This window comes from Pygocentrus nattereri, chromosome 17 (assembly GCF_015220715.1).
Source record: "Pygocentrus nattereri isolate fPygNat1 chromosome 17, fPygNat1.pri, whole genome shotgun sequence".
In the NCBI taxonomy this organism is placed as follows: domain Eukaryota; kingdom Metazoa; phylum Chordata; class Actinopteri; order Characiformes; family Serrasalmidae; genus Pygocentrus; species Pygocentrus nattereri.
In genome coordinates this window covers 22,684,199-22,756,287 of record NC_051227.1, presented here as the reverse complement: position 1 = coordinate 22,756,287, position 72,089 = coordinate 22,684,199, and the positions used below count along the sequence as shown (strand labels likewise).

General features: G+C 40.3%; 2 protein-coding genes and 1 long non-coding RNA gene across 7 annotated transcripts in view; 2 read left to right on the top strand and 1 right to left on the bottom strand.

Moving 5' to 3' along the window:
- Window positions 1-31,882: 31,882 nt before the first annotated feature.
- On the bottom strand, window positions 31,883-34,526 carry LOC108433786. Its single transcript, XR_001858317.1, has 3 exons — window positions 34,417-34,526; window positions 32,390-32,496; window positions 31,883-31,952 (listed from the first exon to the last, which is right to left on the bottom strand). It is a non-coding gene; the product is annotated as an uncharacterized LOC108433786 (long non-coding RNA).
- Window positions 34,527-43,147: 8,621 nt separating this feature from the next.
- On the top strand, window positions 43,148-61,656 carry spartb (spartin b). Of its 4 annotated transcripts, none has more exons than XM_017708610.2 (8): window positions 43,148-43,288; window positions 45,312-46,099; window positions 50,546-50,743; window positions 52,339-52,480; window positions 53,894-54,088; window positions 54,765-54,923; window positions 55,088-55,178; window positions 59,308-61,656. In XM_017708610.2, exons 2-8 carry the CDS (start codon window positions 45,314-45,316, stop codon window positions 59,516-59,518), a joined length of 1,782 nt encoding a protein of 593 aa, XP_017564099.1. In that variant the 5' UTR covers window positions 43,148-43,288; window positions 45,312-45,313; the 3' UTR covers window positions 59,519-61,656. The 4 variants fall into 4 exon arrangements, with proteins under 4 accessions (XP_017564099.1, XP_017564097.1, XP_017564102.1 ...); XM_017708608.2 differs by having other exon boundaries at window positions 50,546-50,800; XM_017708613.2 differs by lacking the exon at window positions 59,308-61,656 and adding an exon at window positions 55,408-56,399.
- A 3,050-nt stretch (window positions 61,657-64,706) lies between these two features.
- The window catches only part of dclk1b (doublecortin-like kinase 1b), a 60,912-nt gene continuing 53,529 nt past the window's right edge, over window positions 64,707-72,089 (top strand). Inside the window, exons 1-3 of one of the 2 annotated variants that reach the window (XM_017708615.2) lie at window positions 64,707-64,936; window positions 65,506-65,887; window positions 68,370-68,716. In XM_017708615.2, coding sequence (XP_017564104.1) covers window positions 65,527-65,887; window positions 68,370-68,716 — 708 coding nt within the window. In that variant the 5' untranslated portion in view covers window positions 64,707-64,936; window positions 65,506-65,526. The remainder of the gene's footprint in view (window positions 64,937-65,505; window positions 65,888-68,369; window positions 68,717-72,089) is intronic. The other variant, XM_017708614.2, reaches the window with a different exon arrangement.

Genomic DNA, 72,089 nt, shown 5'->3' with positions numbered 1-72,089 from the left:
CACCTTGCTAGTAAAAGGTTGGATCCCCTTTTGCCTTCAGAACTGCCTTAATTCTTAAATCTTAAATCCCCTTTCTTCCCCATTCTGATGCTCGGTCTGCACTTCAGCAAGTTGTCTTGATCACCTCTACATGCCTAAATGCATTGAGTTGTGGCCATGTGATTGGCTGATTAGCTATTTGTATTAAGCATGAACATTTGAATTAAACCTAATAAAGTGGCCAGTGAGTGTAAATAGTACATAGCAGCTAGGGAGGGATGCACATGGTCAGCACCTCAAAAAGGCAGTGGCAGAGAAGACAAGGCAATTTATTTATGTAGCACCTTCCATACACTGGTCGTTCAAAGTGCCAACAAAGCATTTTGTGCTTACTGGATGTTTTTTTCTTTATTGCATCATTAGGGGTAAAATATGTAGATTTGTGTGGGAAAATCCCAGATGATCAGTTGTTATAGAAATACACAAACCAGCTCATCTGCAAAAACCCACCATGGTCAATCACTGAGATCACACTCACAGGTAAGCACATAAAAAACCCAGTGTTGATTTCAAGTGTGGCATTTTATTTGGAATCTGTAGTTTTTAACTCTCAATATGATGTCCAAAGATTTGTTGTGGCCAACGAAGCAACCAATCATTGGGTTGAAAGACTAAAATAAAATCTGTCAGAGATATGAGGCCTCTCCTTATACTTTTACTACTTGGTCCATTCTTAAAAGGAAAGAACGTATAAGTGAACGCAAATGGAGCAGAAAACCATGAAAAACAACTGTGGCGGATGACAAAAGACTTCTTTACCTGGTGAAGAAACCTCATTCACAACAGTTGGTCAGATCAGGGACACAATCCTGGAGAAAGGCTTATCTGAGTCAACGTAAAGTGGAGCGAGGAGGCGGACGCATAAGCTGAGATAAGCAACTTTTATTAAGTAAAAATAATTTTAATTATTTGAGAATCCACAGAGAGAGTTCTTGTTAGCAGACTTAACATCTGACCCAGTGGTTCTCAATCCCAGTCTTGAAGACTCCTGACACACCACACCTGATTCAAATCAAAAGATCATTATTATGCACCCACATGAGCTGAACAAGCAAAATAAAACAGAAGGTCTGAAATTCTCAAGCAAGATCCAAGATCTGCACTGCTGCATTGTTCCTACTTGGGACAGAAGTCAGTCCACAATTAATTATATGGGATTTTAAGATGACTAGGCAACATAACTGAATATGTTGTCTTTTACCAGGGCAGCAAAGTTTTATGTTTGCTGGTTTGTGCAGCGATGCAATAACAACTGTAATAGACTCTGTAATGACCCACATGCCTGAACAAGAGTCAGGATGTTTGGGGGGGTGGGTCCTGAGGTTTAAAGAGCACTAAACACAGCTGAACCCCCCCCAAAACAAAAGGACTATATGTTTTCATAGGACCTGCTAACAGCACTGCAGCAGTTTCCAGTCAAGTACTGATGTCTCATGGGATCCACATTTACTTTTTGGTTAAAATCTCCCTCCAACAGCAGCACAGGAATCATTCTACAGACATGGAATACACTGTAAATCTAAATAACTGTGTTTTAAACAAGTTTGTTCTAAAAACATTGTGGCATTGGGGGGGAAATGTAACCGACACCAAACACCAACTTTTAAAGTCTAAATCTTGTTTAATACGCTTTTAAATATAAATATTCTCTTCTTATTTATTGCCACAGTCAAACTTTCCAATCATATCAGGGTTGCTCATAACGTTTTATGTCTTTAAAGTAATAATTCTACCAAAATACTGGTAGGCATAAGCTCCCATCATTTATTAGCTACGTTGGCCTTGTACCTACAACACAAAACTAAAAATGCAAACTTTGGACACCATTTCTTGGCTGATCAACTACATAAGAAGTAAAGACAAAATTGTATGAAGTGGATTATTAACTGAACCGTCACTTTAAGGCTATGAAAATGATTTGGGTGTGAACTGTGTTCTAAATAGGCTTTCAAGAGATTATGTGATCACACCACACATCACACACAAGTGAACACCACTCCAAATCATACCAAAAGGTACTAGATGGAGCTCCATCACTTCAGAATAAGCAGCTCCACTGCTCCACAGCCCAATACCCCTTCGGCTGTATACCCCTCTAGCTGCCACTTGGGTTGTTTGTGCCTGAATCAGAGAGTCTTATTATTTTGGCAATGTTTTTCTGTGGCATTCATACAGGCTATGTGTGCAGAACTGAATGACTGTGACAAGTGACTGTGACATTTTTTTGGCTGAACTAGCACTTTAAGGCTACAAGGGAAATTATCTGGGTGTGTACTGGGCTCTTTGCATGCTTCCATGAGAAGAAGTCTCCATTACACTCTTTAAAAAAGCCCCATGAGCCCTGTCCCTTTTAACAGAACTGGTAGTTGCCTCAACATCTCCTTCTCCTCTTCTCTTGCAAAAGTCGAGGGGTTTTCAGAAAAGTAAGCCACGTAGATGGGGAGTCCTGTGGAGACTGAAGCCAGCTTTCCACTGCTAAGCATGTGATGCAGCAGTTATGGCTTGCAGCATGCAAGACTAGAGCACCATTCCAACTCTTCAGCTCACTGAAGTCAAGAACGACTGCAGAGATGATGCTCTCTTTGAATGAAAAAGTTGGCAAGGCTCTGGATCCTGATAACTCCCCAGGCTCAGCTGTTACCATTCACTCTCTTAATATTTAAGAGTAATGTCTTAAGTGAGTTGGGATGAAGAGGTATAATTGAAAAACATTTTTACACACTGATTAAAGATTTATTTACCTTATTTAGTTAAACATCAGTTTGTAAACAGCACTGTAGACTTGTACCCATTCGTAGATTGCTCAGTTTATTTATGGTGTCACACAACTATTAATGCCATGTATAACTAATTCTGCACAGATAACACAAAGTTCTACCATCAGTGTGCATTTAATCAACTGCCGATTAATTACTCTGGCTTGTTTTGAGTCACTTGGCTTTCAATCAGTCGTGAAGAAACTGCTGACAAAGCAAATGCATTTATAAAACATCTATGAAGACTTCTCAGATTCCAGTCACTATGGCAACAGCACTCAACAAACAGCACCCTTAGCTCTTTTTCAGAGAAAATGAACAAAACAGATGGACCTTCCCTGCAAGGATTTTCCCAATGAAATGCGTGTCTGTTAAAGTACAATATCAGATGCTGGTAGGAAAATCTAAATAAACTCTTTCTGAATTTTCATGCCGTTCTGCACATTAGGAAATTTTTTATTGGGATCACATTATGAAACTAATATATCATGAAAAGTTCCTTTGCGCTTGGCTTAGAACTTAATCTTCCACTTACTGGCCAGTTTTACAGACCCAGACTAAGCCTAAGAATAAACTAAAACGATGTTTCACCATTTACAAAGTGATTCCAAGACTAGGCTTGATCCATGTCTGGAAAAACTGGCCCCATATATCTAAAATTTTGTAGACACCTGCTCATCAACATTTCTAAAATCAGGGCTATTTTAGGGAGTTTTTTACCATTTGCTGCAGTAACAGTCTAAAAGGAAGGCATTACACTAGTTGTTGAATCACTGTTGGTGAGGATTTGATTGCCATCAGCCACAAGCATTAATGAGATCAGGTACCGATCTGTTCTGGTTAACAAATGGCAATCCAACTCATACCAAAGGTATTGGATGGAGCTCTATCACTCCATAGTATCCAGCCCCAGTGCTCCAAAGCTGAATGCTGGGGGCTTTACACCCCTCCAGACTTTACACTCGTGTGGCTGCTCCAGAGCAGCATTGCCTTCCTATGGAAATTATATGACTGAACCGCTTGACACCAATGGGTGCACCTCAGCTGAACTAACCAATTAGAAGGAATGTCTGGATAATTTTAAGCTAAAGACAATAGTCTAGCTTTGTCCTATTTAGCACTTTCCTTGTAAAACAGCTTATGTTGAGATTTAGTTTTTTGTTTGTTTATTCATTGTTCAGAACTTGCGTGTGCAGGTCTGAAGTCTGTTCAAGCCTCTAAGCTTAGCTCACCATCTCACTGATTTAACAAGACTGGAGGATGTAGCGCGATGCAAAATATTTGATCATTACACAATGAAGTAAGTCAACACAATATTTACTAATAAGAGCAGTATTATCACAGCATTTACTGCTACGGCCACATTTCTCTCTCAAACATACACACAGTATGTGGTAAAATGTTTCTACAACCCCAAAAAAGTTGGGAAGGCATGAAAAGTGCACATTTAAATAAATAAATAAATAAACAATTGTGATAGTGAAAAATTTACTTTCACTTGTATTTCACTGCAGCCAGTATGAACACATGATACTTCATGTTCTGTCTGGTCAACTTCATTTCATTTGTAAATATATTCCATTACCATATACCATTGCCATTCAGGCCTGCAACATGCTCAATTAAAAGATGAGGTGAGTCAATTTAGGGTTAGTAATGAGGTAAAATAATGTAATGATGTGATTTGAAACAAGTGATGCCAGCATGTGACTGTAATCATTATATGGTACATAAGCAGCACCTAGGAAAGGCCTAGTCCTTGAGGAGCAAAGATGCTGAGGATAATCATTTGTTTGCCAACAAATGTGTTGGTGTTATTGAAATGTTTGAAAACAATGTTCCTTAAAAGAACAACATCATCTGAATATTTCACCCACAAATGAATAGGTTCAAAGCATTTGGAGGAATTTCAGTGCATAAAGGGCAAGGGCGCAAGCCTAAGCTGAATAACTGTGTCACTCAGATGGCAATGCATCAAGAGCTGTCATTCATCTATGAGATATAGCAACATGGGCTCAGTATTATAACAATATGGGCTCACATTTTGGTGAACCTTTGTCAAGCATGACAATAAATAGTGTCATGCATAAATGCCATTTAAAACTTTCCTTTACTACAAGGAAGCCTCATGTTAACCATGTCTGTCAACTTCTGTGGGCTCTGTGGCTTCTGGGATGTACCATCTCACAGTGGAAATGTGTATTGTGGCCAGATAAATCAGTACTACGGACCTTTTTTCTTTTTTTTTGTTACCAGCAGGGTCTCTCATGGTATGGTGTTATACTTTTGTGATGGAACCATTACTGCAAAAAGGAACTTGAGAGATTTTGGAGAAACATATGACACCTTAAAAATAAAATTTTTTATTTTCAGGGACACCCATGCGTATTTCAGCAAGACAATGCAAAACCTCATCCTGCACACATTACAAAAGGCACGGTCGTATGAAGAAGAGAGTGTGGGTGCTGGACTGGCAATGTCTGCAGTCCAAATCTGTTGCCAACAGAGAACATGTGGTGCATTTTAAAATGCAAATCACGAAAATTACACCTGAAACGTTTCACCACTTGGTGTCTTCGGTTCCCACACGTCTTTTAAATGTTGTGAAAAGGAGTGACAATATTGCATAGCGGTAAATGCTTTACTGTCCTAACTTCAGAATCAAAACTGAAATAAGTGTTTATTTTGGAAAAAATAAATACATTTCATGAGCTAAAACATCAAGCAATGTGCTGTATTGTTCTTAATGTAATACATGTCAAAATAATACAAATCACTGTTTTCAGTTTTAATTTCAATTGAGCATAACTTCCTAACCTTTTCTGATTAGGACTTTCCAACACATTACAATAATGTGAGTACTTTTCAAGTAACAACAAACTGTAATTATAGTTTAAATTCTATTACTAAATATTACTTAATATTACAATATTACTAAAAGTTACTTGCCTTCTCATATGTCTCTAAAAAGAACATTAATTACAAGATTATACATTCACCATCACCAAAACAGACTTGCCTGAACTGTGAGCCAAGGATACATTCAAATACAGACCTGCATTCACCTTTCTGCCTTCATGTCTCCCATGACTAATGTTACGTCAAGGTAAGGGATATTATCAACTATGGGATCTTATCAATCCAATATTCAGGGTTGATACACTTTCGCCATTTTTCACGACTTACCCAGTACCATAAAAAGAAAATACACTGCTCAAAAAAATAAAGGGAACACTCAAATAACACATCCTAGATCTGAATGAATGAAATATTCTCATTGAATACTTTGTTCTGTACAAAGTTGAATGTGCTGACAACAAAATCACACAAAAATCATCAATGGAAATCAAATTTATTAACCAATGGAGGCCTGGATTTGGAGTCACACACAAAATTAAAGTGGAAAAACACACTACAGGCCGATCCAACTTTGATGTAATGTCCTTAAAACAAGTCAAAATGAGGCTCAGTATTGTGTGTGACCTCCCTACAACGCCTGGGCATGCTCCTGATGAGGTGGTGGATGGTCTCCTGAGGGATCCCCTCCCAGACCTGGACTAAAGCATCCGCAAACTCCTGGACAGTCCGTGGTGCAACGTAGCGTTGGTGGATGTAGTGAGACGTGTCCCAGATGTGCTCAATCAGATTCAGGTCTGGGGAATGGGCGGGCCAGTCCATAGCTTCAATACCTTCATCTTGCAGGAACTGCTGACACACTCCAGCCACATGAGGTCTAGCACTGTCCTGCATTAGGAGGAACCCAGGGCCAACCGCACCATCATATGGTCTCACAAGGGGTCTGAGGATCTCATCTCAGTACCTAATGGCAGTTAGGCTACCTCTGGCGAGCACATGGAGGGCTGTGCGGCCCTTCAAAGAAATGCCACCCCACACCATTACTGACCCACTGCCAAACAACATGCTGAAGGATGTTGCAGTCAGCAGATCTTTCGCCACGGCGTCTCCAGACTATGTCACGTCTGTCACATGTGCTCAGTGTGAACCTGCTTTCATCTGTGAAGAACACAGGGCGCCAGTGGCGAATTTGCCAATCCTCGTGTTCTCTGGCAAATGCCAAGTGTCCTGCACGGTGTTGGGCTGTGAGCACAACCCCCATCTGTGGACGTCGGGCCCTCATACCACCCTCAGGGAGTCGGTTTCTAACCGTTTGTGCAGGCACAGGCACATTTGTGGCCTGCTGGAGGTCATTTTGCAGGGCTCTGGTAGTGCTCCTCCTGTTCCTCCTTGTACAAAGGCGGAGGTAGCGGTCCTGCTGCTGGGTTGTTGCCTTCCTATGGCCTCCTCCACGTCTCCTGGTGTACTGGCCTGTCTCCTGGTAGTGCCTCCAGCCTCTTGTGTGGGTTGCAGAGTCCGTCTCATGCTACCATGACTGTGAAAGCACCACCAACATTCAAAAGTGACCAAAGCATCAGCCAGAAAGCAGAAAGGTACTGAGAAGTGGTCTGTGGTCCCCACCTGCAGAACCACTCCTTTATTGAGTGTGTCTTGCTAATTGCCAATAATTTCCACCTGTTGTCTATTCCATTTGCACAACAGCATGTGAACTTGATTGTCAATCAGTGTTGCTTCCTAAGTGGACAGTTTGATTTCACAGAGGTTTGATTTACTTGGAGTTATATTGTTTAGTTTAAGTGTTCCCTTAAACTCCACATTTGTAATAATGTCATGCTGCCGAGACTGCAAACATTTAGGCTGATGTTTCTGTACCAAAACTTGCCCTTTATTTTAGTTCTTAGAAGCCTCTCCAGAATTCTAGACTTTATCAGTTAAGAAATGGTTGGTTTCCAAACTTTGCTTCTTCAGTTTTACAACGGAGTTACAAGACTAATGTATGTACCAAGAAATGGCATGTAGTTTGCACAGTGCTAGTCTAATTATAATATTTAATTATAATTACATAAAATACCTGAGCTGTAGGAGACTTGTGCAATAGTTTTATTTGTCCATTCATCTGATTCCATTGTTATCTAGAAAGATGGGTAAGGATAATGAAATAGTTAACTCTTTTGCATCCTGATTTTGTAATGCTATTTTATGCATTCTGTTAATAGACTTGAGGAAAGGTAAAAAAAAAAACCTTCTTAAATGTAACACCGGAAGTGTGGTGAAACTCTCGTCCGAAAGATTTACTGTGACAGGATCTTCAACCGCAAGCAAGAACTAGTCAAGAATTTACTGAACAAAGTGCTTCAATGAAACCTGCAGGGTTAAAGCTAAAAGAGGATTGTCTGCAATGAATTGGCAGAAGTCAACTGCAAAGCGCCTCCAGGTGGTGAACAGACAACAATGAAGGAAACATGAGAACGGCTGCCAAGTGACTCCATGGTATCTCTGACTGTTTCATCACATGAGAGAACCAAATAATATCCAGAAGAAAAGCTGAAGTTGTACACTTTTTTTAGTTGTTTTGATGAAATTTGATGAGATGATAGTAACATTATGTTAAGAATCTTCGTCCAAACAGGGGTTCAAGCGAGGCTATTCCTCCACATGCTTAAAGCTGCTATACATTATGAGAAGAGAATTCCATGGAGTGCCAATTTAACATGAAAATTAGTTGTGATTATAGGCTTCAGGTAGAATAATAGCAGCTACACCCACTCTTAACTCTCCATTTGGTTTTGACGTTTTGATGATAAATGTTCACAGCCAACTTTTTAAAAAGGAGACACAAAAGATAGTTGCAAATGCAGCCTTGGTCATTAAAGTTAACTGCAGTTGCCAGAATTGAGACCTTTGCCCTGTCCCAGCTTAGCCTCAAGTCCTTCTTTGCTGGCAGTGAATGACCCTTGAGAGAAAACAGTAGGCCTGCTGGGACAGCTTTTAGCTGGAAGCGTTTTGGGTAGTGATCTAAAAAAACTACAGAAAGATACATGCCTTTTGACTTTCTAAACATTAGGACTGCTCACACCTGTTTGGGTTAACTCTCTTTCTAACTAATCTTTCACCCCTAGTGCAATCCCTCATTTGTCTGAGACATGACATCTATTATGATTACAATACATGGAAACCAAAGCAGTGGTTTGAGTTAATAACAAACTAAATAACAAAAGCAATGCTAAACAAATTTGATGCCAAATGATGTAACAGTCTAATACATCACACCACTCCTCCCAACAGAAATGACGCATTTTCTTCATGGAGAGACGACAAAGATCTTCTGTGTAAATATTCAATCAACCTGTTTACACAAAAAAAATAAATGAAAACACTACAAATCCAAAATGTGTGTCGAACAATGCCTAAAATCAAGACTCTCTAAAGCTAAAAACACACTTCCAGTGTTTATTTGAATATGTGCTGATGAGCTTATTGTTCCTAGAACAGTGATGACCTTCTCAATGTGATATTTAGGTTTTATGCTTGGAGTCATTATTTTAACAATCCAAAGTCACAAGAAACTAAAAAAAAATCTTTCTAAGAAGGTTATGAAATATTTCCATATGGTTCATGTACACGCAAGAAATGGGTTTTATCGCCTTGTAGCTTGTATTGCTGGCTAACAGTAATGTATACACTAAACAAAAAGATATCATAAAGTTCTTTTTCCATGTTTCAAAGGGATTCTTGTGTTTTAAGGAACCTCAGAATAATGTAAAAGTTCTTGGAAGAACCTTTGTATTGGTAAAGAACCTTCACACAAAAAAATCCATCTATCAAATATAGTTTGGCCCATTGATTATAATAAAGTCAATGGGGCCCACTGAGTCAATAATGCTAAAAATTCATAAAAATTGCCTCAAACCTCTGTTACGTGTCGGGCCTGGAAGGGGGGGGGGGCTTTTCTGGCTGGTGTTATTTTTTTCTCTTTTCTATTCTCTCTCTTTCTTGCTTGCTCGCTTGTATGTCTCCTCCCTCGTTTGTTCCCTATCTCCATTACAGGTTGGCCGCAGTGTCAGTCATCGTTAGAGGACCCGTACCCCACTGCAGTGAATCATCATCCAGAGTTCAGGCCCTGGAGGAGGGACTTGGATTTTAAAAGAAGACCGGCGAAGCTCGTGAGGAAGCTGGCGTTACCCCTGGGCTCTAAGCTGTTTTCATTCTTTTCTTACTGCTCCACTGTTTTCATGGGACTGTGTTGTGTGTGTGTGTGTGTCGGGTTATTTATGTGGCCCAGTTCAAGTTTAAGTGCCTTGCACTGATAGTCTGCTGGCTTTCCTGCATTACAACCATCTCTCTCTCTCTCTCTCTCTCTCTCTCTCTCTCTCTCTCGCGCTGCTGCTGTGTTTTCTTGGGGTTCTGGACAGGGTAGAGGGGCGCGCTCATACATATTACATCACGTAGCGGCCCAATGTATAGACACCCTAGGTAAGGGGCGGTGCCAACCTGTGTATTTCGGTTTTGTGTTGGGGAGACTAGTGTAGTCAGTGTTTTGTTTTTCACTAGGTGACTGACTCAACGAACTAGGGTAGTTTTATTTTTCGTTGGTTTTGACTATTTCTTTCCTTTGGCGCCGTCCGGGTCCAGAAGTCCATGTAGTTTTTCTTTTGACAGAAAGCCTGTAAGCTGTCAATATTGTAAATATTGGTGATTGTTGTTATGAGGGGAGGGTCTCACTCACTCGTATCCGGTGCGGAGTGAAATAAACGGCACAAAAGACGCTGAACTTGTTGTGTCTTGTTCCTTACTGGTTCGTGCTGCAAACATCACATCTAAACCATATGTTACTGGCCCTTTTTCCCCTAGGCTTAACCATGGGGTCGTAACACCTCTGTATGTATTCAGGTTTCGCAAGACATCACACTTCAGAGTCACTGCCATTTTGAGGACCAAACAGGGAGTGACTGTGCTAACACAATGCCTTCAATTTACTGTGCTTTTTGAATGATTCACATGCAAGACACAACAGAAGCAGGGAATGATGAGCGACATACAGACATTTAACTCAGTGTTTCCAGACCCCAGGCATGGAGCCAATGCAATGCATAGTTTAGTGTTTATCTCTGCTGTACACATCTCAATCAGCTCAAGAAGGGATTAATTAGTTAATAATATAAGGTGTTTTAACCAGGGAAACCACAATTAAGCAGTGCAGGAGTTGCAGGACTGGAGCTGGGAACTCAACTAATTGCACTAGCAAACTTACAAAATCACGTCTGTCGAAACATGACGTAGTTTTCCAAATGACATTCAGTCTTACATTTAACGTTGTAAGCCGGTGGGCTTCTGTGCTTTTAAATGCTTTGAGAGACTCTCCAGAAAAGTGAGAGGGGTTGTTCATGAGGTGTGTGTGTGTGTGTGTGTATATGTATAGACTCTCATTTTATTTACTAAAATGGTTATCTGATCCTCTGCATACTATAAACTGACCTAGGATTTTAAACATCTGCAAAATCTTAAATTGGTATAGAACCTTTACATTAAATTTTAGTGTTCTTCCTGTAACCTTTACATTATGTGGAGGTTTTTTAAAAACTTGATACAGGTTATCCACACTTGCACATCTCATGTACAACACAGAAGCCTACACTGAAAAGTTCTATAGGGAACCAAGTGGGTCCTCTATGACAACACACAAAGAACCCTTTACTTCTAATAATAATAGCTACTTCTGTGAGATTTCTGCATTACATGGTAACTTACACTGTATAGCTACTGATGTGTAAAAACGGCATGCAAAAGGATTTGTGTCTAGTTGTACTTTGATATGTCAGTGTGCACCCAACCATACATCTCTGACTGACTGATGAGTGTTTATGTTCTTTTGTGAGGACAAAACAGAGCTGTACAAAAGAAAAACCCAAAACCCCCAACATGGTCACCAGCTGTTTTAAATGTATGCATGCTTTAACAAGCATGTGCGATTTCAAGAAAGGACTTTAGTCAGGTGAGAACCTTTCAGCAGAGCTTGTGGAATAACAAACAATCTTTTCACTGGAGTTACTTAGGTAGAAATAGGAATTTCAACAACTGTCTGTGTTTAGTTTAACTCGCTTCCAGGGGTAACTGGCAAAATGGGCTGACAGAGCTAAGCCCTCAGTCTCTTTCTAAGAAAAAAAACCTTGTAACGGGATTTAGATTTTGGTATTCACATTATTTTACTTGCTGTTAACACATGAACTGTCAACACTAGAACAGTGGTATCGAACTCCGCCCTACACATTTTAGTGTGTTCCCTACTCCCAACACACCAATCAGCTCTTTAACAAGCCTCATGGACCACAAGATTATAGGATGATTCAGAAAGATTCAGCCGATTTAAAAATGATTTATTTCACTTGGAAATCATTACAGAACAATGTAGTAACTTGTAAACGGTTTAAGTGAGAATAAAGTTTAGCATGTAATTTTACAAGTGCTCAATATGTACCTCCTCCAGCTGTACGGACATCAACAACGCCATAGTCCACCTGGATTAAACCAGAAAACACTGCTACTCCGGCGGCTCTATCAAACAATTACTCCTTCTCTCATACCTTTCGTCCCTCAGGAAGAGGAGGCGGGACTGGTCTATTGATTGCAAATGGCTTGAAACACACGCCATTGCTACCAACAAACACGTACACCTCTTTTGAGTATCATGCCACGCTGGTTAATACTCCAGCTAAACTTGGCATTATTGTCATCTATCGTCCTCCTGGGCAAATGGGCAAGTTTACAAATGAACTTGATATGCTGCTTTCTTCTATCCCAGATCAAGACTGTCCCATGCTTATTCTAGGTGATATGAACATCCACCTTGACAGTCCGTGCTCCACAGACTTTATATCCCTCATGCACTCTTTCGATCTGGAGCAGGTTCCAAGCCCTCCGACTCATAAAGCTGGTAAAAATCTGGATTTAATTTTTACTCGCAAATGTGACACTGACTCACTAACTGTCACTCCTCTGCACCTCTCGGATCACTATTTCATACAACGCAATGTGTGTATTCAGAAAAACCAAAAGCTGCTCCAACTATGGTCTCGTTCCGCCGCAATCTTAGAGACCTCTCGGCCGACCAGTACTCCTCACTGGTCACTGATAATATGACCTCTCGGCCGACCAGTACTCCTCACTGGTCACTGATAATATGCCTCCACTAGGCTCTTTTTCATCACTCAATGTAAATGATGCCACTGATGCACTCTGCTCAACGCTAAGCTCATGTCTGGACGACCTCTGTCCCCTAACTACTAGAGTCATGCGGTCAAATAAACCACAGCCATGGCTTAAAAATGATAAAGTCAGGGAACTGCGCTCCAGGCTCCGGGCTGCTGAAAGAAAATGGCGGGAAAAACATATACATGCAGACCTACAGAACTACCAACTGCTCCTGGCTTCGTTCTCAACCTGCCTCACTACTGCAAAAGCTGAATTCTATCACAGCAAAATCAACTCTCTCACTGACTCCCGGAAACTATTTGCAACGTTTAATACGTTGCTCAATCCTCCACCGCCACCTCCGGCTACCTGCCTTACAGCCGAAGCCCTTGCCTCTTTTTTCACTGGGAAAGTGGCGGCCATAAGCAGCCAGTTCACTGATGCAACGTGTAGCGTTCCTACCACATGCTCTGCTCCTCTGTATCCCTCGACCAAAGGTGCCATCTTCTCCTCGTTTACTCCTCTCACTGAGAGCGAGGCACTGACTCTTGTAACATGTAGCCGTCCTACTACATGTCCACTTGATCCGATTCCTACCAACCTACTACAAACCATTGCACCTGCTATCATCCCAGCTATCACACACACCATCAATGCCTCCATAACTACTGGTGTGTTTCCAACTGTCTTTAAACAAGCCCAAGTCACACCATTGCTTAAAAAGCCTTCCTGCAACCCTGCCCAGGTTGATAACTACAGGCCAGTCTCACTACTACCCTTTCTTTCCAAAACTATAGAAAGAGCAGTCTACAGTCAGGTCTCTGGTTTCCTCTCCCAGAATGACCTCCTGGACCCAAATCAATCAGGTTTTAAAAAAGGGCATTCCACTGAAACGGCTCTTTTATCTGTGATTGAGGCACTAAAAACTACCAGAGCTGCAGGACAGTCCTCAGTACTCATTCTGCTGGACCTCTCAGCCGCTTTTGACACAGTCAATCATGAATTTCTCCTGTCTACTCTATCAAACATGGGTATCTCAGACAATGCACTACTATGGTTCAGATCGTACCTCACTGGGCGCTCATTCAAGGTATCGTGGCATGGAGAGCTCTCCTCAGCCCACTCTCTATCCACTGGGGTTCCCCAGGGATCGGTACTGGGACCCCTTCTCTTTTCTATTTACACCACCTCTCTAGGCCGGGTTATCCGCTCACATGGCTTCTCGTACCATTGCTATGCTGACGACACCCAGCTCTATCTGTCATTCCCGCCTGATGACCCGTCGATCTCTGTGCGGATATCGCAGTGCCTCTCGGACATATCCGCATGGATGAAGGAACACCACCTTCAACTAAACCTGTCCAAGTCTGAACTTCTGGTTATACCAGCTAAACAATCCATTCAACACAACTTCACCATAACCATCGACTCACTCTCACTCTCCCCGACAAAGGTTGCTAGGAACCTGGGGGTTATGGTAGATGACCAACTCTCCTTTACGCACCATGTTGCCTCGGTGGCTCGGTCCTGCCGCTTTGCGCTGTACAACATCAGACAGATACGGCCGTTTCTAACACAACAAGCCACCCAACTCTTGGTACAAGCAGTGGTCATCTCACGCCTCGACTACTGCAATGCCATACTGACGGGCCTCCCGGCCTGTGTTGTAAAACCACTGAAGATTGTTCAGAATGCTGCAGTGCGTCTGGTCTTTAACCAACCAAAACGGGCGCATGTCACCCCACTGCTCATTGAGCTCCACTGGTTACCGGTTGCTGCTCGTATCAAATTTAAAACTCTTACAATTGCCTACAAGGTGTTAACAGAGCAGGCTCGTTCCTACCTGCACTCGCTCCTAAAGGCTTACAGCACCGCCCGGCCGCTGCGATCCTCCAATGAACATCGCTTAGCTTTGCCAAACATTCACACAAAGCAATCGAGACTGTTCTCATACTTGATTCCCCAATGGTGGAACAAGCTACCTTCCGCTGTTTTTAAGAAACTCCTGAAGACAGAGCTCTTCAGGGAGCACTTGCTCTAATCGCCTCTTGCAAATCTAGCCACTACCAACCTCATCTCCTTCTTGCCCTCCTTCCCTTCTCTACCCCGCTATTACCCCTTGGCCTCCTTTAAGGCCTGACTATGTTTGTTATATGTACCACATTATTTGTAAGTTGCTTTGGATAAAAGCGTCTGCTAAATGTAAATGTAATGTAATGTAATGTAATGTAATGGAGTGGAGAACACAAAATGCTCAGGTGCTTTGCAGTCTCCACAATCTCCTCGCAGACTGAAGGGAGCATTGACCATTGAGAGTCTATGAGAGTCTTTCAATTGGTATGTGATTTGTTCCTAGGCACCTCATGGTTGTAAAAATATGGTGCTTTGAATTCGGATGAATCTTCTTGAAATCACCCTATTTTCCAAATTCATTCAAATAGTGTCAGTCAGAGACATGAGTGTGGGAGACACACAAGACAAATGAAAAGAAATTTGATTAAGCTGAAGTCGGCTTCTTACTCAAATTTCCTGTTCCACCTTAAAGGGTGCAGCAATTATTCGAACAAAAAGGTGAATTTAAAAAAATAAAATTCTGCCTTGAAGGACTGAAGACATTTGGCACAGGTTTTGCTGCGTCTGTGGGCTGATATTAGAAAGCAATATCAATATAGGTTTATCTATATATTCATAAGTGTGTTCATTAGAATTTTTAAATATATAATTAAAATATTTATGATTTTAATTTGGTTGTTAAAAATGGATAAAAGACATTTCTGAATAATAAGCCACTGATAAGCTATAAAATGTTTACTTCAGCATCTAGAATGCTTTAATTTGAAATTATTTAGCTTGCTTTAGCCATCAAACAAATGGTACAAACCACATTTAAACATTTAAATGCAACCAGCAACTAGCCAGACAGTTCACTTTCTCTCTTAATTTCAGTAGCTTGGAGTGGGCTCTCAAATGTGATGTTACAGGCTACTTTTTTTTTTCTTCAAGGCATTCCATCCAATATTATGACCAGGCATCATTGCTTGCTACTAAAGTAAATACTAAATATCACACACTGCAGATCATGCAGAATAAAGTCAATCATCAACCTGTTTTTCACTTAATTTATGGCCGTCTTCATAGTTTGACTTACTTCCTCCAAACCTGCTGCTTTTTATAATGCCAGTCTAGATCCTGAGAATAGTATAATCACTGCAGTTAGGCTGGAATCGTTTCCATTATTTCAAGAAAATGAACTAGTTAAAATGGTCTCTTCCACAAAATCATCTACCTGTATTTTAGATCAGATTCCTACAGGTTTACTCAAGCAAATTTTTACCAGAAATAACCAAGCCTATTCTGTCAATGATAAACTCCTCTCTTAGTCTTGGATATATCCCAAAAACTTTTAAACTTGCAGCAATTAGACCGCTGATTAAGAAAGCTAACCTCAATCCCTGTGATTTATCAAATTATAGACCTATCTCTAATTATATCCCTTTATATCTAAGATCTTGGAAAAAGCGGTAGCAAAACAATTAACCTCTTATTTGCATAGGAATCATCTATTTGAAAAATTTCAGTCTGGTTTTAGGCCACATCACAGTACAGAAACAGTACTAGTTAAAATTGTAAAGGATCTTTTATTATTTTCTGACAAAGGAAATGTGTCTCTGCTAGTTCTTCTTGATCTTAGTGCAGCATTTGACCTAATAGACAAACTATCTTACTAGATAGACTGGAAAACCTTGTAGGGATAAGAGGAACAGCTTACTGATCACCATCAGTTCGTTAAAGGGTGAATCATCTGTCCTTGCAAAAGTAAAGTATGGTGTTCCACAAGGCTCTGTTTTAGGATCTATATTATTCACAATATCTATGTTACCATTGGGCACCATTATCAGTAAACTAGGTGTAAATTTCCAGTGCTATGCCGATGACACTCACTTATACATATCTAGCGAACCGGATGATAAAATCAAACTTGGCAAGATTGAAGTCTGTGTAAAAGACATAAAAGACTGGATGTCGAGTAAGCTAGAAACAAACTGTCTAACTCACCTCTTAAACTTAACAATTTCTCAGTGCCATCAAGCTCAACTGTTAAAAATCTTGGTGTAATAATAGACCCTGATCTGTCCTTCAACGCACATATAACTAATATCACTAGAACAGCCTTCCTGCACCTCCGCAATATTGCTAAATTAAGAAATGCATTATACCTACAGGACGCAGAAAAACTAGTTCCTGCTTTTATTACTTTAAGGCTAGACTACTGTACTGCCCTGCTATCTGGATGTCCCAGCAAAAGCCTCAACAAGCTTCAGCTAGTTCAGCCAAAGTACTCACAAGAAGCAGAAAATTTGACCATATTAGCCCAGTTTTATCAGCCTTGCACTGGTTACCATTCAAATTTCGCATTGATTATAAAATTCCACTACTGACCTATAAAGCTCTGAACGGACTCGTACCCTCAGTACCTGAGTGACCTTCTCTCCTACTATGAACCATCACGCCTACTTAGATCACAAGGTAGCAGTGTGAAGGTGAATTTACAGCTTTTTGGTCACATGAAAAAAGGGCCTCCTAGTGGCCTATTCCAACGTATGTTTTACAGTTTTTACAGCAAATGATGAGGTGTTTAAGAGAGTGAAGAGCACGTCTGGGTAGAATGCGTCAGATCTTGGCTGTAGTTTCCATGCCATGTGGCAACCTCATGTCAGAACAGTGGATGTGCTCTAAAAATGAGCCAATCGTTCTCAAGTTTAAGCAGCTCAGGTTTAAGCAGAACCATGAATCAGAGTGTGGTTTAGCCTTCGCATTACCGCTTTAAATTTCTAAACATTGTGTCATTACGGAAATTAATCCAACAGAAATCATATTCTTCCATTACAAACCGAATTAAATTAATTCCTGCCATTGGACTGATGTGGAAGAAAGCATGACTATTCGCTGTGGATTAATGGGTGAAGTTATTTGAGATGAACACAACTTTGAAAACAAGATTCAAAACACTAACTTCACACATGGCTCTGCAGGGCAATTCTAACCATCACACAAATCATCCTGATTTTGGATGTTCTGTGCTACATGTGAAAAAATAGCATCTCTAAGGGAGGACAAAGGCTTGTGGAAGACACCCTGGAAAAACTGGATGTACTAGAGCAGGACAAGAAGGTGAACTCTGGACTTGAAAATGGAAGAAAAAAAAGATATAATGAAAGCTAAATAAAGTTAAGCAGAGATGGCAAAAACAACAGCTTGTTGATTCAACAATTAGCCATTATGATTTTTAATTTCCTGCCAACGTTCAAACTCTGGACCAGTCTGTCATTTTTTTATTTGTTTGTCTATAGTTTATCCTCCAGTGCTCAACATGGCCAATTTCTTCACTATTGTACAATGTACCATCAATCATCAACCATCAAGTCCAACTACGACTGGGAACTGTCCAAAATTAAAATCAATTAGGAATTATTTGCCATTTAAAATGCTTCATAATCCACTGCACTTTTGGTAGCAAATGTCGACTTGTGACATTTGTGTGGTTTTATGAACCAAAAGAGTCAATTAATTTCTGCATAACAGATTTACAATGTCTTATAATCTTATTATGGCTGTTTTTGTTATTGTGCCTTTAAGCCTGATGCATGTTATGGACCTGCCCGGTATTGTGCCTCATTCAAAAAAACAGTCCACTGGCACTTTTTCTCCCTGCGTTCCACCGCACTGGATCTCTCTGCTCACTGCTAATGAGCAATTCTACTACTGTACTGAGCACATCTGAGGCACTAAACAATCTGATACACCGCTGTTGCACAGAAGCTTACATTGAGACTCAGATACAGACATGCCATCTTTATGCTTTTATTACTGTTTAGACAACATAAGTCAATTACACAAGCTAGAAAGTTCACTAGCCCTATCTCACTAGCAAACAAGCTACCTTAGCTAGTAACCTACGAGCTCTGCATGATTTAAATGTTGCCTGCCCACTTGAACCATGGAAACTTCACCCAAACAAAGGTCTTACCTACAAATCATCACTGTCAACAGCTCTGTATAAAAACAGATATTTTCATTATTATGGAAAAAAATCTGATTCAATGAAGAGAAAGAGCTGCTGATTCTCTGCTCTTTGAGAAAGTTAAGTTTGGCGTTCATGATGAAGGCCAACCAACCCTTGCCTGACTGGCTAAACGCAGAGCGGTGGCTGCATACATTTGCAGTTGAAATCTGCTGAACTTTTTCACTGTACACCAAGCCGATACTGCCACATCATAAACCATCACGCACCATGTGATGCAGCAGAGCTCTAGAACACCATTTCAAACAGAATAGGGGGAGATAAAGTGCCATCGGCTGAATAGGGAGATATGTGTTAACGCATTGGTTTTCATGACATCACAAAAACAAAATTCAAAACAGGCTGCAAACTGGGGACTTTAAAATGTTTTCAAACATTAATAAATGTCTGCATACAACATTCAACGCTTTTATTCCATTAAAGCAAGGAACATTTGGTTTTGCCTGATTTGGGCCCTTTAAATCTAGTCTTGAACTACTGATAGTGAAATTTTCTCATCAGAAAAATACCTTCTATATCTGCTTTATTTTTATTTATTTTTTTTAGTTTTACATCAATTCAAAATGTCAGTTGCCATTCACACTTGACAAACTACCCAAAGAAATGCTGCAAGATGACAGAATAAAATCCTGTTACATTTATAGTGCAGTGTTTAAGATTTAGTGGCATCTAGTGGTGAGATTGTAGATCACAACCAACTTAATACCCCTCGCCCACCCCCCTCTCTCAAAGCGCCTAATAGGGCCAACATGTGGCCAACAAGTTTTCTGCCACTGTCTGTGTTTTTGCTTCTTTGATGGCAAGGATTCACCCTCCCTGGCTTTTTCCTGTGCTAAATAATAAGCACGATCCTCTATTTATCAGAGCTTAAGTTCTCACACTTCTCACAACAAAAATGGTTAGCCAGATCTGGCAGCAACTACTGATTCTTCTGTCTACATCTTCCAACTAGTGCTACAGCACCAAAAAATTCAAGCTGCCGCTTCAAGTAAGAATAAATAAGCACTCTCTAGATCAGGCATTTAAAGATAGTGACCTTCTGGAGCAAAGTGCTGCGGCAATTAGCTTTTATCCTCATGCAATACTCAGTTCATAAAGGCATTCCTAAGTAGCTGATGAGCTGAATCAACCATGTTTAATGAGGCAGGGAGCTTAAGTCTCCAGTGTTATGGCCCGCGAGGACTGAAATATGACACGTGCTCTAAAGCCAGTGTTTGGATTGTCCTTTCTGGGCTGCTGTGAGAAAAGGGCAGTGCAACATGGTGGTCTCTGCTAGAAAAAGACCCACTTCCTGTGTAGATATAAAGGACTGATTTGTCACAAAACAGGGTTTGGTATAGTATATTCCATTTCTTCTAATAGATTCCCCTAAATCCTACATTTGCAATGGTAATTCTTCATTGGCGACAAAATTTGTCCAAGAAAAGGCTCATCTGGGAAACTGGGACCAACTTACGTTAAAAGCTAAGGATGTTTTTTCTTTCTCCTGTGAAGTTCCAATTCTAGACAAACAAGGTTTCTCCTGAGAGTGACATGATTCTCCACGTGTAATTTATGTGGAGATTTCTTATCCCATTTGAATCGATCATGTGTTCAGTGGTAACATTACATCACCACAAAGATATTGCCACAAAGTATGTACAGAAAATTTCTGAGAAAATGCCTCTCTTTGGAACCTATTAGCCAATATCCATGTGTTTCTGTGAAATGTCTCATGCATGAAACCTCCTATTAAGCAACAAAACATTCCCTTTACTGGGAAAACTACACTTACAGTGAACTGCAGGAGTAAAACAAGAAAGACGATCATTTAAAATAGTGGCAAATATGAGTCACAGGCCTGCCTGTAAACATCATCCTTTGACTACCTAAAATGGCTGAACAAACACTGACAGATCATATTTCCTATGGGAAAAATAATTTGAACACATGGCAAGCATACTGCAACAACACCAGGGTCATTGGCCTGTATTTCTCTTGGCTGTTTCATGCACTTCCAAATGTTTGCTGACCAGAAAATGGCTCACACCCTAAAACACAGAGCACACTGAACTTCACATTAACCTTATAACTCTCAGTTACAAGTGGGTTACTTCCTGCACTACCTCCCTCTGGGCTTGATGAAAAAAACAAGATGGTTATCATTAATTCTACCGAAGTTAACTTTATTGCAAGATTTCAAACTAGCATTACAGGGAGATTCACTCGAAAGAGGCCCCGAATATTCTGTAATAACTCTTGATAGGATGAAGCAATCTAAACAAAACGATGTGCAATGCACTCCTCAATATATGGAACTTCGAACAAGCGATGAGGTAGGTGCCTGGACAGCCGTTGCAACATTTAACTTCCATTTGCAACTTCCAGGTGCATACCCCTTCATGTGTCTGGCAGAAAATGGAGATCACTTGGTGGTCTCTGCTAGAAGAAGCATCACATGTAATACAAGCATCCAGCATCACATGTAATACAATTAATTACTCATATGTATGTAGCAGATTGATTTGGTTTAGATTGCTTCATCCTAACAGGAGTTACAGCAGAATATTCATATCCAGTGAATCTCCCTGTACTATTCATTTTACTGTGCACCATGTATAAACTACCGGTTCACCCAGGACTGCACACTTGGCTGTTTGTAGAAAATCTCCTTCCACCTAATGCACAAAGCAGCCGTATTTTGCTTTACACATCACGACTGCGTGGAAACCGTGTAATGAGTCAGTCATCAGTTCTAGGAAAGTACTGTTCCAGACCCATTTGCCTATTTGTTATGCTTTGAAAACTTAAAGGGCAGAAACACATGAAAATGTTTGCTCCCCTTACTCACTTCTGACTGAATAATTACCCTGTTCCCTCTCCATGTGTGGCTGGTTGGAAAGAAAAACTGTTAACAAGTTAATGAGGTAAATTATGAGAATTTATCTCTTATAAATCAGTGACCTGCTCATCACTGCATAATGATGCTATTTAAATCAAAAAGTCAGAACTTATCATATCTGATATTTTCTGCCTGGAGCCTGGAAAAGGATGCATGCCATGCAAAACATGTAGAGACACAGATCTTCTCTTCCTGGCCACACAGAAAGAGAGGGAAAAGGTTAAGTGCAAGTTCAGAGAAATGGTGTCAAGCTCCAGGGTATCTCACCTGGAGTGAGGTACAGCATTCTTCTCCTTATTCAGCTTTCCATCTTTATAGTTTCACAATTTTAAAATGTTAGCCAGCAACCTTTGTGACATTTCACACCTTTTTACAGAGAAATGATAAATTATCCTACTGTAAATGTCCAAAAGTCTGTAGACACCTACTCTTATGTTTTGTCATCACGGCAACTCATGTGAAAGGTGTTCATTGGAGCTTCATGACAAACTCATACCATGTGTTTAACTCCAGTGCATCCCCAAAGTCTGTGTAGTTTTATCACTCCAAGCTGATCCCCAAGGTGTTCAATGGAATTTCAACAGTCCTGATCATTTGTGTTTAATGAAGCTTCATTCAACTCCAATTTATCACAAAAATGCCAAATATAGCTTTATAACCCTAGCTCATCCTTAATGTGTTCCATGAAACTTCACAAATCCACCCTGAATCCCAAATGTGTTCAATGGAGTTTCAACACTCATGATCATCTGTGTTCAATGAAGCTACATTCAACTCCAATTTATCCCCAAAAAAATCCAATAGAGCTTTATAACTCTAGCTCATCCCAAATATGTTCAATGAAGCTTCATCACACCAAGACATCAACAGAGTTTCATGTGGGTTCAACACTCATCCTAAAAGTGTTCAACAGAGCTGCACAACTCCAGCTCACCTCAGTGTTACACTGTGTTTTATCATATTAACATCAACACTGCATGATTGGGAGCCCAGTTTAAAAGCTGTATCTGAAATGCATGTGCCTTAGTTAGATGAATTAACTAGTTAGAAGGTGTGTCTAGAAACCTTTGGACAGTGTATACTGCCAGAAGACGCAACATCATTTAAGCATCAAGTTGCTTCATCTGGCTAGAATACAAGTGTTAACATGGACAAACATAATTCCCATATATGTGCAGTAGTGGTTCTCACACTTTTCTCAAAAAACCTTAAAATGATAAGGGCTTTTTGGCCTCTTAGTGAACATGACCATTACTGTATAGGAGATTACACTGTACAATACTCAGGTGTTTTTGATCTACTTCAATTTGTTTCTGCACAATTTATGGCATTTGTTGTCCAGTTGTTTTAAGCTTCCCATAATGTCTAGCTACAAGCTGCAGTTCTTTATTTTATTTTTTCTTTAATTCTTATAACATTTTCTCCTCAATTTACTCATCTCCAATTCTACCCGCTAGTTAGGACTCCCCCAATTACACACTGCTATCAACGCTAGGAGGGTGAAGGCTAAAACAGGCTTCCTCTGAGACCTGCAAAGCCAGTAACGGCGTCTTTTCAAACTACTGCTCATGCAACATCACTTGACATCCAAACGCACTCGGAGGAAAGCGCCAACCATCAGATCTGTTATGTCAGCCAACAGAGAAATGATTATTAAATTAAATTTAACAATTTATCAATTTGTATGAATTCCTTTCAGGCTTCTGACATACTTTAGATAAAGAAACTATATTTCCAAATCATTATTGCCATGATTCGCCTCAGCACTAATTCCTGAGAGTTTTGTCGTTTTCCTGGATGCAGTAAGCTGTTGACTTATCCAGCACTCATGCATCATATCTTTACAAGACAGCACAAAGTTCACCCCAATACATTCCCAGCAGCATTAGCTACACAGCTATACAGTATTAGTGTTCTTGTGTGGATATTTATTTGACTCTCATCCAAAAGAATTCAAAGGTTCAGGTCACTGTAGAGACAGAAATTTAAATGATAAACAAAAACAAAGTGGTAGCTCCATCTCCTAAAACACTGGAGAAAGACGAGTTCTCTTCAGATGATTTACAGGCCGTGGCCTGGCTGCGAGATCAACAAAGAGATTTAAACTGGCTGGATTGCAGTACTGCTCAGTACGGGCCTATTTCACGCCTTATGTATTTATATTCCAGTTTAAACAACCATTAAGTAGAAATTATTAATTTTTCAGGAGACATTTAAGAGGAAATTAGATATGAGATCCTTCATTAATTTGAATCAGATGTGCAGAATATAACAAATTCTTGAAATGAGAGGAATTCAGAGAAGTCAGGAACCGAAGGTGTTTTTCTAACTGTATTCTTCTAACCAACGTAAACCTTTTTTGAAAACAGGAAGTTCTTGTTACTTATAGTGTTCCATATTTACTTGGAAACATTAATATATTCTACTTTACAGGCAAAACCACTGTTATTCTTCAGTCTTCTTTCACAATTGTCATGGCTTCCTATTGTATTTGCACAGAACTGCACTGTCTATAAAAAAAGTACTAAACTGTACTTTTTGGGTACGAGCATTGTCCATTACAAACATTTGAAAAATGTTTTAATGCAGTTTTTTTTGTTCAAGTCTTGTCTTGACGTCAGCTTTTTAATTTTTCTATTTAAATCTGCTATGAAGTTATAAACATGTCTCTTTCCCTGAAAGAGTGAAACAGTGTACGTGTAAACCATCAAAATCTCTTTTGGGGCTGTGATTGGTCTACAAATAAAGCATGCGAAAAGTACAGTCTAAACAAAAGTGGCTTATCACACATTCAATGTAAACAGCTTTACTGCTGCCTGTTGTATAACTTGTGTGTAACAGTGTTGCCTCTCCTGTCTGCTTGTGTATACACTGCACAGAACCATATGTTCCATGCAAAAGCACAAAATATGTAACTCTGAACAGGGACTGATGGCAGGATGTGAAAGTCAAAAGGTTCAGCAGCTCCAACTTGGTGCAGTTGGTTAGTCATGCACATCCTGACACTTTACTGCTACTAACTGAAAAAAACTTAATTGTTTAAAAGTGACATCCGATGCCTCCTGGTAGGTACGATACAGAAGAACCCAGAACACTGTCATTATGTCGTTTCTGCCAGAGCAATGCAACATTAGGGTTACTACAACTATCCAAACATAAAGTTGGGGTTGAATTAGCGCCATTACTCTCTTCATACAGCCCATTAGGCTACAGAATAGGTTTACACGTTCATACTGTATGTAGCTAAATCCAAAGTGTAAACACTAAGCATTACTCAGAAAACTAATCTTGGAATTAAAAATACACTACATTGCAAAAAGTATTCGCTTGTCAGCCTTCACACGCATATGAAACTGAGTGACCTCCCATTCTTTATCCATAGGGTTTAATATGATGTCGGCCCACCCTTTACAGCTATAACCGCTTCAACTCTTTTGGGAAGGCTTTCCACAAGGTTTAGGAGTGTGTTTATGGGAATTTCTGACCATTCTTCCAGAAGCGCATTTGTGAGGTCAGACACTGATGTTGTACGAGAAGGCCTGGCTCGCAGTCTCCGCTCCAATTCATCCCAAAGGGTTGAGGTCAGGACTCTGCGCAGGCCAGTCAAGTTCTTCCACACCAAACCCGTTCATCCATGTCTTTATGTATCTTGCTTTGTGCAAGTCATGTTGAAACAGGAAGGGGCTGTCCCCAAACTGTTCCAAGAAAGTTAGTAGCATGAAATTATTCAAAATCTCTTGGTCTGCTGAAGCATTCAGAGTTCCTTTCACTGGAACTAAGGGGCCGAGCCCAACTCCTGAAAAACAACCCCCCCTCCACCAAACTACATTTGGCACAATGCAGTCAGACAAGTACCCTTCTCCTGGCAACTGCCAAACCCAGACTTGTCCATCGGATTGCCAGATGAAGAAGCAGGAGTAGTCACTCCAGAGAACATGTCTCCACTGCTCTAGAGTGCAGTGGCATCGCTTTACACCGCGCTTGGTGATGTAAGGCTTGCGTGCAGCTGCTCGACCATGAAAACCCATTCCATGAAGGTCTCTATGCTGTCCTTAAGCTAATCTGAAGGCCACAGGAAGTTTGGAGGTCTGTAGCGACTGACTGTCATTGTACATGGCCTACGACTTTGTGGCTGAGTTGCTGTCACTTCCAATCGCTTCCACTTTGTTATAATACCACAGACAGTTGACTGTGGAATATTTTAGTAGCGAGGAAATTTCACGACTGGATTTGTTGCACAGGTGGTGTCCCATCACGGTACCACGCTGGAATTCACGGAGCTCCTGAGAGCGACCCATTCTTTCACACATGTTTGTAGAAGCAGTCTGCATGCCGTCTGATCGTACCGATATGCCAAAAAATGAAACAAATAAATAATTGTGGTGAAATCTGTGTGCAACTATTTTACAATCAGATTTGATAAGAGCCACTGTGTTTAATACAATTTTTGTGTAATATTTCAGAGGCTGCAGAATTCCACCCCTACTGCTGATCCAGACAATGCACGTTCGCTCTATTTCTGGCTGTTTTTTCTACAAACCCAGGCCACTTTTGTGTAGAAAATTTATGAAAACAAGCAACCACACACAAGAGCATGTTCAGCAGAATCTGAAGCATTACCAGATGCACAGCTCAGACTGAATTCCCAAATTCTACAAAGATATATGATATGCAAGTCTTCTGTAGAATTGGCTTTTATGAGGATTCCTATTTTATTTATCAGATCACTCTGTTTGGGTTAACTGCAGCACTGGGATATGATTTCATTTGGTTTAACTGCAGCATAGGGTACTGATGTCATGCCTGCATGTATGAACTTTATGTTTGCTCCATGGGCCCCTTCAGGACATGTTGGAACACATGTTGTTCTGTACTCAACAGGCAAATGTAAAGCATGTGTAGACAGAAGGGTTAAATTTCCTGAAGTGGGTGCCTGAATAGGCTGCTTTGTCTGTGGGGAATATTTTGCTTATCGTTTGATTGACAAATGCCGTAACTAATGCTAAACACAAGTCCTGCCATATGGGCTCGCTAATGCACACAGCAGATACCTTGCAAAACATAACAAGGCCACGAACATTGGCAGCAGTTTTAGAGTTTTGTTTCAATAATAGAAGTTTAAAGCATCAGTTTCTGACTGATCTCTGCAGCTAAAAGTATTCTGCTAGAATTACATAATCTCTGAGTGTCCGTTTTTGAACTGCCCTTGTATATGAAATATGTAAATAAAGTTGCCTTGCCAATAGTAAACTCAAACGCTGTCACTCCCATAAAAACTTTTTAACTTTTTCATCATTTATTAATTTAATTACTTATTTGTTTATTTGTGAGATTTGAAAATTCATCATTTGAAAACCTCAGATGTCCTTTAGACTGTGTGGAATTTGAATAATGAAATGGCACAAAACTCCTGGGAGTAAACAGTAGCTTAAAATAAAGTTTCCCTTTCTTCTATGAGGTTTTCTTATGGAAGCAACAAATTGTGCACACTAATCAGATGCATAGTATAAGAACAGGACTGAACCAGCTTTGTGCTGCCATTGATGCACTAAATAATGTTAATAGCTACTACATGTAGCACCACAGAACAGCTGAATTTGCACTTTCTACTCTTCATACTTCAGCTTCCATCACTGACAGATTTGTGAGTTCAACACCTGCTCCAGGTGTGTTTCTAGTACATTGGGCAAGCACAAGACTTAAAATTCTCTCAAGTAAATAAGCTTTAAATTCACTAAAGCAAGCTATACAGTATACACACTCTCACAGCCTGTCAGTGTTATTGAGGCTGCAGAGATGAGAAAGTTCTAAATACAAACTTTAATTTACTGCTGCGGTGACGACCTTATGTTGGCCATAGCTGTGGCGCCATCTGCTGATTCATTTGTGAAACACTCAGATACGCAGATTGGTTGATAGTGAACTCTTTCAAAAGGTCTATACAGGACGTCATTCTCCAATTCTTTGTCTTTTTCGTCCTCTAGGCATAATATAAAAGACATGAGTGTCTAAACACGTCGCCATTACAACCTCAAACAAGATTAAATATCCTTACTTGACTAAATCATATCAAGTGTCTTATCCTCATGCATATGACGATGTTCTCTCTCCAATCTCCGAGTTCAAAATACACATTACTGCAATGGTAGTCATTTTGGGCCTTAAATCCATCTTTAAAGAGCATTTTGACTACACCCAGAAAGCAGACAGTTTGACAGATTCAGGCTTTCCTATGCTATTATTGGTTGACTACTGGGCAGATGTTAGACATGCGTGCCAGATGTGGACCAAAAACGTAGTTGGGCTGGATTTGGGCCACATGCATCAGTTCTACACACATTACAGAAAGCGTGCCAGATCTAGGGCGACTAACCAGTCGTATACTGAGCCAGAACCAAGGATGCCAAGGATGTGGCCCACAAGCAGGCTAGACAAGTTCTGCTAACTGGGTAGTTCTGAAGAAAAAAAAAAAACACTTTTTAAAGTAAAATGTTTTCCATCCCTACAAAGCAGTGGTCACCAACCCTGGTCCTGAAGATCTACACACCTTCCTGCAGAGTGAAGTTCCACCCACAATTGGCCACACCTGCTCCAGCTAATTAATATCTTTATAATTCTTTGACTGCCTGGGTCAGACGCTTCAGTGCTGGGTGATGGAATGGGCAGCGTTGCATGCAAGTTGAAACTAATTTCTGCATTAACGCAGATCTCCTGGAGGAGTGTTAGCGACTGCTGCTGTAAAATGAGCCTTGTGTACATACGAAGTTATAACCTGTCTCTTTGATTCAGTTTTGCATACTGCAATAAAATTCTGGTTCAGCAAAAACGTTCTTACATGCAGAGTTGTCTGCCCGTCATGAACCGATTTAGAATTTATTCCACCTATAAACACTCACTGGCCACTTCATTAGGTACACTTACCTTGTATCTGCATGAATTGTCCATCTTATCAGATCCACTTACTGCACCAGTGCACTCTGCAGTTCTACAAGTACAAACTGCAGTCCATCTGTTTCTCTGCATCATTTATTTCCTCCTTCCAAAGAAAGACAGAAAGAGGGGAGAAACAGACAAATCACTTTCCCATCACTTTCATTCCTGAACACTGATCACAGTTAACTTCTACTAGCTGAAAGCACAGTTAACTTAGCAGATAAAAGCTAGTCAGCTAATATTTGTGCTAAAATCTCAGCATTTTCGTCTTTGCTAAAATGAGATCACCAAGTTGACCAACTAGTGATTAGCATTTCTCCAGTTTACACTTTACCTTAAATGCGACGTACTCATCACAGTTAATACACAGTCTAATACCAGCTAAGGTAAGAGGCTGAAGACGGCTTCACTTTCGGGCTAGGCGCCAGCAAGGAACCGTTTAACTATTTAAGGTGGAACGGGACAATTCAAACTAAATTGAATAAGAAGTCAACTTCAGATTCTTAAAAATTAGAGAATGAAATGATATAGCTAACATACTAAATGAAACCTCAGGGCCAAGCCTGCCTAGAGTAAATTAGTTAAGCTGGCTATAAAGATAGATCAAGTCACATCATGAATATCAACTGCTTAGTGCAAATGGTAATAAACGTTATAGGCAAAGTTTTGTAACAATAATCAAACAACCTAACAAATGTTGTTACTACATGTCAGATAACTATCCTGCTAACCGGCTGGAATATAAAAGTTTGCCATTAGTCTGTCAAAATAACATAAAATAGCTAGCGTTAGGTTAGCTAACCTAACCGTTAATAAAGCTAACGCTAGCTACCGGTTAGCCAACTTAGCTATAGTTACAACAGCTTTGTCATTTGGATAGAATGGATTTCTTTTATTTAATCTGCATATGATAAGTAAAGTGTAGAGTGCAGTTTCTGAAATGGTTAAACAGGTGATCAAAACAAAACATATATATATAATTTGTTGTTTTTTTAATTAGCACACAAACAATAAAAGCATCAAGAAACAGTCAGAATGATCTACGCAAAACAGGGAAAGATCATTTGAGAGACTTACCACCTCTTCTCATTTTTAGTCAAAAAAAAAGCCTTCAGGACTGGAGTGGAAAGATTGGCCTTGGCATAGGAGTCACCAAATCTGACAGCTGCTGTCAGAATGTGTGACCAAACCTCATCTTCACAAACACTAGTTAAAGTCATACCTAATTGTTTCAGGTGTTGTATCAGAATATGCGACTGTATTGCATGTTCACAAAAACTATCCCACCCAGATATTTTCAGGTGACTCAGCATCTCTTTACCTTTTTACAAAAGTATTAATTGCTAGAATGTATAAACAAAACACTGATAATTATAAACCAGCCTAACAGACCGTGACCAGAATGTAACCATGAAACTTGAACAGTATCTTATTTAACAAACAAGAATAATAAAGTTAAAGTAATTAACAAAAGTAATTAAAAATATAAGTTGCATTAGTCTTCTTTTGTAAACACTGTTCAGGGAGCGATCTCTTTGCAACACAGTAAATTAATTCTTAGAATAGAATTAAGAACCATTTGTCACTGTGTTAGCACACTGTGTAACGGTCAGACAGACAACACAACACAGTGTAACAGGGCAGCAGTTTTATTGAGGGTTAAATTGATGAAAATATTGATCTTGTTCATCTAAAGAAAAATGATTTTTTTATTGAAAGTATTTTTGGGTTGGATAAAAGCTATTAAGTTGTTTGGTACTACACAAAGTATTTTTTAGGTTGAGTTGGCAAACATTTTACAGCGAATGTAAAAACTCATCACACCAGAAAAAACACAACAAAACAGAATAAGGGAAATTTTCACCGTATAAGATAAAAAATCAAGAACAGATACTATTATGTGCTTAATCTAACTGATCTGCTTTATCTGGCCACAAGTTCTTATTCACATCACACCTATTGTCCCATCTCGCTTACACACGTATGAACAAGCACTTTCTTATTATGTGCTGGGCCTGTACTGGACCATCTTTTGTGAACAAAAACTCCAGAAGTGACTTTTCAACAGGATTCAGCAGAGAGCGGAATTTCAGCTTTGTAAGTGACCTACACATGATCAGCAATTTACCTCTATAATTATGATAATTTTCTGGAGGTTTGTTGTGTATTATAGTGAATGTGATTGAGTAAATTGATATGCAGTTTATTTTATTGTTGTATTTTGGAGTTCTGGAGTGTAAGAGTTTTGTAAGTTTGCAAGCATCTGAAAATGGTCTAAGTCCAAGTCAGAACAGAATTAAAGAATTAGGAAACTTGTGGCCTCTGATGCACGCTGTATTTAAACAACAAAAAACTGTTAATGGTTATTCCCAGAGTATTCTTTCAAAAACTGTGTGAAAAAAGAACAGTTTTTCAACTAAATGAATACTCAATGCTTTCAGAATGCATTGAACTCTACTACTAAACATAAAAGAACCACATTAGAATTTACTTGGTCACAAATACTATATGACAACAACCAAAGCCCTAAAATGTAATGGTTATAGAGACAAACTGCTGAAGAAAAGTGTAAAAATAGTCTGATCACAACTGATTGCCATTTCAGTTGACGTTAGACCCAGGTGTGCTGACCATCTGTAAAAAGAGCTAATTTGTGTACAGTAGGCAGCCCATTATTGGCTCAGTACAGTATTTTAGCAAGAGAAAATATTAGGAATGATGTGGAGGAGAATGCTAAATGATGTAGACCATTAAGCATCTCTGACTTACATTGTTTTTCTCTGCTAGATAATGCAAAGTACTGGATTTTTCTTTTTGTACTACTTCATTTGTTCCTGTAAAATAAAATAAGATGCACAGTTCTGTTTTAAATAAGGAACCATATCCTGTATATACCGATCAGCTATAATTATACCAACACTCATTGTCCATTTTATCAGCCTCACTGACCATATGAGCACTTTGTAGTTAAAAAGTATGTAGAGTAACAGATGGACTACAGTCTGTAACTGTAGAACTACAAAGTGGACCTAAGCACATCTCAAAAGACAAAAGTGTATTTAACCTGATGGTTCTCTCGCACCTCAGCTGGATAGCATGCTTCTCTCCCAAACATCAAAAAGAATGCAGAGAACTGCATGGTTAACTGCCTCTTTGTGCGCAGTCCAAATATTACTGCATCCAGGTACAGCTCTCATCTACTCGCTTGCCGAGAGCCCTAAATATGACACACACACACACACACACACACACACATACATACATACACACTATATATATAATTATTATATTTCTTTTCATATCGTTGCTGTCAGAACAAAACCTCGTATCTCCAAAGGATAAAAACTACTTTAGTTTGAATGTAAGTGAATGTAGCCAGATTTGGGTTGTTTCTTTTGGTCCATTCTTCATGAAATTTATACACATTGTGACAGACAATATGCACTTTCAAATTATGTTAAAAACAACAAAAAAAAAAAGAGAGAAAACGAGGTTTTGTCCCAACAACAGTGATACACACACACACACAGTTTTATATATATATATATATATAATGTCAAAATATGTTTTTCCGTAAATCACTGCATAAGTGAGTAACACTGTTCAACAGCTAGAAGGTGAACGTCATGCAAGCGTCAAAAGTCTTTCTTTTACCTTTCTATAGTGCCATTAAGTCTGTCTACCAACCCATTTGTTTGGGGGTGATAGGGTGCACAGAGACTCCTCCTAATGCCAAGTATTTTGCACACTTGTGTGTTAATCTATTGAGAAAGTAAAAAAGAATTAAAAATTATAATCTTGAAATGACAACTCTTTGACATTTGACATTAAATATGTATAAACATCATATGGGAATGAAAACACTCACAGCACTGACAAATTCTTTTCCTTGGTCAGTCAGAATATGCTTTGGCACTGGTACAGAAACTTTAAAATGCTCTGTGTGACCCCTGCCGCAGATTTAGATTTCTGTGCATATGCCTGGGCCCACCTAGTACAATAGCCAATTATGACACATATGTACTGGTTGTTCTGGTCTGTCTTCACAAGCTTGCCTATAAGATCCATTCCAACAAATTCAAATGGAACTTTTATCTGTCAAAATATACAAGAACAGATATAAATAATATTTTTCAGAGGAAAGAAACAGAAACCAATTCTAAATCAATCAGCCCCTAATGATACAATCCTATTTCCACAAAAGTTGGGATGCTGTGTAAAGTAAATCAGAGTAATGCTGTTGTAATACATGCAGAATGTGGTTTTACATTGCCTTGATGAAATATGCAAGTATGCAAATATGCATTAAGTTCAGTCTTAATGGTGTCCCATGCCATGTGCACTAATGCACCCTTATATCCTCAGGGAGACTGGCACAGTGCACAGTGTCCATGATTTCCAAAAACAATATAAAAATTTACACTTTTCTACTTCACCTCAGTTCATATTTAAAGGTCTTGAGTGCAAGGAATGTGGCAGCATTCCTGGATCCTGCCTATATATGGTTTCTTCCTTGCATGGAATAGTTTAACTTACAATAGTGGATGCAGAGATGAACTGGTTACAGATCAGGGTTTTCAGAAGTGTTTCTGAGCCCATGCAGTGATTTCCACTACAGAATCATGTTGTTTTTAATGCAGTGCTGCCTGTGGGCCCAAAGATCACAGCTAGCCAACACTGAATTGTAGCACTATTTGATGGTGCAGTCTTTGACAGAGTGGTGAACCCTTTCCCATCTATAATTCTGAAAGATTCAGCCTCTCTGCTCTTTTTATACCCAAACATGTTACTGACCTGTTGCCAAATAAGCACCAGTTTTTAGCATTACACCACTTTACCAGCCTTTTGCATTACACCACTTTACCAGCCTTTTCAAAATGGGCAATTTATTTTCAAAAGCCAATAAATGTTCTCAGTTTCAACATATGATGTCTCTGTGCTATTTTCAATGAAATATAGGTTTTAAATGAGTTGCACATCATTTCATTCTTTATATTTACATTTTGCACTCTGTATACATGCAGACGGTGAATTTCTGAATGTTGTATTGAAAATAAAAAACATCTCTCCATATTGGGTTTTGAGATTTAATGAAATGAAACACCCTCATGAAACATAAATTCATTAGTATATCTTTTTAGTATGTATTAACACTATTAAGAGTTACCTTTGGTAATTATGTGTATAATTAATCCGTTTCTAGTACATTGATGCTAAATGACCATGGTTTTCACTTATATTCAATGTCAGTATTCATGTTGAAAGCTAAAAGATTTTAGGAGTGTGAGGGGTTTCTTTCATGCAAAACATGTTTCAAAAATTCTTCAAGGTAGTTTGGTCAAATTCAAATAAAAGTTTTTAAAAATCTGATTGTCTACCCAGAAAAAAGACGTCGGCATACCTTAGGCAGTCTGCGTAAAACGCTCGTGCATGTGAACAGAAACTGTTTACATTTACATTTATTTATGGTATTTGGCAGTCGCTCTTATTCAGAGCGACTTACAATTTGATCATTTCAACTGCAATAGCGCCCTCAACGGTCACTGAATTCAACGGTCACTGAATTCAACGGTCACTGAATCCGGTGTAACACCGGAACATTTGAAGAAGAGGCTGCCGTCAGGCTGGCTGGCTCGCTAGCTAGGTTAGGTAATTTCCTGTCGGCATTGTTCAGCGCCCACCTGCTCGGGTATTTCCCCGTATTTCGGAGAATGTCCTGTCATGTTCTGTTGTGTTTTTCCTGTCCTGTCTGCATCGCCTTGGTGTTTGTCTGTTTCTACGTCGGTGAGGACCGCGGAACGTTGGCTTGTGCTCTCTGAGCTAAGACGCTGATATCAAGCACAATCAGCAAACCTGGGCTATACCACTTGGTGGTGGTGCGTGAAGGGGGGTGTGGCACTAATTTAACCCCTAAATTGCTATAAATGTAGACTTTTTCCTTCTCTACACGTTGGTTTCTCTCTCCGATATGTACAATAATTTGCAGATGTAACAAAGTACGCAAAACACTGCAGGTAACAGTTAAAATGTAGTAAACACGAAGACACAGTAACACCAAACAAACTTCAGGCTGATGGCAGCGTCCAGCAGCTGGCTCACCCTGCCGGGGCGGCAGGTAGGAGTGGCCATGAAGAGTGGCCGTGCGTGGAGGCTCTTGAGAGGCGCGGTGTTTGCTGTGGGACAGACATTTATTGTAGATACATGTTGTTGTTAGCTTTAACGTGTGTAGATGTGTTGCTTGTGTCATTTGTGCTGGGCTGTGGTGCAGTTTGTGTGTGTTTGGTGTACCATCAGAGGAGAGTGTATGGCTAGTAGAGACATGCTTGTTATTTAAAGTAATGGTTAGTGGTGTTTTTAGTTTTGCTAGTGCTCAATGGCCAAAATTTCTGTGTAATTAAGAAATTAATATCTCACTGTTGATGGAAGAAAGTCTCATCTCTAAAGTTGTAACTTTACACTTTACATACATCAACGGAACCAGAACTCTTTCCAAGCAATTTTGGGTTGTTTCTTTATGTTCATTCATCATGAAATTTACATATAATATAAAGGACGACAGGCATTTTCCATTCATGTCAAAACTTGAAAAAACGACAAAAATTGAGATACGAGGTTTTCTTCTGACAGCAGTGATATTCAGGCCACAAATTAAGCTGGTTCAATCCCCTCAACCAACAGTATGTGACTGAAGTGCCCTTGCGCAAGGCACCTAACCCCCAACTGCTCTCCAGGTGCCATGAATAGGGCTAGCCACCGCTCCGGGAAAGTGTGCTCACTGCCCCCTAGTTTTAGTATGCACTAGTGTGCATGTATATGAGTGTTTCACTGCACGGATAGGTTAAAAGTGGAGGGCCAATTCTTCTGTGTGCAAACACAGTTGGCTAATGATTCTGAATTCAATTCAACAATTCGAAGGGGTTGGCACAACCTTACTTTGCAGTGTTTTTAAGTTCAAGTTGATATTTTGTGGACTTTTTTGTACTCTGAAATATTAATAAGGTGGATCAAAAGGCTTTTTGTGCAAACCCGGCTACTTGATCATAGTGGTGGTCCTTTGGGGGGCCCTGACCATTGATGAATGGGGTAAAGAAAGGCTTCTAAGCATCACCACAACATTTCAAACTGATGCTAACACAATGTCATTGTACAACTCCACACATCTGGAGGAGAACGCTTACTGCCCGTTCTGTCCAGCTAACAGCGTGCCTTGCTGAGTGGTTTGGGGGGGGCGGGTGATTAGAGAGAATGAGGCCAATTATACTCACAAGGCTATGGCTGTGGCATCGCCAGAGATGGAGTCTTCCATCTCTTGACGATAAGGCCAACAGTTGGATGGTTGTACCATTCAAGTGCCCTCAAAAACCCCAAAAACATTTCAAATCAACTTCTGACGTCTTTTACTTTTTACAATATTTTTATAGTGTAATGTCTTTACTGTCTGTTCCTCCAAAACCATGGAGGTTGTAACTTGGTGCCTGGGTCCTGAAATCCAATACGTGGTGCTCCCTTCCACTCTCTGCAACAACACGTAGCTTTAAGGCAAAGATAAACATGCTCTGAAAATTTATAGGCATTTCAAAGTACAGAATAAATTCCTTACAGCAGCAGGACTCCTAAATTAACTGACTCTGTTGGCAGCAAAATGTGTGTCGTCTGACTCTACATATTAAAGTGTCTCTGTATGATTTAGAGTTTGTTGAAGAAGCACATAGGCTTCAAAGTTTTGTTTAAAAGCCTAGCGTAAGGTTAACTGTGGATGTGGGGTGATGAATACTGATGGTTATGTGAACTGATCACACCAGACTGATGAACTTATCTACTGGCAGATTCTGTTTTTTTTTTTCTCGCCTTGACCCTTGGATGTCTATTAAAGAGAAAATAAAAGCCCATATAAATGAATTCTAGACAGTAGTGGGCCCGTCTGCAGTGATCATAATTTACAAAATGTCTGGCTAACATGTGCTAAGTGTGTTTTGGAGTTAAAGCACAAAGCTATCACATTTTACTAATCCTGGAGCCAACTATGATCTTTGGACCCTGCTGTGGTTCAGTTGATTACACTTGTATTAGAGATTTAGGCTTATCTGCTGTGTGTAAAATGTTTTAAAAACAAACCATAAAGGCAGGCATGTCATTTAAATGCAAACGGCTGGGCTCTGACCGCAGCATGTTACAGATTAACTCATTACAAACAAATTTAACCACAAACTAAACTTGAATACACTGACACGGATCATATAGGCATTAGCAACAGCTGTAAATAATACTAACTTCATTTATGTGCACAACAGCTGGTGATAAACTAAGGAATGAACTCTAAACTGTTAAGTTTCTCTTCAGTTTGTCTCTCTCTCTCTCTCTCTCTCTCTCTCACTCACACACACACACACAGCCTTAGTTTAAATAACCTTTATTAAAATCTGTGTATTGTCATCTAGAATCATTTACATGCTTAAACGTTTCTTTGCCTGATGAAACGATTCTTCAGATAAATGTGTTCAGAGAATGTGTTGTATATGGTTCTGTATAGAACCCTTTTAAAAATGGTTCTAAATAGCACCATAAAGGGTTCTGCTATTGTGAAGATGTCAAGCTTGTAACAGTGGAAGGATCCTTTTTGGTGCTATATAGAATCATTTTCAAAAAGGTTCTATATAAAATCTATTTAAAATCAGCCTGCATCCAGGCTGAATGTACATCATTGACACTAGAATGACTAAAGCTACGAACATTTTCGTAAGGGAAAGCAGCCCCCATGTAGCCCCCTCCCCTGCTGTGAAGCGATTAACGCCTATTGTCTTGGTAATGATAAGGAATGCTCACAGAAAGCTCCTACAGCTCCCAAAGCGCCTAACGTGACACCACTTGAAGTTACAGCCCGGGTGTGAATGTCACCGATCCTACAGCGCCACGGAGAATCTGTACAATCGTGTTTCTAAAGTTCTAATTCAAGGGCGCGTAGTAGCGACGGACAGAGCAGTGGCGATTTCTCTAAGACGACAGGGAAAGCTCAGCTTCCCCTAAAATGTCAAACATTAAATGGTCAAATATGTTCAGTTGTGTTAACATTTCACTGACTACAAACGCGTCAGAAGCTGAGCGTCTATTCACTTCAGCGGGACCGCATGGAGCAGGTTCTCTCACTGCTTCGAAACTCGCCGCTCATTGGATAAATGCCACGACTTCGTCCCGCCCCCGGACGCTGGGCATCTCTGGGGTGAACGGAGCTGTGGGTGGGCGGGTCTGGAGGCGGAGCTTCTGCAAGATGATTGGAGGATCAGTCGAAAGGCTGAATCCCGTTTTGATTGACAGCTATTTTGACCTATTTACGTCGAAAGACAAACTGCAGCCCATTTCTTGGTGTTTGCTTAGTGCAATTACTTGCGCATTTCCATTATTCATTGTGTAAATAAAACACACTCACAGTATTTCCTTGTTTCAGTTTAACATCATTTCAACATTTCCTTGTTGGAGTTTAATTTCGTTTCGTTAGTTCGTTCAGTCAGTCGTTCATACCGTTGGCTAGGTCGGAGTGAAGTAGCCAGCTAGCAAAGTTCACACGGTGGCAGACAATGCTAATATTGCCGGCCTGAGTTTGGCAAAGCCATTTGATAGTCTTCCTTACGAGAAGGTTAGAATTAAACAGCTGGGCACAGCAACACCTAAGACTGATTAGGTGCAACAACTAGGGGAAGGTAACAGATCTGCTCAGCTCTCCTGGTATGACAAAGCTGACTGAGTGGAAGTGCTGTGACAAAGAGGCCGCGCCTCTTGATGAAATCATCTCGGGGATCATGTCTTGTCTGCTCAAAATTGGGTTCTGTCTAACTAAGGCCGTTTTCTTGAAAAGGAACGGAGGGCAGAATTTGTGTATAAATACATTGACAAATTTTATGATATAAGCCGACAACAAACCGTTGCCGCATGGCACGATTTAGTAGTACTGTATAACTGCATCCATAAACGGTATTTATAATGATTTATCCTTATATTCATATATATATATATATATATATATATCTATATATATATATATATATATATATATATATATATCTATATATATATATACCTCTCCTTGGATCACCACCTTATCGTGGTGGAGGGGTTTGCGTGCTTGAATGATCTTAGGAGCTATGTTGTCTGGAGCAAAAGCTCCTGGTAGGGTCTCCCATGGCAAACTGGTCCTAGGTGACAGGTCAGACAAAGTGTGATCCATAATAACCCCTATGAAGACACAAAAACAGGACTTGTGTACCCTGCCCGGAACAGGGTTACCGCGGCCCCACCCTGGAGCCAGGCCTTGGGGAGGGGCTCGCCAGCGAGCGTCTGGTGGCCGGGCATTTACTCATGGTGCCCGTCCGGGCCCAGCCCGAAGGAGTTACATGAGTCCCCCCTCCCATCGACCCACCACCAATGGGAGGGGCAGTAGTAGGGGTTTGGTGCGTTGTGGATCGGGCAGTGTCCGAAGGCGTGGGCCTTGGCGTTCTGATCCTCGGTTGCTGAAACTGGCTTTTGGAACTTGGAACGTTACCTCACTGGCGGGGAAGGAGCCTGAGTTGGTGCGCGAGGTTGAGAGATACCGGCTAGATATAGTCGGGCTCACCTCAACACACAGCTTGGGCTCTGGGTCCAATCTCCTTGAGAGGGGCTGGACTTTATTCTTTTCTGGAGTTGCCCACGGCAGGCAGGTGTGGGCTTTCTCATAGCCCCTCGACTCGGTGCCTGTATATTGGGGTTTTCTCCGGTGGACGAGAGGGTAGCTTCCCTACGCCTTCGGGTTGGGGAACGGGTCCTGACTGTTGTCTGTGCTTATGCACCGAACAGCAGTTCAGAGTACCCAGCCTTTTTAGAGTCCTTGGGAAGGGTGCTTGAAAGTGCTCCTCCTGGAGACTCTATTGTCCTACTGGGGGACTTCAACGCTCACGTGGGCAATGACAGTGAGACCTGGAGGGGTGTGATTGGGAGGAATGGCCTCTCTGATCTGAACCCGAGTGGTGTTCAGTTTTTGGACTTCTGCGCAAACCACAGTTTGTCCATCACGAACACCATGTTTGAACACAAGGATATCCATAAGTGCACATGGCACCAGGACACCCTAGGCCGCAGTTCAATGATTGACTTTGTAGTCGTGTCATCGGACTTGCGGCCATGTGTTTTGGACACTCGGGTAAAGAGAGGAGCTGAGCTGTCAACTGATCACCACCTGGTGGTGAGTTGGATCAGGTGGTGGGGGAAGATGCCGGTCAGACCAGGCAAGCCCAAACGCATAGTGAGGGTTTGCTGGGAACGTCTAGCAGAAGAACCTGTCAGATTGATCTTCAACTCACACCTCCGTCAGAACTTTGACCAGATATCGGGGGAGGTGGGGGACATTGACTCAGAATGGGCCATGTTCCGTTCCTCCATTGCTGAAGCGGCTGACTGTAGCTGTGGCCGTAAGGTAGTTGGTGCCTGTCGGGGCGGTAATCCTCGAACCCGGTGGTGGACACCCCAGGTGAGAGATGCCGTCAAGCTGAAGAAGGAGTCATGGTTGGCCTGTGGGACACCAGAGGCAGCTGGCAGGTATCGACAGGCCAAGCGATCTGCGGCTTCAGTTGTTGCCAAGGCAAAAACCCGTGTATGGGAGGAGTTTGGTGAGGCCTTGGAAACTGACTTTAAGTCGGCTCCGAAAAGATTCTGGCAAACCATCAGGCGACTCAGAAGGGGAAAGCAGTGTGCCACTAGCACTGTATATAGTGGAGATGGTGTGCTGCTGACTTCGACTGAAGACGTCATTGGGCGGTGGAAGGAATACTTTGAGGACCTTCTCAATCCCACCGACACGTTCTCCAGTGAGGAGGCTGAGTCTGGGGACATGGGAATAGGCTTGTCCATTACTGAGGCCGAAGTCGCTAAGGTAGTTAAGAAGCTCCTTGGTGGCAAGGCTCCAGGGGTGGATGAGATCCGCCCTGAGTTCCTCAAGGCTCTGGATGTTGTGGGGCTGTCTTGGCTGACACGCCTTTTCAACATTGCGTGGACATCGGGGGCGGTGCCACTGGATTGGCAGACTGGGGTGGTGGTACCTCTTTTTAAAAAAGGGGACCGGAGGGTGTGTTCCAACTACAGGGGAATCACACTCCTCAGCCTCCCTGGCAAGGTCTATGCAGGGGTACTGGAGAAGAGAGTCCGGCTTATAGTCGAACCTCGGATCCAGGAGGAACAGTGCGGGTTCCGCCCTGGTCGTGGAACACTGGACCAACTCTTCACCCTCTCCAGGATTCTGGAGGGTTCATGGGAGTTTGCCCAACCAGTCCACATGTGCTTTGTGGATCTGGAGAAGGCATTCGACTGTGTTCCCCGGGGTATTCTGTGGGAGGTGCTTCGGGAGTACGGGGTACATGGCTCTTTGCTACGAGCCATTCAGGCCCTGTACAAACAAAGATGGAGTTTGGTTCGCATAGCCGGCAGTAAGTCAGACTTGTTCCCAGTGAGAGTTGGACTCCGTCAGGGCTGCCCTTTGTCACCGATTCTATTCATAATTTTTATGGATAGAATTTCTAGGCGCAGTCAAGGGATGGAGGGTGTCCGGTTTGGTGACCTCAGGGTCACATCACTGCTGTTTGCAGATGATGTGGTCCTATTGGGGACATCAGGCCGCGAACTTCAGCTTCCGCTGGATCGAGTGTGAAGCGGCTGGGATGAGAATCAGTACCTCTAAATCCGAGACCATGGTTCTCAGGCGGAAAAGGGTGGAGAGCCCTCTCTGGGTCGGGGATAGGCTCTTGCCTCAAGTGGAGGAGTTCAAGTATCTCGGGGTCTTGTTCACGAGTGATGGTACAAGGGAGCGGGAGATTGACAGGCGGATTGGTGCTGGGTCAGCAGTGATGCGGGCTCTTTACCGGTCTGTTGTGGTAAAGAAAGAGCTGAGCCATAAGGCAAGGCTCTCGATTTACCGGTCGATCTACGTTCCCACCCTCACCTATGGTCATGAGCTTTGGGTAATGACCGAAAGAATAAGATCACGAATACAAGCGGCCGAAATGAGTTTCCTCCGCAGGGTGTCTGGACTCTCCCTTAGAGATAGGGTGAGAAGTTCAGTCATCCGAGAGGGACTCGGAGTAGAGCCGCTGCTTCTTCACGTCGAGAGGAGCCAGCTGAGGTGGTTCGGGCATCTGGTTAGGATGCCTCCTGGATGCCTCCCTCGGGAGGTGTCACAGGCGAGTCCACCTGGGAGGAGACCCCGGAGAAGACCCAGGACACGCTGGCGCGACTATATCGCCCAGCTGGCCTGGGAGCGCCTCGGAATCCCCCTTGGAGAGCTGGTGGAAGTGGCTGGGGAAAGGGAGGTCTGGGCTTCATTGCTTAGGATGCTGCCCCCGCGACCCGAACCCCGGACAAGCGGAAGATAATGGATGGATGGATGGATGGATATATATATATATACACACATATATTCATATATATATATATATATATATATATATATATATATATATATATATATATATATATATATATATATATTTATATATTTATATATAACAAATACATGCAGTGCAAAACGTTATTTTTAATTTACTGTAGAAAATCAAATATACTGATAATTATATGGGAATATTACACTAGCAACAATAATCAACAAATCATTATATTATATATTTATATATTTACAGAGTTAGGGAGAGAAAGACAGATGTTACTAGCAGGCTTTCTGGATGCACCACAGAGCTGCTGCCTCAGTGCTTCTCTGTGTATTAACATAATAAAGGTTGACTTATGGTCCTGCTAATTGCTGGCAAGAAGGAGGGGTGATGTCCTGAGGATCCTGAAATCTCAGGTATGCTAGCGTTGAATGCATGGATTCCAAACTTTTAAGGAAATCTTCAGACTCTCCAGAAGATGGTGCCTCATTCACAGTTATTCACTGGAACTGGGAACAACAGATGTGCTACACAAACATTACTTGAGAAAAAAAATCTTTTGACATGGCAAAAAGTGGAGTTTGTTAGTCTGTTATCTGCTAATTATAAAGATTGTATTCATAATCCTTCATCAAGCATCATATTTACAATAGGATTTCCTTTTTTTTTTTTTTTTTTTACTATTTTCCACATTTTACAGCAACAATGAAGACATTAAGTAATGAAAAAGTGCATATACAATTGCGCTTTGACCAAAAAAGTGATGCATATCAAACCTCATATTTTTAACTATAAAAGTTATAAAAGCAGTTGCAAACATGCTAATCAAATTTGATTTAGATCAAAATGTATTAAAGAACACGACAATACATACATTCAATCAGTTGTCTCGCAACTTTTAACTGTACTCTTATTTTGACAACGCAGGAGCGCGCCAGCGCGGCTTTATGTGATCTATACATCATAATGTAGTGCCACTTTCGGCGAATAGCATTTGTAGATCAGCGAATTTGCGTTCTCCTGGGTGTCTAGTGTAACAGCAACAGAATTTGATTCCAGTACGACCACTTCAGCTGTCAAATACAGAGCAGACAGGGAAACTGCTGGGCCAGCTTTAGTTCGCTCTCTTCGGGCAAGAGCTCATTCCTTGGTGAGTTCATTCTTTTTACAGACTACACGTGTCACGTATAATTTTGTACTTTTTATCTGCTAAAAAGCCGAATAACTGACAAGTGCGCAGCTTAACTGCTACCTAAGCTAAGCTAGGTTAACCTTGCTGTCGAGCGAAAACACTTAGCCTGTTAGATAAGGTTTAACTCGATGATTTTCATTGTGAAACTTTAGCAAAAGGTCAGCTAACATATTAAATGAGGTTTAGACCAGTTTTAGACTGCTCAGCTTAAACATACCGCTTCCAAATTCGGTGTCAGTGCTTTACTTTAGCTAACTTATCTACTAGCATGTATTTCTGTTTGCATTCGAGTGATATTACACTTGACAGCTATTGTGTTTAAATGACTCGATCAACTTGATCAAAGGCCCTGACAAATTTAAGTTAGATAACACATCAACACTTAAGCGTTTATCTTGTAATCGAGTCAGATAGGTGTTGTGTAACAGCATGTTAGTTTTGTTAAGCATTAACTGTAAAAACACTGAAAGGATTTCAGTGTCTAATATATGGAACCTCGTTTCTGCCACTGAAAAATTATATATAGCCCTTTAGTAAATCATAACAATGCAAAAGGTTTCCATAATTATGAGTTAACATCTCATATGACTTACTGACTCTTAATAATGAGGAAATTCTCATAATTATGAGAAAATAAGTCACACGAGATACTAAGTCTAATTATTATGAGATGTCAATTATCTTACTATGTAATAATTATGTGAATGTAAAAGTTCAGCATTTCTTGAGGCTTGGCTATCTGTGCTTGAGTTCAGTTGCTGCCAAACATCTTTGTTACTAAACTGTGTCTGATTCAGTTGGACCACATAGTTTGAATTACTTTTTTGTGATGATGGCCTGAATGACGTTAAAGTGAAATTTGACTGTGTTATGTTGGGCATGATGTTGTACGTCATATAGGGTGGGGAGAGCAGAGCTTATTCCATCATGGTATAGTGGGTGGGGAGGGAGGGCCTCATTCTATCAGAGTAAATCAGGCATGAGAGAGAGTCGCTTGTTCTATAAATGCACCCATATTTACTAATATTACAGACGAATACCTATATTTACTAATATTACAGAGAAGTATAACGTATTATTTTTGTAGGGTCATGAATGTATGTCCTTTTTATGTGTGTGTATATATTATATATACACACACACACACACACACACACTATATATATGTGCATATATATATATATATATATATATATATACACACACACACATACATACACACACACACAGGCCACTTTATTAGGTACACCTGTTCAATTGCTTGTTAACACATAGAGCTAATCAGCCAATCACGTGGCCACAACTCACTGCATTTAGGCATGTAGAGGTGGTCAAGACGGCTTGCTGAAGTGCAGACCGAGCATCAGAATGGGGAAGAAAGGGGATTTAAGTGACTGAGTGTGGGATGGTTGTTGGTGCCAGATGGGCTGGTCTGAGTATTTCAAAAACTTGATCTACTGGGATCTACACGCACAACCATCTCTAGGGTTTACAGAGAATGGTCTGAAAAAGAAAATATCCAGTGAGCAGCAGTTGTGTGGACAAAAATGCTTTGTTTATGTGAGAGGTCAGAGGACAATGGACAGACTGGTTTGAGATGATAGAAAGGCAACAGTACCTCAAATAACCAACCAAAATCTCTGAGGAATGTTTCCAACACCTTGTTGAAAGTATGCTATGAAGAAATAAGGCAGTTCTGAAGGCAAAAAGGGGTCCAACCTATCACTAGCAAGGTGTACCTAACAAAGTGGCTGGTGAGTATATACACGTGTGTGTGAGTGTGTGTGTGTGTGTGTGTGTGTGTGTGTGTACACATACATATATTTAATTCATCTGTGCTGCTAGCAGTATGATGGATGTGTCTCACTAATGTGCATTGTCATAGTTTGGTAACCATTAAAAATTGGGTCATTGGACTGGTTGGTTGCTGTAGCAAACAACACTGACTTCCTCTTTATCTCTTTCAAAACTGTATGCACAGGCATGGAGAAAGCAAAGCAAGATGCTTTTGACAGAGCCCGACTCCACGTTATCAAGGACGGTTATGAAAGGGCGTTCGAGTGCATTAACAAGGGTCTCTCAGAGGATGAGGCAGGAAACAAGGAACAGGCTTTGGAGCTTTACCGGCAGGGTCGTCAGCACCTCCTCAGGGCACTCAGCGTGCCGTCCCGGGGAGAGGAATGTGTGGGTTCTTCTTGGGATTCGGCCCGGCAGATGCAGCAGAAGATGCAGGAGACTCTAGACAACATCACCACCAGATTAGCAGTGTTGGAGACCAGCCCAAGCTCTGTTTCCAATGGCACCGTCCCTCAAAACCTCTACCCCGCACTCCCCAAACAGAGGCCGGCTCCACCCAAGGAGCTGTTCCCCAGTGCCCCACCCATAGGATCTGAGTCTGAGGTGCCTTCAGGAGCTCGAGGAGCAGCACCCGTTTCACCTTCACTGCCACACGTATCCTGTGACCAACCACCAGCCTACTCCCCGAAAGCTGCTGATGGACACCTCAGTATTAGCTATGGCACTGCTGCAGGTGAGCTTTCCCTGGTTGGGGATGAATTCTACAGCCATACCCCCAACTCTGCTCCCTCTCCTCAGAGCCTTGGGGAAGATGGAGAGGAGCTGTTTTTTCTACCCCAGGGTGTGCAGATCTTCTTTGTCACCCCTGATGGACAAGTGAGTGCCCCCTCTTATCCCGGCTACCTGCGAATAGTTAAGTTCACCAACGAGTGCTCCGAAAGAGTGCCCAGAAGACCACCTGCCTTTCTTCAGGTATGAAAATTCACATGGCATGGCAAGTGACATTATCATATTATCCAATGTAAAATGTTTTTAACCTTTAGAGTTATGGCTTTTGTTTTGCTCTGCTTTTCAAGTGTAATTACAGGTGTGGGCAATAAGTTACCCTTTATTAATCTCACAACAGGAAAATCTCACCTCTGCATTTAACTCATCTGTACAGTTTAACACCCACATACACACTAGTGAACACACTTGCCCGGAGCGATAGGCAGCCCTATGCACAGTGCCCCGGGAGCAGTTGGGGGTTATGTGCCTTGCTCAAGGGCACTTCAGTAACAGAGCTGAGGGGATCGAACCAGCAACCTTTCAGTCATATCCTAATACTTTTCACAGTGCACAGTATGCATCATGATACTTCGTTTTTCTGAAGTTTGATAAGTTGGAACAGACAAAAAAGTACCAGTACTGCCACATTTGAAGAATACTGTCAAAACTGACATCACACCCTGCTCTATGTGTAATTAAACAGGCTTAATTATGCATTATGCATATGCAGTCATTTGGTGTTCTTCAAATACTGATATCCTCAATATTCTTAGAAAAGCATCTTCTGGTGTAATTTATCACAATAACGATAAATATTGCCATATTTCCCACTCCTACATAATTACATACTTAATTACAACTAATTAACATACATTCAATATCGACTCCCATCATTTTTTTTAGATTATTTATTGCACTAAGAAATGTTTTTCATTCTGCTAAAGAATGCTGTACATCCAAAAACAACTTGCATGTGTTTCAATGAGCTATGAGTGAAAAAAAATATATAAGATCACATCACACCATGATTTTTATACCATCCATAACTGACTTCTAAGGGTTAAATTGTAGGTCTTTATTGTTCAATATTGTCTCCTTTTAACTGGATATTTTATTTAAGTACTCTTTTATAGTAAAGCTAAGGTTAGATTCAATTTTAATATGTGGAAGAGACCTAGGTCCACTTATGTTATTCAATCATAACTGAATGTCTCCCAACTAGTAGTGTTTTATTGCATTACCGTTGTTTTGAAAGGATTCCATTTATGAAGCCCTTTCACTTCCTTGCACAAACAGTTGCCCTAGTATATGATATTATAGGCTTAGTTAATGAGGATGTTCCCTGTGCCCTAGCTGTCATGTGAGCTTGTACTCACTGTACTCAATCCATTAGGATTTCTCTGAGTGATCTCATCCTGGGAAAGCCCCATGTATGGTTTCATGTGGTCAAGGCTAAAGATGACCGCATAGTCTGGGTAAAGTGTAAAGTCTCAGAAATGCTTATGTCTGTTCTGTTGTTCTGTTGAGATGGATTTTGATAAGTTATGGTGGCCTGACACCAAACGATTTTTAAACATTTTCACTCTCACAAATGACCAGCGTCAGAATGAAATCATGAATGTTTTGCTACAGTTGCGTCAAGCTCACACATATCGATCGTTTAGTGTGAGGTGGTCAGGAAGTCAGTCTTTTTCTCATGTTGACGCTGTGACAAAATCAACCATGTTTAATATTATTGTAAGTTTTAAGGCTTGGGTCATGCAAATAGTGACGAGCGAGAGAGAGAGAGAGAGAGAGAGAGAGAGAGAGAGAGAGAGAGAGATATGCATATGCGAACTGGCTGTTTTAACATTTCAAGTACACTGAGTGTGTAACACTAATGTTTTAATTATTGTGTTTGTTCTTATGGTTTAGTTCATAACACCCAGTCACGGCATGTCCTGTTGTGTAAATGTTTATGTAAACAAAAAGTAACTGCATATTTTAAAGGTTAATTAAAAAATACTTAGTGATGATATGCCACAATAAACAGTTCTACAGTGAAATAGGCTGAGCTGTAGAGTGGGGAAGGAAAAGGGTTTCTCTGCTTATAAGTGTCCACCATGTGCATGTTGTCAAATAATCTCAAATATCGAGTTGCAGTCTTGCAAGATTCCCAGTCTTTGCAAAATCATAGTCTGTGACTCAAAACTGGCACATTGTCTTTAGATGTGAGAGGGTGTCAGACTTCAGTCTTTATATCAGAAATGCAGTTTTTTTTTCTTCTTCTTCTTTTGAAATACTGCCAAAATACTTTCCTTTTTAAGATTAATGGTCATAGAAATAATAAGCTAGGGAAATACCCTCTACAAAAGTTTTAATTGTCCCTTAGACTAACGAGAAATTCTTGAACAGCTGCTTGCTGTGTAAAGCTCAGTCGTCGGTACATGGCAAAGCTGTGTCACCTTCATTCCAGTGACCATAAAATCTGCACACTGGGTTTACTAAAGGGAGGATCAAAGTGAAATGACTGTGCTTAAGTTCTGTTAGACAGTGATCAGAATGTACAGTAAGTATGACATAAAGCAATGTTGGTTTCACATTTTCGGGGTGTGTGAAGATTAAAATATGAAGCTTGAGGGGTGGTGATATTTGCAGTAATGGTGGTAGTTTGACTGTGTTTATTAGTTAAGCCTCCTGCATTTACACCAAGTGCCACAGGTGAGTGAGGAGTGAGGAACCTTTCAAGCTCGAATAGAGTGAGATCACTTCTTCAGTGAAAGTTGAACTGCACATTAGGTCATCACGCTTACAGTGCAGTCTCCAGTTGTCTTTCAGGCCTGCACTTTAATCCAATTTAATCTGTAAAGTCATGGGATAAGATGAATGGTGTGACATGGAGCCTGTCCAACTGAAATGACTCTTTGGCCTGGTCACATGCCTCAAATGGTCGGGGGAATTCTAGACTCGTCCTCTCAATTTGCTCATCGAATGTCAGCCTGATGTTGTGCACTAAACCTTATGTTGGTTTTCTAATAACAAAAATACATTTTAGTATTTAGCATTTTATTATTGCCTACTTTAAGTCAAAGTTTCAGCAGTGCCCTGGCAAACCTGGTGGAGTAAATGATTCTCCACAGAGACTACCACTTTCATCATAGTATGATTACACTTTTATTTGAGAAATATTTTCATGATTTAGGCTACGAATCTATTTAGATCCCATGAGTTCAGAGATCTACAAGAAATTCCTTGGATTCCACAGTTTGATGTGCTGTTTGACAAAAAATAAAAAGTGTTACTCTTCTAGCTAATTTGCAAGTCTAATGCGAGATGCAGTGATTAATTATTTAAATGCTGTGGCTGCTGGAAGCACAAGACTGACTCAGAGCCACATGTCAAACAGTTTGAGACTTCAACTTCTGTACATAAACTGCACTGGGATTTAGAGATGTATCAATACGAATCTCTTACCAAAAACGATGCCAAAGATCAAATTATTCTGCAAATGATTCTGTTTTGCATTTTAAAGGAAGTTCATGTTATGATCCATAAATTAAAGTGCAGTGAACTTAAGGCAAGTTAAAATTAAAAACAGACCACTGATCAGATTTACAGTATGTGGCTATATTGAACCCAAACAAATGCAAACATTTTCATATTTATAAGTTGTAGTGAATAGGTATGAAGATGAATAGTTTTCATACTGAAATTGCAATGTGAATGAGTTCAATAAGTTTTAGGGAGATAAATTTAGCTGAATAACAAAGTCTGTGAACTACGTGTAGATAAGATGGAATCAACTAGACATCCATGTGCTGTGAACACCACAATCGTCTTAACTGGAGGTCTGGTGTGCTACATTTAGCATTTATGCCTCAAGCCAGAAAAACTGGATGTTCTGGTCTTCATTGCCACACAAGCTTGAAATTTTATTTATATCACAAGTTAAATCACACTCACAATGGGTATGTTCACATTACAAGCCTCATTGCTCAAATCCGATCTTTCTGATACGTTGCTTCACTTCACACTCGTTTAGGTAATGTCATTAATGTAAACAACCTGGTATCCTGAAATGACCTGCATGTGCATCCTACTCAGTAACGTCACATGAATGAATCACGTGCATCATCAGCACAAACTACCCAGCAGAATGAGCTTTGCTGTGAAGACAATTAACTTTGAGCTCTCAGCTGCATTTTTAGAGCGAAAGGCGAAAAAGGGTCAGACGTGTTGCTTTTCCACTGTTTATGCGCTGCTGCCATGGTAATGCTGAACGACGGCGCAAAAGCACATGAATTCCGATCCGAGCGTCACATTACAGACGTATGGTCATGAATCTGATACGTATCCAATTTAGGACCACATATGTAAGTGACTCAGATCGGTTTTGAAAAGTTCAGATTTGCGTGTCCACACAGCCCTGAAAACAACAGACCTGGGTTGCATTAGGGCAAAAAATTGGATTTGCACCACTTCAACCTGGTAATGTGATCATAACCAGTACTGTCCAAAAAAATTACAATTCTGTTTTTCCCCAAATCTTTTAGCCCTAGTATTCAGCGATCATTTCAGCATCTGATCAATAATAATTGTTTTCTTATTTCTCAACAAATAATAAATTAACCCACTTTAGTAACTAACACATGTATTTTGTCCTAATTTCAGGTGTGTGACTGGCTTTACCCCTTGATGGCCACTGACTCGCCAGTCCTGCTGTGCAACACTGGAGTCTATATGTTCCCTGATATGATGGCTCCCTGCCCAGGCTCCTATGTGGGAGTGGTGCTGTCCTCTGAACTGCCCCGCTCGGAGCGAGAGCTCTTCCAGGACCTCCTGTCTCAAATGACAGACCTGCGAGTCCAGGTGAGCTTCTCCAGTCCAGCCTCAGAGCCCCAGAGGTCATCCGCTACTCCACCACAGGTGTGGGACCTTAACATTGTTACAGTATGTCTGCAGCCTGAATCCAAATCAATAGATGTAAGACTGATTCCTGCCCTTATGAACCGCTTTTGAGTGCATACTTTATATAATGAAACAAGCTAACATTAAGGCTTTCGCTTGGTAATAATCCTTAATTACCTGTGATTGTGCATGTTCATTATACTTATGTTTCATTAAAACTGATAAGCAGAGTTTTGGAATGCATATGAATTTTGCTTATTAATTAGGGCTGTTGGATATAAACAATAAATGGCTTTAAAAGAAAAAAAGAAAAAGGTAAAAACAAAATACCCCCTGCCCTGACGTCCCAGTTTACGTGTTCATACAATACACACAATATAGAAAATACAGAAACATACTGATGGTCTGTGGCCCTTTTGAATATTATTTGAACAGTTCAATTTGTTTTGACAGCTCTACCATCGATGCATCTGTCTGCTTTAATAACACCTTTCCTTTTTCACAGATTTCAGGTGTTTTTGAGAGGTTAAGAGATTTGTTTAACCAGGTACAAAGCTAAAGATTGTAATACTGTTGAATGGCAAGTGCCTTTAATTTAATATTTAATCATTTGCACAACATTGAAAGTTTCCAATGGAAAAAAAATGCAGGTAATATTTCTGATATCTTGAAATAGATATCAGTCAAATCAGGAGATTTATACTGAATACAGTAAAGGCACTTGACACTTCACTTGGTACTTACAATACCTTTAAGCTTTCTTTTGCTTGCATTATTCAGATGTTCCACCTCGGGCCTGAAGGCAGTGCAGGGTAGAATTAGCTCTGCTTTTGAGCTGGCAAGTTCTCTTGTTGTTAGTCCTCACCGCAGCAAATTGGGGATTGAGAGCAGAGCAGGAAAAGGCTAATTCATTAGGCTGCCCTTAATGCTCTTAGTGTGACCAGAACGCTGGTTCTCTTTTCCCTTCAGGCATCTGGCTGAATGAAAAGGGAGCCAAGCACAACAGCGGCTCACTGTGATTAATCAGTTCTCATCAATGCGTCGCACCACCAGTGTTTTCCATTAACACCTCAGTTTGAAAAGAACCTTGACTCATGTCAGTTGTACCTTTTTGACCTTGCGCTCCTTTTTTGAAACTTGTGAAATGCTTCGTAAACATTGTTACATAAACATTTCACAGTGCAAATGCAGATGGGTTTGGGACCAATTGTCACAGTTGCTCTTAAAGGTGGGAGCAACTACAAAGACTCGCTTTGTTTTGGTGATAATAGTTCTTTGTCCAAAGTCTTCTGCCTGCTGACTGGCTGTTCATGCTCAGAGAAGCACAAAGGCCTCAAAGATCTGTTTGAAACAAGAAAATTTAGAATTTGTGATTTGAAAAACTTGAGCAAAAGCCACCATCCACAGAGCCACCATGCATAGTGCAGCCCCATCCTCATTTACCCATCCTCCACTTCCATCTGTCACTATTTGCTTGTAGTTAGTGCACTGGCTAGTATTTGTAGCAATACACAATGCTTTGTTTTAATTGTTATGTACCCTCCTGTGTTTCTAAGGCGTCAGATGAAGCTGCAGATACCATTAACCTGGGCCAGAAGGTGCCCATGGGGCCTCCAGAAGAGGTGGTGCCCCCTACTGCTGAGGATGAGAAAGTACTTCCGGAGTGGAGCGAGAAAGTGGCTCATGGAATCCTTACAGGTGAGATACTTGATAATACTTGACAAAACAGAAGTGACTCCTTATATCTCAAATGATGGAGGAATTCCAGACTTATCTTCTTGTTTATCAGATGGTAGCGTGATATGCTCTAAACCAGGGGTGTCAAATGGAGTTCCACAGCTCTAGTGAGTCTTCAAAGCAAAAGGTGCACGTAATTAGATAAATAAGAAATTCTGAAATCCATGTAAATACCTCAAAAATTCTGCTTTTGACACATTTTTATGCTGATAATAGAATTTGTAAAGAGAAACTTTGTATTAAATTAGAAAAGGATGCCAAATTAGCATTTTTACTAGTGGTTTCAGACTTTTAAGCCCCCTTCTGTATGTTATATTATTCTTATACTATAATACTATGATATACAATACACAGTATATTATGTTTTGGAAAATAAGCTTCCTTAAAACTGTGCTATGTAAGGTTTTTTGCTAAAATTGAAAGTTGCCCTGTAAAGCCTGAAATAATTTAAAAATCAGTAGTGTTGGGTTGAGCTTTTCTGACCACACCCAGGATCAAAGAGAAGGTCCAAGTCAATGTTTAGGTCTCAAATGAAACATCAACATTCTACTGTGAAGATATGATGAAGATATTCATTCAATTCATCCGCTTAGGGAAGGGGTCCAAAATGTGTACACAAAATGTGTAATATGTACAATTACACATCCCTAAATCTTAGTGTAACTTTAAATTACATAATTATTTACCCCCCCCCCCCCATCATGTCTGACATATGGAGAATTTCATTATATCACTGTACCACTTTTTTATTTTGTTTGAGAAACTACACTGCATTATTTAGAACACGTGGGTTCTAATTTTTTGGGAAATTCTTTAGATTCAACATCCCATGGAATCCTTATAGCTGAGACAAAGTGACAAATACTCAATAGTGCTTAACAAAATCTTTCTCAAACTGAAGTTAGACGCAGTTTCAGTTTAGGCTTTAAAATGACATTGTTGCCAGCTTCAACATGTACGGCCAGACAGTAAAGTAGGCATAATGAATCCAGTAAATGACAGCGTGTGTCCATCAGTGGAATCTGTACTTTGTACCAAATGGGACAACGTGTGTTGTAATGCCCTTTAGTACTCTCAGGGAGTTTGTTCAGAGTTAGCATTGCATTAGGCTACACAAGAAGTGTGGCTGACCTGCCACTTTAGCTTACACCACTCTTAATAAAACTGCAGTTACACACTTTTATTGTTCTATACACATTCCAGGATTTTTTCCCCTGACGTTCTTGCCATTATCTTGATATTTGATCTTGATATAATGTTGTAAATGCAGTGCATGTGGTTTGTTTAAATCTGTCTCCATATACTAGTTCATAAAACTTCAAGCAGTGTGAAGTAATGCATGAAACTGATCTCATTGCTATAACACCTTCTCAGGGGCTTCGTGGCTAAGCTGGGGATTAGTGAAGGGGGCAGAGTACACAGGGAAGGCTATCCATAAAGGAGCATCCAAACTGAGGGAACACATCACCCCCGAGGACAAACCAACACAAGTCAACCCCACTGTCACCAAAGGCCTCCATGTAGCCAAGCAGGCCACTGGAGGAGCTGTGAAAGTGAGCCAGTTTCTAGGTACAGTACTGCTTAACCGTTTACAAAGTCATATTTGTACATAACCAATAGCTGTGGTTTAGAAGAGGGTGTGGTACTAAGGGTGTAAATTTCTGAACTCAGCAAGATTCGATTTGCTGATGATACTTTAGATAACAATTCAGTGCACACAAAACTCAGATTTCACCATAATTTGATTTAAATGCTGTATTGAGAACTATTTTAAAAAAATAGAATACCCAAATATGACCAGAGAGAAATTTGATCAGTAGATAGAAAGTGAAGAGAATATAGAAAGGAAAGGAATACAGAAAGTGACAACAAAACAATATCAAGTTTTTTTTAGGATTGTTACATAAATATTATTGTATCTCAATATTATTGCGGTTGAATGGACACCTTCACATGAAAGAATGGCAATGCATTTGTTTACCCTTACGTGGTGTGTATTTATGTATGTATGTATGTATGTATGTATGTATGTATGTATATAAAAAACACACACACACACACACACGAGGACAGTTTAGTACCTTTTTTGGGTGTGTATTCGGCATTATATTTCATTTGTTATTTAGTATTTTAATGTTTGTTACATCGCACAAAGCTATGTTATATTTTTGAGGGCTTTATTGTGGGGGGAACCTGCACTGGCAATGCTTTTGATTAGAGCACTTTTTTGTGTTTGCTGTATTAGTGGATGGGCTTTGCACCGTTGCTGGCCATGTGGGCAGGGAGTTGGCCCCACATGTGAAGAAACATGGGGGTAAACTGCTCCCAGAGTCCATGAAAAAAGACAAGGATGGACGGTCCAATATTGATGGTGCCATGGTAGTAGCTGCAAGTGGGGTTCAAGGTATATAAGTATATACCTGACATTTTCAATTCATTTTGAGTTCAAACCATGGGACAACTAGCACATCTTTTTGTAATAGCTTCTTACTGCCATTTGTTCCAGGTCAACATTTTGGAAAAAACATTGATACACATTTTCTTACTTTCTGATTCACTGCTTGGCAGGATTCGCGACTATGTGGACAGGCTTGGAAGCCGCAGCTAAAAACATTGCAAAGAGCGTTGCGACAGAGACGGTCAACACTGTGAAGCATAAGTGAGTAACCAGGAAGTATTGATTTCCAGATATCTTAATATTAACTTCATATTAGATATCTTTGGAGTTCACAAATGCAATTACCCAAGGTTAAATCTGTAGTATATGATGTTCATATACTAGTCAGCATTCTTTTGCTAGCTTGAGACTTGCACTAGCATTGCACTCATGTCCTTTAATGGAAAACAAACAGTGCACTTACACTTTCTTTCCCTCTATTTGTTTACAGATTTAGGGGTCTAGAGAACATCTTAGAGCCCCCAAATGAGAAGCAGTAGCTATATTGTTTCAGAGCTCTTACTCACAGTTAACCATCTAAAGCATCGCTTTGGCTGATTATGTCCATGATTCACAGCTGTTGCACTTGATAGCAGTTATTCAGTGTATTTATGATTAGACACATTCCTTTATAATTCCTAGCTGTGCACACTGATCCCTCATTCAGTGGAATGAATGACCACTCCTAACTGTATTAAAAGACCCTCTCCAGGCATTTCCAAGAAAAACAAATCCACTAATGCCTTTAGGGCTTTCTGCCAGAAAGTGGCTCTCCATGTTCCATATGTACTTGAATTAGTTAACCCCATTTTACCTAACCAACCTTTTGCCAGAATTACTGTAATGAATATAGTCATTATCTAATTCAGTAAGCTGAGCTATCTGACAGACTTTTTGAACAATGTTTGCCTGCACTTTGTTGGTCAACATCCCAAATTTGTATAAAGTGTCCTAAATCTTGTACCTTGTGAAGCCAACGTTGTCTGACATTATCTAGCACATTAGATTTGTTATGAGGCTGAAATAAGCTTCTTATTTGTAAACGTCTTGTTAAAATTTCCTGTTCCACCTTAAATGGTACAGTGTTTATGATAAAATTCAAACAAGAACGCCTGAGGCGCCAGAATGCTTCACTGCTTAAGGTGGAACCATAAAATTCAAACACTAAGCTTGTGAATAAGAAGGTGACTTCAGCTTTGTAGACTTGTTTTACACAGATAACTCAATTGGCTCGTACTCGCTGTGTCCCCAGGTTAAATGGACAGAACAACGTCTACCATGGCGTTAGTGGCAAACGGCATCTGTTTTGAGTACAATTTACAAAACAGTCCTCTGGAAAATGGCTACTGAAACCCGAATTTCCTCTGGAAGTTTTGCTGGGACAGTTTGATTTTTCCAAATAAACTGCACCCATTTTTCTCTGATTTTCAGATCCTTTGGTAACCAAGGCTCACATTTTCTTCTTTAACTTTGCATCTGAAAAGAGAACATGTCTCTGCCATCATTTTGAAAAAAATGCAAAACTTGTAAGCTTGTATGCATGTAATATTATGCATAGATACACCAGACATCTTGTTCCATCTTATTATTATACTAATGATCTGGAAAGCCTTACCTTGCAAGTGGATGGGTTTGGTTCCTTAGGTTTGTGATTTATGAAATCCGGCTGTCTGAATCTGCCTTTTTAGGACAGTCACTAGTGAACTGCAGTTTCAAAGCGGAAGTATCCAGCCACAGCATTGACTACATATTTCTCTCATGATATGTCTTTTAGCATATAAAAGACACCACATGGACATGCTAACAAGTGTAAAATCTTGATTTTCACTGGAGGGGGTCTTTAAGCATTGGGTTTTTCTTCTCCCTTTGTACCTCACCTGGTCTTTTTTCAAAAAAGGAAACAACTTTATAATAATCATGGCAGAAAACAATTTAAAGCGGCAGTAAGTAGTATTTTTATGCAATACTTTTATGTATTACAGGTTGACTGCTAGATTACTTGAATATCATTAACCAATGTGCAACATATAGAGAATTTCCAAGAATTGTTGGGGAGAACAGGGCACAACCTAGCACATTGTTTATTGAAAAAGAATTTTAATATTAGTATAAATATCTTGACCTTTTTAAAAACATTTTAAAAGGGCAACATTGATCATTTTAACCTACACGTTACAGGACGGCAGGGAGGCGGATCCAAGTACAAAGCTGAAAAAGGGTGTTAAATACATTTATTGAGGTAACGGGATGTGAATTTGGCACGTTGGGATTGAGATGACCCAGAACCAGGGTCCGGGGAGTTATTGCTGTGCCACAGTGAAGCACAGGCGACAATGGGTAAAACAAAATAAAAAAGGCAGGAAAACGGCAGCAAACAAAGAAAAAGCTGAAAGCAGTGTGCTCAAACTGAAAGACTGAACTAGAAACATGAAATAAAAGACTGTGAGAAAACAAGACACTTCCACTGTATGAAGGGAAGGCAAGACTTTATGCTTCACTTGTTTGCTCTTTGTGGCTTGGAGCCGTTTGTAGCCCAAGCTTTTTATTTATTTCTTTTTTTAAAGTAATTATGGAACAGTTACTTTTTTTTTCCCCCCAGCCCTCTTTTCTTTTTCTTTAAATACCCACCTGGGCTGCATACCATACCATACCCATCTACAAAAGCTGTGACAAAGGGCTGCTGTTTGCCACAGCTTTAAGTAGAAGAGTCCACAGGTGTGTCAGGTTGGGCCTAATCAGCCCAAGGGCTTCTAGGAATTGGAGTTCCCTGAAGTTATGGCACTTCGCCGTCGCCCTCTGCTGGCAGCCGGCAGCGCAGGCTGGGCACATTGCTGCTGGAAGCCGGCGATGCACGTTGGACCTTTACAACACATCTCTGCCCTAAATGAACATGTTATTCATTTCCAGCAAGGTTACAAATTACCCTCATATGCAAGGTTCATTGTAACTAGAGGAGTCTAATTTTAAAATTAGCAAAAAAGTTGTTTAACCCAGAACAGCTTTCCAACCCAAATACATAATGCATCGGGAAAAATTGTGAAAAGCAGTTGTGTTAAATATGGCAAATTTATTTTTAACCACAAAAGTAGAACAACAAATATCTCAATAAAATTGAAATATATTTTAGTTACATGACATCTGCAGTCTATTTCAGATAAAAGAGAAAAATAAACTTTTGGAATTTGTGTGAAGGATATGAATTTCTCTCACTGTTTACTTTAGGAGAATTAGTTGTAAAAGTGGGTTACAAACTAACCCTGTAGATGCTGTGCTTTTTCCTGACTAGTTCTCACTGCAATTGGAATCATTACTTCAAAATCATGCCATACGCCATGCACAAAGTACACGTAGGTGTTAATTCGGAATATAGTTGTGAATTTTGGGACTTGTAGACACAACTCAGTAATATTTGAAAAACAGCTCATGATGGAAAAAGCTACATTCATAATACAAAATTGGGCTTCAGGGTGAATCTTGGGAAAATTGTGTCAGAATTTGCAGAAGAGTATGTGAAGCTGACCAAAACCACATTCTACTTAAACCTGCTGAACTACATATGTCTTATAAGTGTAACATTTTATCCCTTGTTAGGTTCTGCCCTGTGTCCTCCTGCACTTTTCTCATTCTCTTTAAATACTAAGTGCCTGCTGCCAAAATGAACTGTCTATTTTACAACTGTATATACAGTTGCAGACAAAAGTTTGGATGCTCCTGGTTAAAGTGAAAATAGGTTAACATCCTCTATAGAAGACACTTCTGCACATTTTAATACACAATTATAGTTTGAATTTAACTAAAAAAAACATGAATTTATCCTGTTCAAACATTATGGCACATTTCATATTGTGTTTAAATATATAAATATAAAATGCCACATTCAAGTTCTCTGAAGATGATGGGTTTACATTACAAATCATTAATCATCTTAGTATATTAACATTAAACTTTATTAAAATACTACTTATTGTAACTAAGAATAACAGAACTTGGGGTGTGGATGATTGACAATGTATTTGGGTCAATTGGTTATATTTTATCATATGAGCCACATAATCATAAACTACCCTTCTCTCAGAAATAATGAACATCTTCAGTCTGGGTTAATGGAATAGTTACATAATAGTGATTTCCCTGATTTGCCTTTTATCTGGTCTAATTCTGCTTTGTACATCTCCAAAGCTATGAATGGACCCCTGCATGTGTGTGGGCTCAACTGCTTTGCATGCATTATCCCTATTACAGCATCAAAACGGCTGCTACTTTGCTGTTAATTTGAAAAATATTCTTTTTTTTTTTTAATTTAATTTTTTGTTTTGTTTTTTTTACCTAATCTTGATTATCTGTGATTAAGGTATGGGGCAGAGGCAGGGCGGGCCACAGACCATGCTGTCAACTCCGCTATTAACGTGGGCGTCACTGCCTTCAACATCGACAACCTGGGGATCAAGGCGATGGTGAAAAAGACAGGCAAAGAAACTGCCCATGCCATTCTGAAAGACTACAAAGTGCAGGAGAGTTCAGAGACTGAGAAACAACAGGACAAAAACCAGGACCAAAAATAACTGACACTGGACCTTACTGTCTGTAAAGACAAAAGAAATGAAGGGTTTTGCATGAACTGATACTGAAGAGGTTTCACGTACAAGTTACCATCAAGGCACTGATATATTTGTGCTACTGACATCTACACATACATCCCTGGCTTATATTTAGCCTCAAAGATGTTCTTATACAGCTCTTACTGTAAGGATTTACTAACATGCTGCCTATTTTGAGTCTACTTTTGTTAAGGTATAACTGTACGGGTGTGCTGCTGTGTGAGCTCACTGACCTAACGCCTTATTCTGCACCAGCTCTAAGCATATTCTCCACTGACTGAATAGGTCTGCCCACTAATACATAGTGACATAATTCAATTCAGGACCATTTGCTCTTCTTTGTCTCTTACAGATGGACACCTAAAATTATATTTATAAGCCAAAGTATTATTTTTAAATGACATAGAGCCTTAATATGAACTGTCTTTGTCACAACTTTCTACTGTGTCTAAATGCTGTACTAGAATGTCTATTTAAATGCTCTATTTATAATGAAATGTTTATACTTTCAGACTAGTTTGCTTGCAAAGCTTTTTAAAAAGTTGTCTTTTATGGTTTTAATATATTTCCGAGCACTTTAACCCTCACTAGTGGGGAAAGTACACTTCAGAGCTTGATATGAGTGACTTTGGCTTCTTCTAATCAAGCTAGTCTTTACTATGTGTCCAAAAATCTCAGAACACCTGCATGTTCAATGTTGCTTCTGAAGTCGATAGTGTTAATAAGGAGTTTGTGCCCCTTTGCTGCAGTGACAGCCTCTGATCTACTGGAAAGGCACTAGATGTTGGAACATGGCTGTGAGGATTTAATTGCATTTGACCACAGAAGCATTAGTCAAATACTAGTGTTGGATGATCATTTGTGGATGACAAACATCCCTCCAACTCAGCCTATCCGTCTAGCAATACACAGGGCTAGAGAAATAATGTGGACTGCCTAAGGGTTCCTGAGATCCACAGCTTTAGCCAGTGAGGTCATGGTGACTTTAGGCTAGGGATGCTGTCCTAGTCCTGGAGATCTACCACCCTGGAGAGTTCAGATCAAACACACTTGGCTCTAATATACAGATGCTGCTGAAGGCCTTCATTACCTGGATCAGGTGTGATTGATAGGGGTTGAAGATAAACTTTGCAGGGTGGTTGATCTCCAGGACCAACCAGGATTTGGCACCCCTGCTTTGGGCTTATGTGCAGCTGATCCAGAGGGTTCCGCTTTATTTGAAATGCTTTTCTATGGAGATTATACAAGAGATACATACTGCGTGTCTGGAGTTGAACACCTGGGTCAGCGGTGAAACACATTTAAGTAGCTGATTTCACTGATTAGAAGGGCTGTCTTTTGAAGATATAGTGTACTTTGTCCTTTTTGTATGCTGGCAAGTGAGAGGAAATAGAAAGGAGTAAGATTTAAAATGGCTGGCAATAGCTTAAAGATGAAGCTTTTGAAGTTATGTTCAATTATTTTTTTCTACTAAAATTGCTGCATACACCAGTTATGGATAATCATCTTTTGCTGACATTGCTATGCAGTTACTTCACTGCAAGTCTATATTAATGCCCTGTAAACTGATATGGATATGACTGTTTGATAGCCATGTGATCTTGAATTGAGTTGGAGCAGTTCATAGAAGACTTTGACAGGCATTCACCCACGTATAGCTTTACTTGTCTTCAGTAAGTCTGCTGTTTTACATAATCTTGTTAGATTTAACTACATTCATAGCTATTTCTACAGGCTCAGAATGATATTGTGCCTAAACAGACAAATTGTGGTGAGTTTCCAGAAGTGTTGCATAAGAGAGTAGAGCATTGTTTGTTTTTAATCAGCTTTGTAACATTTGTTTATATGTGCCCTGCCCCACACACACAGTTCTATGTATGTTAGGAAGGGAAAACTGAAGAAAAACAGGTGAAAAACCTCAGAGATCTTTGTCAGATGAGTTAAAATGTCTCTCAATAGTACTTATTTCAACATGTTCTCACTGTAAATGATGTGAAAGAGTCAGGTTTAACCACTGATACTATATTAAAGGGTTTTATCTAACATGGTTACATATTGATGTAATTATTTGAGAAAATAAACCTTGATTTTAAAAGGCAAAAGTTTTGTGTTTTAGTGTGTTGTAATTGTTTTTCTGTCTGTCCTGGTGTTGTAATCCACCCTGGGAGCCAAACTTTAACCTATTAAACAGGTGCTTTTTTCAGTACTGCCCTCTTGTGGCAGCAGGTCTCCATAATGAGCAGAAAGTGCCATTGTGCTTTATGTTCATTATGTTCATTCAGGGCAGGAGGACCGGTATCTTGTCTCCTTATTTAATAATTACAAAACTACTTGTTCCTTTTTATTCTTAAATTTGTTCTTGAGAAAGGTCCTAAGAAAAAGTCTGTCAGATTCATGACGAGTTCTTAAACTGCAGAGCTGTTCACACCTTTGCGCTCTTGAGTGTGTGTTGACCTAAGAACAAATGCAAAATAAAAAAAAAACATTGGTTAAAAACTTTTTTTTTAGTAAACCAGTGAATAAGAATTGAACAACCAACTAAATACTGAAGCAACACAAGTTAATGCAGAATAGCTTTTCCTTTAAAATGCAAAGTGTTTATAACTGAAGCTGTAAAAGGCCTTTTATATACATATGCATGTATAAGTACTTTTCTCTTCAGTTTTTATTGTCTTCCACAGTTGGTCAGCAGTGATAACCAGTTAATTTGCGGTTGAGGTGAGACCAGATGTTCTCAGTGAGGTTCAAATCTGGACTTTGACAAGGCCAAATTAGTAGATTAATGGACCGTCTCTTCTAATATCTCTTCTGAATGATGCACCTTTGCCCTTAGACTGTGCAGATGCCCTTTTTTTACGCTGCACCATCATTCTTCAAGATACAGTCTTCTATAACACCAAAAAGGGTTCCACCATCATTATATGTCATTTTTCAGTACTATATAGAACTTCTTGCAAAGAGTGTAGAACTGAAAATCAGTTATAATAATAAAGAGACATTTGTGGATATGAACTGATATTTTTTCGACCTAATTTTGGTATTATTCCTACATGTGTTGGTGCAGGATGGGGCTAATCACCGTGAACTAGTTGTGCATTTGGAAAACGATGAACTAGAGTGTGTTGGATAATAAATGTCTAGAAGGTGTTTTAAAAATACGCATAAAATGTAAAAAAAAAAAAAAAAAAAACATTTTGCTTTGCTGAATAATGACAATGACACAGACTGTTTGCATGAGACAGAACTTTTGATAAGGGTGTATATGAAGACTACCTACATAGAGACTAAAGTTCCATTAACTGGAAAAAAACTCTGTATGGAACAAATGCCCTTCAGCTTGGTTTAAGGCCCTTTGTCATTTACTTCATGACCTATTTTGTCATCTGGCGATTACTGACATACACAGTCAGAAAGAAAGGGTATGAAACTGTCACTGGGGCAGTACCCCACTACTCACAGGTGTGGTTCCCCTTAAAGTTACATCTGAGTACCTTTAGTCAGGGAACGTAATTGTACATAATTGACTCCACACACCCTGTCTCGTCTCCACACTTTTTGTTTCATTGTTCTGTTTTAAAAGATTAGATTATGACAATGTACAGATACATACTGCTCCACAGCCCAATGCTGGGGGCTGATTTGAGAAACATTGCTATAGCTGACACTTTTGACTGGATATGGTGGCTCAGATTGAAGCATCTAGGACAAACAGCTCACCGATGAAGCACTGGACCACAACACACACACACACGGCCTGCTGATTGCTAAATGCAATTAAGTCCTTTAATTAATTAAATGTAAAAATAGTGAATCAAATTTTGATTGGATGTATTTTGTATCATTCTCTACAGAACAACAAACTGCCTCTGGATGCAACATCGGCACAAGAACTGTGTGTTGGGAGCTTCAGGAAATGGGTTTCCATGGGAGAGCAGCTGTACACAAGCCTAAGATCAAAATGCACAATGCCAAGCGTTGGTTCTTGAATCACGCTTCACTATCTGACACTCTCTGATGGGTGAATCTAGGTTTGGCAGATGTCAGGAGCACGTTACCTACCAGAATGCATAGTATCAACAGTAAAGTTTGATGCAGGGTTTGGCCTATAGGCCCATTAGTTCCCTTAGTAATGTAAATGCTATAGATACAAAGATATTTTAGACAATTAAATGCTTCCATCTTTGTGGCAGCAGCTTGAGGAAGGCCCTTTCCTGTTCCAGCATGGCTGTCACTGTGCACAAAGTTTTGTGAGGAGGATCTTAGGCGGTGGGCACCTTTGAGATGAACTGGAACATCGATTGTGAGCCAGGTCTTCTTGGTCAAAACCAGTGCCTGACCTCACACCTCACAAATGCTGTTTTGACTGATTGGGCACAAATTCCCTCAGAATTGTGTGGAAAGCTTTTACAGAAGAGTGGAGACTGTGATAGCCACAAACAAGCAGCCAATTTCAATATAAATTAGGGGGCAGGTGTGGGCTGGAGGTTAGGGAACTGGCCTTGTGACCGGAAGGTTGCTGGTTCGATCCCCAGTGCCGACAGTCTATGACTGAGGTGTCCTTGAGCAAGACACCTAACCCCCAATTACTCCCCGGGCACAGTGGATAGGGCTGCTCACTGCCCCCTAGTGTGTGTGTATTCACTAGTGTGTACGTGGTGTTTCACTTCACAGATGGGTTAAATGCGGAGGTGGAATTTCCCCGTTTGTGGAATTAAAAAAAGTATCACTTAACTTAGTGTTGGAGTGGGATGTCCAACAAGCACATATGCACTGTTAGAAATGAAGATACTGTGCAGGTATATTTTTCATTCATCAAGGTACAAACAATGTAAAAGTTCCTCATAGGTACAACAGTGGTCCAGTTGTGCAGCTTGTTTTTCCCAGGTGAAAAGTATATAAAAAGAGGAGACGGGGTGTGCACAGTCAGTATGTTTATATATGTTTGTTTTTATATATATATATATATATATATATATATATATATATATATATATATATATATATATATATATGAACTGCTAACTGAAAATAATCAGCGCAAAATAGTAAATTAAAACCAACATTCACGTTGGAATTCACATTAGTGGAATCTTCTCGCCCTCTGGTGGCGATGCAGGGTAATGCAGCAGGGTGTCGCTTAAACTGGGGGGATGGAGCCATGCAAATAAGGTAGTGGGGGAGACACACCAGCTGCAGCCCATCCTCCTCCTCCTCTTCTCCTGGAGCAGCCTGCAGGGCACAAAGGCACCACCACATGCACGGCCTCTGCTAGCCAAAGCCCCACCGAGCAGCATGTCCATGGCATGATCATCACACCCACTACACGGTGCGACTGGGAGCCGACCAAGCCCACGGATACCGCAGCTGACTACCGCGAGGAAAGTGAGTTCAAAACATGATTTTATCCTACAACTATTCACACAGTTAGATGCAGCATCTGGTCCTGCGTTTGAGTGAATCGCGTCTTTTTACGTGAAGTCTCCACCAAAGCAGGTACAGAAGGTTCTAGATCTGCTCTCGTTGTCCTTTGATGGGCAGCGGTGGGCTTGAAAAACTTCTGAATCAGCGACGAATTCGTGTCTCTGTAGATAAAGGCAGTTATTACGGACTGTAATAGCGACGAAAGAGGGTGTAGCGTGTCAGTGTGGTCCATTTGTTACAGTGACAAGGTGCGCTGCATATCAATAGACTGCCATGTTCATAAAGCGCAGTGTAGCCGTCGTTTTCTGGCATTGTTTCTGGTGAAAAACGTGAAATATTTACAAGATGTTCGATTTCCACAGCAATGCAGCTTTTCTTTTCAGAGCTTAGAGCATCCTCTTTCCAACAGCCTCCTGAATGAAACAGATGTGTTGTTATAGGCTGTCAATAACGTCTCCATAGACAGAAAATGTAATGAAGTGTTATTACTGATAATCCATATTTATTTTACTCCACCTCTGTTCTCACAGAAGCACAACCAGGTGGCCGAAATGGAGCTGGAGCATTTTGACGAACGGGACAGAGCACAGAGGTCCAGCCGTGGGGCGTCCCGGGCCAACGGGCTGCCGAGCCCCACTCACAGTGCCCACTGCAGCCTGTACCGCACCCGCACCCTACAGGCCCTCAGCTCGGAGAAGAAAGCCAAAAAGGTGCGATTCTACCGTAATGGAGACCGTTACTTCAAAGGCATCGTCTATGCCATCTCCCAGGACCGGTTCAGGTCATTTGATGCCCTGCTGGCTGACCTCACCCGCTCTTTGTCCGACAATGTCAACTTGCCCCAGGGGGTCCGCACTATTTACTCAGTTGATGGGTCTGAAAAGATCATGAGTATGGAACAGCTGGAGGAAGGTAAGGTTGGATCACAACCTTCTGTCTTCTGTCTGACATGTTAACCCTTTAAACTTTAGAGAAAACTGTGGGCCCAGACGGCTATTCCTCAGTGTTATAACTGAATAGTACCGCAGTCGTTTAGAATTGTTTCCCATGTAGTTACTGAATAATAGGGTGTATTTTGCAAATCGTTGCACGCTCAGCACAGGAATGAGGTTAAACACTTGATTCAAATAGGTAACTTTAGATAGATAGATAGATAGATAGATAGATAGATAGATAGATAGATAGATAGATACTTTATTAATCTCAAAATTGCAACAGCATCAAACAAAGGTGCATTCCCAAAGAAAATGCTTTGTTTCAGATTTACCACTATTTTAGCATTGCATTGTATAAAAAAATGACATTTTATATTACAAACCCAATTCTGCAAAAGTTGGGAACAGCAGGTAAAATGGAAATAAAAACAGGACAGCAGTGATTTATGAATCCGATTTGTCCTGTATGTGAACAAAACAGTACAAGACAAAATATGTAGTGTTGTATCTTATCAAGCTTATTGTTTTTGTTTTTTTGTTTTTTTTTTGTAAATATACATTAATTTTAAAAATGATTCTTGAAACACACAACGTTAAAAAATCCAGCATCTGTGATGGTGTAGGAGTGTATTAGTGTGTACCTTGCACATCTATAAAAGCAGCATTAACACAACATATTTTGGAGCAATATATGCTGCCTTTTATATGCCGCCTTTTTCACTGATGTCCCTGTTTATTTCAGCATGACATTAAAAGTGATGTTCTGGGTTTTGGCTGGTGTCTTCAGTCCCTTTATGATTATTAAGTGCTATTATAACAAAAGGTGTAATATAGTGGTAAACATGCTCTTGTCCCAGCTATTTTGGAATGTGTTGCAGTCGTCTAATATTGAAAAAGCCTATATTTAGTTCATTAGATAAAGCCTATATTAAGTTCATTAGATAAAACATCAAATATTGTATTTTTTACTGGTTTCCTTGTAATAATACAGGTCAAACAGAATTTAACAATCATATAAAATGCATATATTTGAGTTGTAAACATTGTGGTCACCACTATAAAGAAATTCAAGTCCTCAAGCTTCTCTACAATGAACCATTTCACATCAAACTACTCTGAATGACTTTGTTTATATTTCATCTACTGAGTTAGTCAAAAATTTTAAAATTAGTGGAATTCCCGGGTAAGTAGTTAATGACATCGATAAATAATTTTTGGGGGCAGTCGTGGGCTGGAGGTTAGGGAACCAGCCTCGTGACCGGAAGGTTGCTGGTTTGATCACCAGAGCTGACAGCACGTGACTTGAGCAAGACACCTAACCCCCAACTGCTCCTCGGGCGCTGCGGATTGGGCTGCCCACCTCTCCGGGCAAGTGTGCTCACTGCCCCCTAGTGTGTGTGTGCTCACTAGAGTGTATGTGGTGTTTCACTTCACGGATGGGTTAAATGCGAAGGTGAAATTTCCCCGTTGTGGGACTAATAAAGGTCACTTAATCTTAACTTAATTTGGTTGCTGTGTCAGTCAAACTGAACTAAGTGAAGAGATCTTGTGTTCATTAATTAGCCTTTAATTTAGAGCAGTACATTTCTTGCATTTGTTTGTTCTGAACAGATTCTCTTATTACTTCAGTAAATTGGTGCCCACATATGGAACCAGCTGAATCCACTTAAAACCACTTTTACAGCCACGCCACACTACCTTTTTTCTGTCTACATATATTTGTGTGTTATTGTGTACACTGATACGTGAATCATTCAAGTCCATTCGGTATGTAGATGTTTGTCCTCGACTGTAGATGTTCTTGGCTCTGGTTTATGAATGAGCTGCTTCTAGGAGTATTTCAGTGGAATATTTAGGCCAGCAATGCATTCATGCTCAGACCTGGAGTGCTTTTATTGCCATGATAAATGTGAAAATGAGAAAGACCTAGCCGATTTTGTACTCATCAGGGCAGTTAACCTTGACTGAATAGCCTCTCAAGCCATTCTGTTACTCTCTTATTACCATGTTTGGGTGTATTCTTGCTTTTATTTTTCTCAGCGTAGGCCGATGCATTATCTGTACTGGTAAATCTGCATTGGTGTCACAGAATAATATTGATTAATTTTATTGAGATATATTCAACACATAGTTAACTGTAATGGCATTTGTTGGGTGCTTCAGATTGTTTTGCATAAACAGTTCAAAATACATTAAAAAAGCTAAATAAATGGCAAATTTCCTTCCTGAAAATTGGGTTTCTATCTTGTAAATACTTGCAAAGCTGTGCAGCTTTCCTTTCACAATGAAATAAAGCAGAACAGCACCAAACAGTCCAATAAAAACATGTAAGGTCAGTAAACAAAGAACAAAAGTATTGAGGAAGCACTTTATTAATGCAAACTTATACTGAATTCCATCAATACTGCCCAGTGCTAACAGAACGAGTGTTAATTTGCATGTTGCTTCCTATGAAACAGGTGAAAGCTATGTGTGTGGATCAATAGAGCCCTATAAGAAACTGGACTACACCAAGAATGTCAATCCTAACTGGTCAGTCAACATGAAGACCACCGCATCCTCACGAGCTCCCCCCTCTTTGGCTAGCGCCAAGGCCTGCTCCTTGGACTCCAAGGAGGGCAAGGACTTTATCCGGCCCAAGCTGGTTACCATCATCCGGAGCGGAGTGAAGCCTCGCAAAGCCGTGCGCATCCTCCTCAACAAAAAGACGGCCCACACGTTTGAGCAAGTTCTCAGCGACATCACCGATGCCATCAAGCTGGACACAGGAGCGGTCAAGAGGCTGTACACAGTGGATGGCAAACTGGTAGGAGTCCAATTGTATCTTCTGATGCGGTTTGATTTGCATTTCATTATGCTTCTATTCATTATAAGATGGTTAGTTCTTGATCTAAAATCTCATTTATCTGACTGGATGAACTGCATTCAAAGCTACTGCAAGGTACTCAATACACATGCTTGTGGTTGCCTCACATAATATTTCATATTAATGCAGCAAGTCGCTGAAAACCGTTGTGCTCATGTGCTGCTCACATTAACCACCAAGTGTACTAATAGATGACGTAAGAACCCGGTTCCATTTAAGCTGAGGGGCTGTTATTGCTAGGCTAAAATATAGCAAACTAAACACACTAAAAGTTAGCCAACAGGCTTAACTGCTCTGCCATTAATATTCAGTGTTAGGCTTTGAATTAGAGGTGTGCAATATCTTGCAGTGCTGGACTAATTTTCAGTGTTGTGCGCAGGAGCGGGTGGGAAACCAGCCCACTTCAGTCTGTATTTAGTCTGATGGCCACAGCTACCGAGCCCAGCAAAACACCAAAAATAACCATTCTGTGGTTTAATTCCTGCTTTGTGTTTACTGGGACTGTCATGTTATTGCGGCAGAGAGTAATGTATTTGTTAAAAGACTGTCAGACACTGGATGTCAGTTCACCTTGACGAAACTGTGCAGGCAGGGGCAGAACAAAATGTTTCGGTTGGGAACGGGACAAATGATTCAGGAGTGGGCAGGAATGTGTTGAAATCTTGAAACCTCTCTACGCTATAAAAAGTAAAGAATATGTTAATAAACTTGAAGCTTTAGTAGTTTTGGGACTCTGATTTTGCATCATGCCTTATTGCTTTGTTTTGGTACATGCTTGAAAATGATGGTTCTTCGAAAGTTCTACAGTAAAGAAAATGGTTCTATATAGAACCCATTGCATAGTGAAAGGATTCTTTGCATGATGAAATGGTTCTTCAGATTGATGGAGAATGTGGTATAGATGGTTCAATATAGAACTTATAGAAACCTATAGAAAAGGGGCATATGTAGCACCAAAAAGGGTTCTGCTATTGGTACGATGTCAAGCTTGTAACAATAGAAGAACCCTTTTTGGTGCTGTATAGAACTCTTTTTAACAAAGAACCATATACAACACATTCTCCATCAATCTGAAGAATCATTTCACGATGCAAAGTATGGTTCTATATAAAACTCACATTTATGAATAGAACCATTTACTAAAGAAAACAGTAGTGGAGTACAGACAATGAAAACAGTGGACCAAGCTTTTTTTTTTTAGTTTTTATGTTTAAAAATAGCCTTATAGTTTTATTTTGGTGAAAAAAGGAGGCCTCACTTTAGTGTATATTACTGTAGTACTGTATATTATGATATATTCTTCTGACACTCCAAAATGGATAGAGTTGAATCGCCACCTTCATATGCAGTTTTACACCCCTATGCTTTGTGAATTTGTTAAAAACTTTTTGCAGAGCGTTTGCTTTCCTGTTGTCTGGTGAGGATATGTGTTGTCGGCTTTTAATCCGGTTCATTTGACAGTGGCTTATATATTAAGCACATCCTGAAGTGACCCTAGCTTTTTGAAATTTACAAAGGAAATCCACAAGCATTTGCTTGATTTCCAGCTGAATTCTTGTGGAATTTTAGTGCACATTTTAGATGTGTGGCCTGGTTTTTCAGAGGTGAGGCTGTTCGTGCGTCATCGTCGTCAACCCAAACGGGTCACACTGTTCCCCCTTCACTGATGGACCAGCGCTAAACTGGTGTCCTCACTTTCTCCTCTTCTCCTCAAACGTGTCCTGCTTTTCTCCAGCCGTTTGGGAGATATTCTGTGAGGCCATATTTAGAAGCAGGGGGTCTCTACATTTGCATCAGAGCAGCTCAAATTCGCAGGAAAAGGTGAACACTGAGGGTGAGAATAGAGAGAGAGAACGAGACACCGGGACAGAGAAAAGAGAAGGGGTCAGCCAAAGGGTGGCAGCCATATTGTGAGTGCTGATAGGGAGTGACCTTTCCATTTCTCCACAGGAAAGGCTGAGCAGTTACCTGCTGTCACCACAGGCTGGCTCAGAGTCTGTGGCTTCATCACTCTCCCTGCCTGTCCTCATTTGCTGTCCTCATTCATCTATACAAGTGTTTTTATTGTGTTTAAATGGTCCTTTTTTATTGTATACACAATGAGTTGTATACAACGTTATAGACAATTTAATACGAAGAAAGCTGCAGCTGTGCTGTCTGTTTTTTTTTCTTCTACACTGAGGTTTTTGTAGTTTTGTGCATCAAAGACTTCCTTTTTATTCATGAAGTTAAACAGGATATTTTTTGTTACTGTGACCTTGCAACTGATATACACTATACTTCCAAAAGTATTCACTCACACCTCCAAATCATTGAATTCAGGTGTTCCAATCACTTCCATGGCCACAGGTGTATAAAACCAAGCACCTAGCCCTGCAGACTGCTTCTCCAAACCTTTGTGAAAGAATGGGTCCCTTTCAGGAGCGCAGTGAATTCCATAATAGGATGTCACGTGTGCAACAAGTCCAGTCATGACATTTCCTCCCTACTAAATATTTCACAGCAAACTGTCAGTGGTGTTATATCAAAGTGGAAGCGATTGGGAACGACAGCAACTCAGCCACAAAGTGGTCGGCCACGTAAAATGACCGAGCGGGGTCAGTGGATGCTGAGGCATATAGTGTGCAGAGGTCACCAACTTTCTGCAGTCAGTCGCTACAGACCTCCAAACTTCATGTGGCCTTCAGATTAGCTCAAGAAGAGTGTAGAGAGCTTCATGAATTGAGTTTCCATGGCCGAGCAGCTGCGTCCAAGCCTTACATCACCAAGCGCAATGCAAAGCATTGAATTTAGTGGTGTAAAGCACCGCCACTGCACTTTAGAGCAGTGGAGATGTGTTCTCTGGAGTTATGAATCATGCTTCTCCAACTGGCAATCCAATGGATGAGTCTGGGGTTGGCAGTTCCCAGGAGAACGGTACTTGTCTGACTGCCTTGTGCCAAGTGTAAAGTATGGTAGAGGGGGTTTATGGTGTGGGGTTGTTTTTCAGGAGTTGGGTTCGGCCCCTTAGTTCCAGTGAAAGGAACTCTTAATGCTTCAGCATCAAGAGATTTTGGACAATTTCATGCTCCCAACTTTGTGGGAACAGTTTGGATGGCCCCTTCCCATTCAAGGTCCAAGAGGTCAGTGTGGTAGGACTTGATATAACACCTTTGGGATGAGCAGAGACAGGGAACCAGGCCTTCTTGTCCAACATCAGTGTCTGACCTCACAGATGCACTTCTGGAAGAATGGTTGTAACTGGTATAGCTGCAAAGGGTGGGCCAACATCATATTAAACCCTATGGATTAAGAATGGGATGTCACTCAAGTT

What these genes read in the sequence shown, in the direction of transcription:
- spartb (XM_017708608.2), top strand. Translation starts at nt 45,314, where the DNA reads ATGGAGAAAGCAAAGCAAGATGCTTTTGACAGAGCCCGACTCCACGTT. An exon ending in AGCTGCAAGTGGGGTTCAAG is followed by an intron (nt 54,924 to 55,087) that starts GTATATAAGTAT and finishes ACTGCTTGGCAG; the next exon opens with GATTCGCGACTATGTGGACA. An exon ending in GTCAACACTGTGAAGCATAA is followed by an intron (nt 55,179 to 59,307) that starts GTGAGTAACCAG and finishes TCTGTGATTAAG; the next exon opens with GTATGGGGCAGAGGCAGGGC.